The following is a 72,089-nucleotide window of genomic DNA, read 5'->3' as shown; positions in this document are numbered from 1 at the left end:
AAATCTGGAAACTGAGTCTATTTTTGCAGATTTCGTTCTGGAGTATGGATCCAGCTAAAAGGGGTGTTGCTGTTGCTTGGTTTAGTTTTGATTCTTCACTTACCCAGAATCAGATACAATATATTGTGGTAATATGCAGATGATGCAGTATCAGATGATTTAATTACTGTGGTGCAGGATGTACACTCCAGGAGAAAACCATTTAGTGATGTTCCCTGGAAACATTCAGTGACGCTGAATGTAAATTTCAGGAGTGATTTAAAGAGAGAAAGACTTTTGCCTTTAAAATTGCTTTTATCTAATCTCAACAAACATTTTTGAACATCTTGATTTTTGCACCCTGACCTGCCCTATGTGCCTGCCATATACACCCTTTGATTATCTGAGTTATCACTTCAAAGCCAAGGAATCTGTCAAAAGCCAGCATGAATTTACCAACCTCTAACATATAAGCACCCAGTATAATTTCAGTATGAAATACAGAATATCTGGTTTAAAACTAGAATGACAGATTTATTATATATATATATATATATGAATATCCAGCCAACTATCGAGTCTATAATAAGGATTTATATTCTTTAATTCCACTCCCCTCTCCCTTTTGTCTTTTAATCATGTTATTTGATCCTCAGCTAAGAATTTTCTGTTCCTTCAGACAATCTGAGGATTGTCTTCAGACAATCAGAGAAGTTCAGCTGAAGACTGTGATTGGCAGAACATTACAACTTAGCTTTGTGCTCCCCCGCCAAATGTATGTATTTGAGTTAGCTCTCAATTATCTCAATGTAATTATTCCTTAAATACATCCATAACAGCATATTTGATCATAAAAAAAGGTACTATTAGCACTGGTATTATTCACTATGTTCAAAAGAACATGTTGGACTCTGCTTTCTAAAATAATATCAAGAAGAGGTAAAATTGCTTAATATTAAAAAGCAAGCAAACAAAAAAAAGCCTGCACATTGAAAACAAGGCTCTGTATCATACCTATCTTCCCAACTACCCTAAGAGATTTTTATCTCCAGTGATGTCTCTAAATATAATTAATTGTATTTTCCACTTTTAAAAATAGCCTTTCCCATCCTTGGTATTTGATGAAGTTGAACATATGTTTCTTTAATAAGAGTAAGATAGGAACAGAAGATTACATAACAGAATGAAATAATCTAGAACTGGAAGAGGGTTTCTTTATGTAGACTGATGAAAATTTTGGAGTAAAATATGATATATCACATGTGATGATTACGGATAGCTTCATAATCAGTAAGAAAAATAGAAAGGACTTGTCTGTTCACTGAAAAAATATCATTAAAATCAGTCCCTAATGTCTTTGGGGAGAAAGTGGAAAAGGTTTCTCAAATTAATATTTGGAAGGAGTAAGCCCAATGAGATTCTCATTTGGTTATTATTTTCAAAACTTTGTCATGTATTTTTCTAAAAAAATAATCACTGAAGTCAGTGTGAAGCCAGGAAACATTATAAATATCTTTAATAAAACACTAGCAAGTTAGCTCAGTGATATGAGCTTCTAAATGACAGTCTTGTTGCTTTCATACAAGATGTGAGGTTTGTTATCCACTACATAAACCACCAATACTATATTTCTCACTTAGGTTTCTTAATGCAGAGAGAGCATAATACAACCAGTGATTACAAATGGCTATATCAACGTTACCTTCTGTTCATTACTCCAGGGGGATTTTCACCGGGATTTTCAGGCTGATGACTGAAAAGTAAGTCAAATGTGCTTTTTAAAGAGCTGATATCTAACTTAAAGGTGAACTCTAATCTGACTATAATCCTTGCAAGAAAGCAAAACTCCTGAGGGACAGAAAAAGCAAGCTAATTGAAAACTTTGCTGCTATACTGCATATGAGTGCATAGTATTAGAACTGGAGTTACTACCTCTTAACAATTATTGAATATATTAGTCCATCACAGGCTCAAAGTTTTCTCCCTAGAAACTGGAATAATCACAAATAAAGACCTGCATTCTCTTTCTTATGTAGGGCTTCTGTTTCAGGGGAGGCCATGTGTATCAGAGAGGGCTTTCAGACTTTCAGTCTGAGACAAAAAGACAGAACAGTGGACATTTAAATTAATAAAGAAATCCAAATTTCATTCTTGGACAAAAGGAAAGCACTACAACTTTAGATATCAGTGTACCTTTATATAAATATATACTAATATATGTCACAAAGGAACTATGGATGGGAGTAGTCATATATGCTAATAATCTCAAAATCATTGTTTTGGGGGAAGTCCTAGTAGAAATTGTTGAATAGCAGCATCCTCTCTCAGATGTCCTTGCCTTCCTCATGAAGCTGCATTGCAGAATTAATTGAGCAAGTTAAGTATTTGAGAATCCTTATAATAAACAGAACTGTATTTTCTTATCAGAGTATGCAAGTTGAGTTTCAAGTTAATAGGTTGATATTCTCTGTCTCCTGATAGAAATGAGACCAATGAGACCACTTCCTTTTAGAATATAGTCTTTTGTAAGCATAGAAGAGGATGTTACATTCTGGGTAATTTTTGAATTTACTTGATATTACCTCTGACTTGTTACTCTCTCACCTTGAGTTGTACTCAGTACTAAAACTACAATATAAATCTCTAAATACATGGTCTCCACTCTTTAGAACTAGTTTTGGGGTTTTTTTTACCTATATGTGATAGCTCATTATTTTGATCAAATTCTTCACTATTGACATGGATCTTTTTTGCAACCCATTTTACTTTCATTAGGTTTTATATTGTATGTTTTAACAGATTTAAGTGAAAAGATTAAAAACAAGTCAGACCTGAACCATTATCTTTCAACATCTCATCTGGAATTCCATAATGAGAAAACTGCTGTTCACAGTCTGTTCTTTCTGCAGTGCTCCATTATAAAGTGTTGTCAGTCACATAGTTCGCTTACCATAATCTTCCATATAAGTTCAAATTCCATTCACTTCTAACTGAAATAGCATACATAGCATTTCTGAAAAATAATGTACTTCAAGCTGTCTCATATGCCATTTCTGGAAGCAAACTTTTTTTTTAATAGAAAATCAGCTGTAGGGCTCTTTCATTCAAAACAATTTCAAAAGTCCCTGAATCCCAAAATAAAATCTTTACGTAAAAATGTCCATGGCTAGGCTTCGTGAACGAAGATCTGGGAACGTAAAAATGTATAAGATTACTAGAGGTGTAACACTGACATTGACAAATAATCTAAGCCACTGCCATTACAAGGCGTCGTCTAAAGGTGAAACTTACTATTAAATGTTAAAGAGAGACAAAGTGGTTATGTTTTTAGGGTGTGATAAAAATCTGCATAAACTTTGAAAAATGAAAAGAAGTATCTTTTAAAAACTTTGAAGGAGGAAATTAATAATGCTGATGAACTGGAAAAGCAGAAACATGCTGTGCACCAGTTCAGGAATTTCTGGTTTTAGGCAAACGTATTGCACAAAGCATCAGCCAGACACTTCTGAACAGTTGCAAAGTACATTTGGAGTTGGCAAACTGGCAACTGGGCTGACTGCATTAGAAATGCAAATTTGTAGCTTTTTTTCCCTATTATCTTTTTATCTTTCCTCCCTTTGTGCTTCTTAGACTTTCCTCGGGCTGAGCCTCTGGTTACTGCTACTGTTACTGGATTTGATTTGTTGAAGACCAGAGTAGACTGGTAGAATTGCCTACTCTTTCCTCTGGCACAGCTAAGGCCATCAGACTTCTTCAGGTTATCCCTTTATTGAGCCAAATGGTTTGTACTTGACAAAACAATCTTGGATAAATTTCGATGAAGGGTCTACACGAATGTGAAAGAATGCTCCACCATGCTCTTCCATGCAGCACAGCATTTACTGATTTGTTGTCACCATAGTAGAGTCATGGTGGATTTATTTCACCTCTCACTGCCAGTTCCACCATAAGCAAATCTCTTGATGCGGACGAGATTCTGCGGTAAGAGCAGAATACCTTTTCCTACATTTACAGTACACTTCATGGGTGAAAATTGTCTTAGAGAGGTGCCATTCTCTTCTATTTTTATAGTTGTCATTTTTAATCTGAAATTTTAACTAATCCTTTTGCATTTAAAATCAAATTTCATTACTGAAGGACTTCATGTCAGTTCATGTACTTCGATGAAGTAAAAGAATGGACTGCACTTCTATTTTTTTTCCATTTTTGTTTAAAATTTTTATTAGCTGTCCTATTAGTTTACATAAAATAAAGGAAAGCAAGATAAGGATTAATTTAATATCTAATTAAAGTAGATTGGTATATATTCATTCTAACAATAAAGGTAGGTATCATCATCCTGCATGAAATGAAACTTACCCATTGTACTTTCCCTTTTTTAGCTTTGGCTTGTTTGTTTGCTTGGGTTTTTATTATTTTATATTTGGATTTGTTTTATTTTGTTTCTAAATTATGTGAAAACTTCTGAAAATGATCTTCCGCTAAGACACTGAAATATGTAATGCCAGTGGCAACCTTTAAAAGTTATAGTAGCCACTGATGGTAATCATTCAAATTTGGAATAGTGTATTCTCCTTTAAGTATATGGATATTTAGTGATCTCTTAATTTCTGAGGTATGAAAATGTCTAATAGTTGTTCAAACTAATAATTTTTAAATCTAATGAAACTTTTATTATCAAGTACGGATGAATTGAAAATATGCCTTTTACTTATAGATATGGGCAAATGGAGTCTCATTGTAAATCTAAGGATCACTGATAGTCTTGTGGGTTGCCAGTCAATTCTGACATGATTATGCGTGTTTTCTGGAAAGCATCATGCATTGTGTGTGGAGGTCACTTTCATGAATATACATGTTGATCTTCTTTACCTATATTTATATACATGTATAAAAGTTGGTCTTTGAAAGTAGATGATGGAACCTCTGCAAAACCTGATTTCTTACTCTGTAATGCATTACAGTTGTCAGTGCATTTTTTCAGGTCTAAAGAGTAGATATCAAGCAAGTGAAATACACTCTTCAATGTCCTTGTTTCTCTGATCATTCAAAATGTTAAATATTGCCTATTTCTACTGATAAAAAATGGCCATCAAAGTTTCACATTACAATGCAGCATTATTCATTCTGGTATACATTTTCCTTTTTAATAAACAATCCAACTATTGCATAATTTAAAAGAGCCAGGAAAATGTGACTATTATTAGTCAAGCACTATTCATAATCATAGTGTGTAGATGAAAAAGTAGAAAATATGGTAATTTCCTGACAAAGATAATTTTCAGACTGTATCCTCTTTTTTTTTCCCCTAATCTAGAAATAATAGGGACAATTTAGACCAAGCTTTGATGTTCAGAAGTGTCAGTATCTTAGCTGTTAAGACAGCTGATAGCTTAATGCCTTTGGCTTATTATCTTTAATTTCAGAAATACTCATCTTCTCACTGTATAATGAGATTTCCCTCTCCATTAAAAATAATCCAAACTAGCTGTCTATTAATCTAAAGATAAAACTTTAGGTGAATAAGACATGATATAGAAAGTGCTATAATGTGTTGGGTATCAAAAATCATTTCAGGAAAAGTTTCAGACAGAAACTGAGAGCTCACGAACTACTCTACAGCATGAAAGCTATTATTTAAAATGTGATATCTTTGTGCCTCTCCCATCATAAACTTAACTGTGAGAAGCATTGTGGCAATTAATCAAAATAGAACTAATACCATGTCAGATAATTGCCAGCAAGTGGGGGATTGTAAGTACTACCATCTGCAAGACACATATAAACACTGGAGTGGGGGAAGAAGGTGGGCTTGTTTGGTTCCAGTCTACTACATTATTCTTTTAAAAAAACTTTATCAGAAAAAAATATGCTGTCTTTTGTTCTTAAGTGCACTTGTAAAAAGAAATATATATCTATTTTATATGGCTATATAGACATAAATTAAGCTTACTTAAAGTAGCTCTTTGTAACTGTTGGACTCTCCGAATATGCATTCTTATTTTACATTGTCTTAAGTACATGACATATCATGACAATCAAATAGGAAAACTTTCATCCTTTTAATGAAGACGTTTCTACAAAATAAAAGTAGCTGAGAAACTGTATTTATGAGACGTCTAGCTCAATTTGGGAGTGGAAGAGTTAATGCTGACAATGAAAAAGAAGATGCTTAACAAGATCCAAGCAGCCATTTGTTTCCTTCTGTTTTCACTTGTGCATCAAGTCATCACTGCAAGGCATGAGACCGATAAGGCATTTCATAGAATACTAGAAAAACAGAACAACTTATGGTAAATAATGATACAAAATGTTTACCCAAGGGGCAACTGTACTTCTGAACACAAATAAGCTTTTATTAATTTAACTATTTTATACTTTATGGTCTTAAACTCACTGCTACCTTGAATAGAAAGTTTTATAAGATACATAGCTATTGACAAAAATTTATTTTTCTAAAGAATAAAATATAACAACTTTGGCAATTTTTCTATAATTAAAAAAATTTTAATACTGATTTTTAAGATCCAGACAGCTCAAGGAGTCTACATATCTATTATTATAAAAAAATTCCTGAACAGCAATATAATACCTCCATATGATGATATAATTGAATAATATTCTATTCTTATAGATACAAAAAAAAGGGAGATTTTTTTGTATTATTTATAGTTCGCAGTCATAGTTAATTTTAAAAGAACCAAATATTTTAACCATATGGGACAATTCAGCCAACTAATACAGCTCTCTAAAGAAACTTACACTAAGTCTAAGCCAGTTAAAAACCTCTGACAAAAGTGAAGAATGGTTGCCTAGAAAAGAGCGTAATAAGGCTGAATTGTTTCCCAAATAACCAAATGTACTACTTTTAGAAGAGAGCCTGAGGGCTTCTCACAAAAATTTTCTAAATAGGATAAAGAAGTACGTAGTTATATGTCTAAATAAGTATTCTGATTTCCAGTTTCTCTATCCACAAAATGTTGAATAGAGAACAGCTTCTGCTGGAAAAAATGACATTGAGTGGCTCTCATATCTGGTGAGAAAGGAGTAATTTGTTCAATTTCTTAATGGAGTAGTAATTTTGACATCCTTTTTCTATACATGCCTCATTATAACAACTTTTTACTCGTATTCATTATGGTGATTAAGTGATGCACTGAATATGTGACCTTCATAACAGATCCTTTATTTAAGAGGGTGGAAATGAGTCTATTCATAATTTCTACCAAAATCTCCAAAAATGAAAAGGTTTCTTTTTTAATACATTGTTCGGGTTTTAGTTTTGTTCTTCTGTATTTTGTCTTGAATCTTCAAGATATGATATTTTCATAAACACTTAATTTTATAAATTGAAATACAGCCCATCATAAAGGGCAAGGAATGATCTCAAAATTAGTGAAGGCTTCCTCATCTCTTGGAAGGCTCAGGCAGTTTATATACAGAGGAAGGAGATAAATTTCTACATCTTTGAACAATCAAGGCAGGAAAAAATTGTATCTTGATCATGACTACTGAAACTGAAGGAAATCAATACATCTTTTTAGTGCAGTTCAAGTGTACTTCTAGATTTTGGTGTCAATGTCACTTCAACAAAAGAAGTGAACATGTTCAATCAGATGATAAAGGGTTCTGAACCATTTTAAGGAACTCTTACTTCTGCGGGTTTGTCCTTAAAAAAGCTTTTATAACTCTTCATATTTTTCTCCTAGCTTGCAAGAAGTATCTCCAGCTTTCTTTTTCTAACCATGTCACTCAGTATGTTCTATTCATTCATCCTTTAAAACAAGCTCACAGTAATATCAGATTTACAATGTTTCTAGCAATGACTGTGCACTAATCTGCATACAATCCCAAGAATACCGTTTTATACTGATCCTGTATAAGAACATTTTTACTTTTTTTTAATAATTTGGTTAGATGGATATTAAACTTTGATTCATATCTGATTTTATTCACTATTTAGCACACACCAGACAGATGAACCACTTGAGGTGTGTGTATATACAGATCTGTGTGTATAAAGTGAATTTTAATGTGGAAATGCATACAACACAGACTCCTCATGTTCTGCTATAACAATTGGGTGAGAAATGACATGATTCTTTTAACTCACATTTCATGTAATAAAACTTAACTTCAAGCAAATGCAGGCTATAAAATTCTGTTGATGGGCTTCCCAGATGTTGCCAGTTGTACTGTTTTAATAGATACCTTTCTTCTTTCAATACAGTTTCTTTTTACTCTGACATATATCTTAAACAGAAATGCCTGTCAGATGACCAGCAGGGTGCAGATGATAAACCCTGATGTATCCTTTTACTACACCTTAGATGCCATAAACTATACACAGAGATCAAGTGATATATACAGACCTTACTATATATAACATTGTAATAGGGTATTGCTGATAGGCTTTTATAAATAAAGAGCACTAGATATTTTCTAAGTGCAAAGGTCAGCAGATTAATATACTATAGGTTTGTATTCTGTAGCTCACAGCTTGGCTCTTGCTATCTTTGCAGCTTGGCTATTGCTCTTCTTAAAAATGTCAAATGATACCACGAGGTTCATAATAAAGTACAAAGGTATGAGAAACTGAGTCTGCTGGGGAAATGGATTGTCATTTTGAGTAATTATTTTTTGTTCTAATAGAAAGAAAACTGTATTTAAAAAAGCCCAACACACAACTAATACAATTTATATCATAACTCACAATTTGGAACTCTTTCGAATTACTTAGTTTATTTTGTTTAACCCATACACCAACTGCTAATAAAGGAAATAGAAACTTTAAACATTGTTATATTTCTTTCATACTAAGACAGAAATATTTGGGCATGTTTGATGAAGCAAAGCATTCAGAAAGTAGCATAAATATAGAATGTCAATTCTGCATACATGCTCTTATTTAGAAGTGGGAGTTGCTGGTAACAAATGAACTTCTTTTACTTCTTAACAAAACCTGTATTCAAGTGAGTCTTCCACAAAATAATACAATTAAACCTAGTCCCAAACACAATCAGCATCTTCATAAACTCTTTTAAACATCTTCGTAAATGTTTGGGTTGCTGGGATTGAAAGCACCCTCACTAAGTTTGCTGATGACACTAAACTGGGTCATGTGGACATGTCAGAAGGGTGAGCTATCTTGCAGAAAGACCTGAACAAGCTGGGAGAGTGGGCAAATGAACTCTGTGAAGTTTAGCAAGGATTCCCAGAACTGCTAACAAGATTTTCTTAGGAGACCTATGGTAACTGTGCTTGATTCAAATCAAATACTACTGCAAATTTATGATACTAACATTCTAAGATAGCAGTGATTTGCAGTTCCTGAAAACTAACTACAACACTATTGTTATAGCTGTGTTATAGCTACAGCACAACGTTATCTTCTGTGTACTCCCCCCGCTCTTTGAATATTATTTTGTGTTACTTTTTTACCTTAAATTAAGTCTTAGGGCTACCTGTATTTTTTCTAACCTTTTCCCCATAAAATTTGTTTTAAAATCTCCTGATCCCACTTTCAGTTTCTCTTTGTCCTCACACAGTTATCTATATTGAAATAATCATCTTTAGATCGCAGAGTCTTCAGATCTCACCAATCGAATTTGTATGATATAGAAGATATGGAGAAAAAAATCATCACCATCTATCAGATGGCAAGTAGTTAGAAGGGGAAGAAATAAAAAAAAGTTAAGCTGATTTAAAAATTATAAATAAATAAGATTTAAAAAAAATTGTATCCCAGAATAACTGTCAGGGAAAATGCTCACTTCAGAACTAAACAAATGATGGCTACTGTAAAAGAAACACCTTTGCAGATCCTATCAAAATTCATCATGTATGGCTAGTTATCAATATAATTTGACACTGAAAATCACAAATGAGGTCTTTTTGTTGGAGTCCAATACAAGTTATCTGATTTTTGAAAGTTGTTTAACGTCTGTCTTTCCTCCCAGTATTTGCTAGGGCAGTAAGTGTGGTGCTACTGTAAGCGACTTTCTTAAAAGTAAAATCCAAATGTTACAATATGAGCCACAAATCTATCTTTCCTACTTTTTTTATTCTGTTTAGGAAAAAAAATTCTGCTAGAAACGCACAGACACATTACACCAGATATAGTGTTTTCCCTCCTCTATTATCCATGTATATGCTATATATACCCCTACATACAAAGAAACTCCAGACAAACATTAATGTCTGAACATTAATTTTTAAAGTTTGGAGGGTTTTTTAATATTACCATTGCACAGTTTATAATATTATTTATAGTATAATAACTTAGAATTATATACATATTTTTTATACAAGAAGGCATGTTTCACATTATATAATGAAAACATATTTACTACAGTAGTGACCCAAATTGTTTGTTTAAATTTATATTATCTAATTGTTGAAATAACACTGGAAATCATTTACTAAATAGTCTAACAAGAATGATACTGTGTTTCTTTAATTCACAGTTCTCAAAAAGTACCTATTGCTATGCTGAAGAATTCTAAAACTTGTATTTAGGAAAAAACATAAGGCTTATGCTGGACTTTATTTTAAAATATTTCTTTGATAACTCAAAGTAATTTACTTCCTCAAAATCCCAAAGTATTTTACAAAGCAAAACCTAAATCCAGGTTTGTTAAGACCTAGTGTCTTGACTTAGTTGCAAAATCTGCTGTATTCAAACTGCGAACTTTCCATGGATTTCTTTTGGTTTTGTAAAAGTATATTACTTTTAAATTGGAATTTAGACTTTTAACGAGCATCCCAAAAGTGTTGCTAATGCATCTGACTTTTGCCCTTATTACTATCATTTCAACAGTGATGCTTTCTGTCTGTAAAGACTTTACTGTACCTTGTCCCAGTGCCACATTAGTGTGCCTGTATAATACTCCATCACATTTATCTATACACAGATATGCTATAGTTAATCTGCAGTTCTACCATAATTATTGTGGCTGTTTAAATTAATTGATTTTCTACAGCAGTTTGACTTTGAGCAGAAGTTTGGAGTGTCAAATATAAAAAAAAAAATTAAATAAGAAAAAAACCTTGCATGTATTTTCCAGATTTTATATCTGACTCCTATGTCTTTCATTCCATGCTGCATGGATACTCACTCTTTGTAAATCCTCTTTTCTACTTCTTGGTATTATAAATACATTGAAATAAAAGTAGTTGTAATAGTAAGAAACTGGATTAATGATTGAATGAGCCAAACACAACTTTAAGACAGAAAACCTTTCAAGGAAAAAAAATATATGTGATAGGCCGAAGAACCGTAAACTAGTTACAGGTAGGGTAAAAAAGGCAACCTTCTTGCCAGTTTTGAAGCTAGTTTGCAAGGTTTGAAGCTATGATGGTAGTCCTTTTACTCAGTTTGCTATGATTCGGGAAAGAAAGCTCCTTCTCCTCCTCCCTCTTTAGCTCTCCCAGCAGTAGCCTCATTGTTACATCAGGCACAGATTTTGTCGTAGTCTTAATTTAAGAGAGAGACTATCAAACTGTTATTATCAATGAAACTGAAGATTATTTCATTCCCATATATTACCACACAAAATGGCAGGAACTGGAAGTGACAAAAGAAGATTTTAACAGTATCTAGATGAATAATCAAGATGATCACTTGCACTGTTCTAAACTTGCCCAAATTAAAAGCAAATAGCAAATACACCTGCTGTTGTAGTCTATAGCATTAACTAAGCACACAGCTCAGTCTGAGAATTTGTCATTTCTCAAAGTCCCTGAACACTGTCTCATTCATTGAGAAATCTAGCTAGAACTTTTTCTTACTGACATCACAGCTGACATATGGCTTCTTCATGGACTAAGGCCAGTGCAGGCTATCCCTGTGCAACTGCCCTCAATTTCTCTTGACCTTCCACTGGAGATCAGAATTTTCATCCTGTAATTATTCCTATCAACATTTTCAAATGTTAGAGACCAGAAGATATCTAAGATGTGCTTCACTGCATATATGGGTCATCTAACTACCACTGAGGATTTCAAAGTATAATAGGTAGGTACTTTGTGCACAGAACACTTCAAGGAGAACTGAAATCAGTCTGTGGGTCTACAGACAAAGAGAGGCCACTGGTAAGAACCACAGGGACATTCAGATTTCCAGCTCCTTTGATTCTAATGGGATTTAGGATTGTAAAAACCTTTGTGTATCTGAGCCAAAATTCTCCTGAGCCCATCTAATAGAGAATATAGAGCTTTTCAATTATGTTGAATCAGATAAAGATTCCCTTTTCCTTTTAAAAACTGTCACTGTATTTTCCCTGAAATGCAGATGTACACAGCTTGATGGTTGGTTTTATCTCTTTCTCTAATGCAGAGGACTTTATCACACACAAAAAATGTTTTTGGCACAAGGAGGGACCAAACTGTTCAAGCAGTACAAATCGAACCAACAGGACACTTATTAATTACACAGTCAGAAGTAATTGCTTCATTTACAATTCATGATGATGAATGTATTTTACATTTGTAATCTAAAATGCAACTACATGATACTGATCTCTATTCACTAAACATTTTTAAACAAACATATGCGCATACAGAGCAGTATCTTTACCTTTTTAAGCATTATGACTTTGTAGCCTAGGACAGAAACCTGTGGTTATTCACAGCTCTTCCAACAACCTTTCTATTCTGCTTTATTGACACTTTCATCTCTTCACAGCACAGTCTAGTTTTAAGTGGTGCTTACTCAGCCTAGAACTGGAAATTTAAATATGTAACGAAGTCTTGGGATGACAATCTGGTACCTACAGCTACAACATACATTTGTTTTCATATGCTACATAAACTTCCCATTGTAATACTAGGTCTTATTATCTGAACTGCTATTTCATGTGTAGTTGGAAATAAAAATAGAGTGGCAAAAAAAAAGATAAATCCCTTAGTGTCTGTTTCAAAGTCTGCCCCATTATGTACAGTTTTTTGAACCATGGTGACCTGACAGATAATAATATCACACTTGAATTGTAAGAGGTTCATATTTATCCTCCATTGTCATTTTGCTTTAAACTGGAGAGAGCATGGAAAATTTTGCAACTCTGTGTAGAGCACATGAATGTAGAGGTGTACAGGTTTTGGCTGGGATAGCTGGCACAGTGCTATGTCTTGAGTAATTTAGAGATGTTTTAGTTATTTTTGAGTAGTGCTTACATAGCTTCAAAGGCTTTTCTGTTTCTCAGGTTGTCTCTCCAAGCAGGCAGGGGATGCACAAGGAGTTGGGAGGGGACACAGTTGAGACAGTCAACCCCAACTGACCCAAAGGGTATTCCACATCATTTGGTGTCATGTTCAGCATACAAAGCTGGGGGGAGGAGGAAGAGGGGACTTCGGAGGTATGGTGTTTATCTTCCCAACTAACCATTACTGTCTGCTGACGGGGATTAGCTAACGAATTCCTGATTTTGCTTCGATTGTACCTGCAGCTTTTGCTTTACCATTAAACAGCCTTTATCTCAACCCATGAGAAGGTTAAAACCCACTTTTACCCTTCTGATTTTCTCCCCCATCCCACTGTGGGGGTATGAGCAAGCAGCTGTGTGGGGCTGAGATGCCCACTAAGTTAAAACACGAGACAGTATCTCAACAACCTTGTTTCAAACCAAACCAAAAAAAAGTAAATTTTTATCTGAGAGAAGAAAAAAAATATATACTCCCAAAAAAGTATAACTTTGAAAATCCAGAATGCTTTCACATACTTTACTGGTTGTCATGCTTTTATTCTTCCAGCTTCATGAAAATTAGCTCCATGAAAGCTTGTATTTGCTGTGAACCATAGAATACAGCCTTTGAACTAAGTTAATTATTAAATTTACAGAAATCCTATTTATTCAAATATTTTACAGGCATAAATGCCTTCAAGTATTTGATTCTATCCTTACTACGCACATGGGCATTTGTGAACTCATTTTTTAGTTTCATGTGGAAAGACATCCACACAGCCAACATTATTTTCTCCCGTCCCAAGAGAGTTGTAATGGCCTTTTTGCCTCAAAGGAGGTCTCATGAGCAGCAATGCAACCAAAATATTTGATTTAAACAGCAAACATTATTCGTCTCTGATTAATAAACACAGAATTGCTCTGACAAGGTCAAAACAAAATAAAACTAATATAATTTGTTGGAACTATTACTGGTAGATACTGCAGCCTGAAATTTCATGAGATGGCCACATAAGAAGTTTCAGTTTCATTGCTCAAGTGAACTGATCCAAGTCATCAGGAGAGAAATTCATCTCACCTAACCACAGGCATCTTGCACCTAGATCTTGAATCTAACTGAACTAGTCTCCTTAAACTCCCATTTTGTTCTCGAGAAAGACACAGACACTATAGCATCTGATTCACCTATTTTGGATGTCTTTTTCAGAATGAGATTAAATCCTCCATTCTTTTCATAATACACAAAGCAAGATTCATAGCACTTAAAGGGGATATAGACAGCTAGCAAAGAGATACATTTAAGCAGCAGATAACTTTTATTCACATAATTCCCAAATATTTGCACCGCATATAGTTTTAGCTTTTGTACTATTAAGTTCCTTTTCAGTTCAATTTTAGATATGAACATAACAGACATGATTATACAACATAAGTACCATATGGTAAAGCAGTTCTTTAAAGAATGGGCATAAGGAAAATGGAAACATTTTAAGGGACTTAGCTATAACACATCCTTGTTGGTGAGGGACCCTGGGGCAGCAGGAGATGTGAATGTCAGGGTATTGAACAATAGGAGAGAAAATTGTTAGCAGGAGAGAAGGAGAATCAAGAAAAGAGATGACAATGTTTTTACAGACCTCACTCCATAAGAAGGGATAAGGCTTTCTCGTTTCCTAGTTAATTTCCTCTTGTTTGATTGATATCTAGCGAATGGAGTAAAAATTTTTCATGAATTTTATACGTTGGTAAAGTATGAATAAACGATTAGTTCAAGTACAAAAATGTTTGCTCATTTCCTCTCTTTAGAGTTGGAAAATTACTGAAATAGTTACAAAATGGATGTGCACAATTTAGTTAGGGTGAAAACTAAAGGTTAGGGTGAAAACTTTTCTCCTGTATAGTGCAATTTTCATCCTATCTGATAAAGATTCACTTAATTTGTTAGCATAGCATAGTGCCAGACGTTCTATGTCACTGCAAAGTTGTTCCAGAGACTCTAAAAATGCAACGTTGTCATGGTTTGAGATCAAGACAGCCACTAAGCTATGTCTGCTACATAAAAGAGAGGATGGCCTTCTGAATAGTAAATTGGAAATCTTTTATTTCTGGTGTCAATTTAATGACTTAAATGTTTCATCTTACTGCAATAAATTCAAGTCAGTGTAATTCTATGACATGCTATGAAACAAAACCCAATCTATTTTAAAGACGTAAGCATTTTCAGTGAGAACAGGGGACTAGAAGAGGGTTAAGTATGAACAATGACCTGACATCAGCAAGTGCTTTTATTCATTTGAAATTAATGTTAAGCTTCACTTAATCATCATATTAAAAGACTTCATGTCATAGTAGGACTCTTTTACTTTTTTGTGAACATAATGAAGTGCTCTTATCTTTGAAGCACATCAAAGTTTTCTGACTGAGAATAGAACTTTTTTCAGCACTTTACTGTGGTGATACAGAAATTTCAGGTAGAATATAACATTATACTGTGTGGATGTTCAGGCTGAATGACAGATTGATAATTGGTGAAGATGGAACAAACCTTCATGTTCAAAATCCTGCATTAATAAGCAAAAATGTTTGATGTATCATCTGGTTACATTATGAGCTAAAGAATGGTTTCAATTTAAGTGGCTCCCCTGAATGCTCAGTCAGTTTGCACTTAAGATATGTGGCGGAATTTTCTCAGAACTGATGCATATGAAATATTCCTAGTGGGACAAAAGCAAAACCAGGATAGCCTTTGCCCTCATTTGGATCGCTTTCTGCTTCCTTGCCCCCACTGACAACTATAATGATAAAAAGAATCTTTTTTTTCCTGAGTGCAGAGTTGCAGTCCAGTACCAGTATTATTTTCATAAAAGTGTCACCTTTTGGCCAGGCTGACCCTAGTGATACCAAAGAGTCTTCTGATCAGCCTCTTCTGGGATGCTCACCCCAGTCCCTGGGCCCAGAGACCCCCCCAGCCTGACCCATCCCACCACTGTCACTGCTGCAGATAGAAGGAACAGCCAGGAGATATCACCATGCAATGGTTGAGCTACCCCTAGGTCCTACGCAGCCCTCATCACACCCACCTGCTCCTATGCCCTCATCCTGGGTTGCCCTGACTGGGGAAGAACACTCTCCTTCTTCACTACCATGTAGGATCCTTGTGATGCCTGTGGAAAGGGGTTACATAGAGACTGAGGATAACCTTAGCATCTTCTTGAGGCTGTTTTCCCCACTGCAGTGCAGGTCCCCATGCTGCCCAAGAGACCCACTGATTGTGGCAACTCTCCTCCACCTGACAGCTGTAACCCAGGACCGTAATTACACAATAGCCACACCCAGTGTGACAGGCCCTGGTTGTACCATGTCCTAACCTGACCATAACCCCAGCCCTGAGAACTTTCCACTGTGCCCAGCCCCATAGGCTGGAGCCCTGACCTGCCCAGGCCCCACAGCCATGCCCCTGGCTGAGCAAAATAAGCCTTGCCCTACTCGGTGCACCCTTTGAGTACAGCATCGTGGCTGATGGATTTAGGAGAGGGGAAAAAACCCTGCTGCTCCACTGCCTGCACAACTACCCATTGCCCTGATCCCAGGAGAGGATGTGCCTTCAGGCACATCTATGCCTTTTCATATCCTAAATTAGTGCCCTTGAGAAGTACCTCAAGAACAGTCTGGCGCTGAGTCTGATCTGTCCCTTCATCTCTCCTTCTGTACTCTCTATATTTTATCAAAAAGAACTATGGGGATCTTAGCCTGGGAGAAGATTACAGACCTGATAGTCAGGAATCAGCATCCATCGCCTCTCCTCCCTGAGGTCTCTGAATGTCTTCAGGGGCTTGATGATTAACCAAGCTGAACCTGTGAAGACCTTACGATTTGCTTCACATCTAGAAAGGGAATGAACAACAAACTGCGTTCTGCTCCAGACAGGGACACTATAGGTGTCCTGTGGTGCCACTTGTTCTCCTTAAAGCTCCAGCCACCTTCCAGCACTTTTTGATTTCACCACAGAGGAAGTGCAGGGAAAACCAAAGACCTAGTGACTGGGGACCTATTTGCCAAGAAATCTCACTTCATCCACTTCAGGAAGCGCTCATGGCTCCACCAGTGGCTTAACTTGTCCTGCAGCATGATTCCTGATACTATGGCCTCCCAGACAGTACCACCTTGTTCACAGGCAGATATTGGAAGGTGCTCATGGGAAGTAACTTCCAAGTCCAGTACCTGTGAACTGTGAGGACACACCTCGCTGGCAAGAGAGTTTGTTGGCAGAGCCTTGAGAGCACCATCAGGGCTGACTATCCCTACCTAGTCTCACAAGGCTCCCCTACCCTGTCCACAGCCCTGGACCCTATTTCAGCTCAGGTCAGGGTTGTCCATACTTTGAATGAAGACTAAAATATTTTCAATAGGATAACACATGTAACAGTCAGCTTTGTATTTGCTGGAGTTATTACACAGTGTTGGACAAATTTTCCAGTGTCTCTTCTATTTTCTTGTTTTAGGAGATATTTGTAATGGAAACAAGGGAAGGCTGTCTCTTTGATACCTGCTTTACAAAGGATCAATCTCAGAGAATATGATTGTTCTGTTTCAACAGATATACCTGATATTGTCAGTGGATAAAAGAAGCACATACGATGAGTAAGAATGTCTGGATTTTTAATGTTCATTTCCAGGATTTCATTTAACACATCTTTTATTTTGAGTTATTTTTATGCTAGGAAATATCATTCACTCCTATAATAGTATGCCATAAACAATAATATTAAAGCCTTTGTAAAAAAAGTGTTGCTTGCAATATAGTCGGTACTAAATAACAGCAAAGCAAAATAAAATAACAGTTTTTAATTTGCCAAAGTGGAAAATACTGGCAATGAAGTACAAAGAACAGAGAATGTCACTCATATCAAATTTCCCCCTTAAATACAAATTTTAAGCTGTTTTTTGCAAGATTGGATATCTTTATGTCCTCCATCTATACCATTTCTAATTGCTTGCAGTTGAGGCTGACTTAAAGTGGTTAGTAATAAAGTGCCTACTTCATCACTACTGAACTCGCTCCACAAGCTGCTCTCAACTTTATGAGATCCTTTTATTTCCTGCAATATTTGGAGTAGAAGAAGGAGAGAGAAGAGGCTAGAGGGATATTCAGCAGAGGTCTTTGGTAGTTGCCAAAGAAATGTGTAATGAGATAGACTGTGCCTTAATATTTTCATCCTGGGAGAGTTAAGAGCATCATTGCTTCCCTGCAAAGAAAGATACAGAGAGAGACCATAGAAATTACCTGCAGACACTTTCAGGAGTTGTACTCTCTTGCACAGAGAAGACCTGTCTTATTTGCTGAACAAGAAGTGGGATGAATCCTGTCTTTATCCATTCAGGTAGATTCAGCCCTTGATAATGCCCTTTCTACAAGATATTGCCTAATTATAGTTCCTGAAGCCAAAATAGTGTTATGTGAGTCACAGCCTCCGAATAATGACTGAAATAGGATTACAAAAATTGTAACGGGGTCTAATCCCATTTAGACAAGTCATCCTTACAGCAGCTGAAGGAAATAAGTGCAAAGCAGAGCCACGCTGAACTGTAAACTCAGTTTGTACCCTCCAGAAATGGTGTACTAGCTTAGGTATGGGAGAAAGGGAAAGAGTAAGAAGAGAAACTGCTTAGTGGTTTCAGCATGATTGCACCTAGTTCTTATCAGATTTCAGACTACTTCATCTCATACCTAGGCATCTCTGCCGTGTATTTTCGCAGGTTAAGCACATGCTGTCCTAAGAGGGCTGTACAACCCAGAAGGAAGATATGCTGTGGTGCAGAGAACCACAAAGGAAGGTGAATGCTACCTGACATCTAATCTTTTTTGGGATGAAGAAAGAGGCAGTATTTAAAAAAAGACCACTTTCTGGTATCTCTTTTGCCTGACACACCAGCTGGGTAGCCCTTCTAAGGTACCTACTATAAGGTACTCAGTCTTACTCCTCAGGTTACCACAAATCACATTGATTTCCTTTTCCTTCCTTTTCTATTATTTTGTAAACTATTATGATATTATTACAACCTGGAAGTCTTTATATTGTAGCAAAGCTGCATATAAAAATGATCTCATCTTCTAAACAACAAATTTACCACAACAACCTTTCATTGCCTGACCCGAAGGAAAAAATACAGTAACGAGTCATATGTCAACGCTCAGGGCAATTACAAGCTGAGGTACAGAATATGCAGGTTTCTTTAGCATTTGAAAGAAGGGTAATATTCCACTTTATTTTTCATGCAGGAACTTTTAGTTAAGTGAGCCACCTCAAAGCCCTCCAAAACCAAAGAATCCAGGAATTTGCATTCTCTGCATCTGCTTTGGTTAAAACACATGTAGAGTTTTGCTGCCATGACAACAAACATGTCCACGCTGATTTCACTCTTGAGAGCGTGCAGGATGAAAAAGCATTAAGTTACTACAGCTATAGGATGACAAGTGTCACAGAGAGGGTGAAAAATTTATTCATTGTTTAGAATTATAGATGTATTCTCAAGAAGAATGTACATTTATTTCATAAATTGTTTGCAGACAATTGCAGTTAGTGCCTTAAGAGTATATCAAATTCCAAACAATCTGAAGAAAAAATTAAAACTATCTTCTCAATAGTTTGTTTTGATATATTTTTACTTACCAGAGTGTTTTATGGGATGTTGATGGGAACGAGTGAGAGATTGGCAAAGTTCCTCTTCACTTTTCATAGCAAAATAGAAATTCAGCTGGAAAACATTAATACAAATTGGGAACAATAGCTTAAGGTGTTCCATTTGTAGATTAACATATATATGCTTCACTATGCAGATCAACTGCTTATTCTGCAGAATGAAGTCAAAGTACAGGAGGGAATAAAAAATGGAGACAAGAAAGAAATTTGATTTCATTTAAAAGAAACAGTTTTTTTCTTTGTCTTGAAAGAAGAGATATATTGAAAGATTTTTTTAAGATTTTTATTATTATTTAATATGTTTTCTTGCTGAAAGTCAAAGTTCTGATAGTCAAAATACTGGATGTATAAGTAGTATTGTGGAAAAGGATTTCTGTGTGGTGTTTAATTTCATATATCTGATCAACTTTTCAAGTGTTACATTTTGCAGAAGATGTAGAAACCCTGAAAGGGGATGTTGGCTCAGTTGTAATTTAGGAGGAAAGTACAGTGCTTGGTAATCACCTGAGGTCTTTAAAACACCTTCATGGCACATCAAGTACTCCAGTCTAAGCCAGTGAAGCATTGTATTGGCCTAGACAGACACTACCTACCCTGAGAAACCCATTGGGACCCAGACACAATTTAATGTCATTAGAATTGTGTATCATTCATGTATAGTATGTTGGGGCTTACATATTAAAGAAGTATAATATTTCCCAAAGGGAGCACAATTGCTTACTGGCAAGACTGCCTGGAACTTCAGTCACTGCGAAGCAAGACAGTGCTGCTCTTTGGTATGTAAACAAAGATTTAAGGTTATAACTCACTTTTTTTTTTTCTGCTGTGCACTGTTGGTTGATCCTTTCTTACTGTAATTTTTCTTTCTTTTTCGCTTGACAGAGATTCCTAGCTGAGATTTTATGTCGTGCAGTGTCACAGAGTGACAAATTACTTGACTTGTCCCTAAAAAAATTCCTCTTCAGTGCTTATCTTGAAGAATAAAATTATGATTCTCTGCAAAGAAAGTGGGGATTTCAGTAGAAAACTGAGATCTACTAACAGTCCACTGAAAGCTGGGAGCACCTGTAGTGTCAGATTCTATTATTTTTCCCTTCTCGAGGCATCCATTCTCAGCTAGCAACTACTCCAGATGACCTTCTAGATTAGCCCAAGGTACTGTGCCAGCCAGAGCTTTTCTGTTCTGAGGTTTGTTCTGTAGTGCCTGTTCCGAATCTCATCCTCTTTAGCTATGAACTAGTAAATGTAAAGGAAAAAAAATGTCCATATTGTTCCCAGAAGAGATACTTGATGTAAATTTTGTGTAGATGCTCCATTTTTTGTTTTGTTTTGTTTTCCCACTTTAAAGGTAAAATTGCAGATGAGCCAAGAACCTCACAGTCAAAACTGGACATTTTTTTCCAGATTTCACACTTGTGCATCAACAAACAGAGAACCATAAATAACCTCAGAGTGTGACATCTTGTCATTAAGTGATGCTTAGATAGAAGACTTGTGATGAAATGTTTTGTATCCAAAAGGTGGAATGTGACTGCTTTGCTAATCCTTGAACTGTTCAAAAGAGTTTGTTTTGCGGGAAGTGGTTGATTATCTCAAAACCAGTTTATTAGTAGAAGTTTAATGTAGAGTGGGAAAAAAAGTATAAAAATATTACAAATTACTTAAAACAAATGAAAAAGAATGTAAACAGAAGAAAAAATATCAGAATATCTTTGGTCTTGTTTAGACCTAGGGAAATTAGAGTTTAAAGAAAGGTGAATATGAACAGTATTAAACCTTGTATCTGTAATGTATCATGGATGAGATTCTTCTGTTCCATATATAAAATGTGTGACACAATTTTATTAATGAAGTTAAACATTCTTAACACAGTGCAAAATCAGTAATATTGTTGGTGATACCTTGTATAGATCAATATTTCAGATAATGTCCATTTGATTTACATGTGTTTATCCCCAAAAATTATGTTCCAAAATGCAACTACAGCAACTTTAAAAAAAAAAAAAGTTTAAATAAATCATGAAAAATAAGCTTTTCTTATAGGAAGAAATGGGTTTGAAGAGTAGTTCACTTGTTACTATCTTGATATCACATTGAGAAAATAATAAATGACAAAAAAACATTCTCGAAGATCTGATTTGTTCAACAGTGCTGAAAAACAGGGACAGCTTTTTTTCAAGGGTATCTATAGATGCTGCTATAGTTTTCTGATAACTGAGGAAATAAAAATTATGAAGGTGTTTTGTAATATCACAGGTGTGCCAGTGTAAGGAATCCCAGAAACTGATGGCTCTTTCAGCATCTATCCAATCACACTTCTAAAATAAAGAAAATAGTATTGTAACTCAGAACTTCTTGCTAATGCTTTCCCAAGTTTCCTCTTTCCTTACTGCTGTCATAAGTGACAGCTAATCCAAATTCTCCACAATTTTTATTTTCCTGTTGCTGTATAACTTCACTCCAAAATATACCTCATGTCAACTTGTTTCTTAATTGAAGCTGGTAGACAAAACACTAAGTTTTACTTTTCTAGGTTCAACCTGACTTGTCCTAAACCCACAGTTCTTTGATCAGTTGTAAATCATCAAAAATGCACTAATATACCTACTGAACAATTGAAAACCATCTTTCTTTACCGTCATGCATTTTGAAGTCTCCAGTATGTTCCTTAAGCAATAAACCAATGGGTTACATCATTTCTAGAGTGAAAAAATACCTGCAAAATACTTATCAGAAGAAGAAGAAATCTACAGAATGAAGTTGTATTTTAATTGCATGTCATGCAGTTTCTAGTCATGTATGACTAGAAATCATTAATCATTCTTACTGTTGCTCAACATGACACTACATAGGATCATATCTGCTCACAATCGTGGTTCCCTACCATTTCATCACTAACAAAATGACCATAGAAGCATTTTCATTTATAATTACAGTAACAGGAATATAAACATATTTGGGGTACTTACCTGGACCTTCAAGCAGCCATCAGTTGCTGATGACTTTATGCCATACTAGGAATTCGAAAATTAATTGTAGGCTGAAAAGGTCCTGGGCCATCTAATGCCTCTTATGGTTGACACATTGAAATATGAGGATACAGAGTACCATTTGTAGACAAAAGTGCTGCTTAATGGGTTTGTTGTTTAATCTATTCAGAAATAATTTAGTGAAGCACCCAGGTTAAAAATGTCAAACCTGACATCAGTTGCATGGAAGAATGGATTTTCCATATAACCTTCCAATGCTCAGTATTGTGTAACTTTTTAGTCGTGGTGGAGTAACATGTTTTTATCTACCTAAAAAGATAATTTTTTTTGTATGTTAACTATAGCAGGAATCTAGAGACAACTTGAGAATTTCTAAATTTCAGTCATGCTTCATGTGATATTACTTACTTTGGTATATATTTACTAAATGTTGGGAGATTTGTTTCAAAATGTTAACTAAAACAAAGTCTGAAAACTTTTCATTCTTTCGTATATATAGAGTCCAGGAGACATTTGCAGTGGAGTCTGAATGGGTTTTAATGGGCTCCTATAGCAGCTTCACTACTTTTAAACCCCCGTATTTAATATTCTTTACACAAGTCAAAGTTCAGACTGAGACTTGAGAAAATATGATTTAGTTCCTAGAATTTTACTAACCATGTAAGGATTTTATTTTCTCAATGGAAAATAGCACAGTAGTTACAACACAGGGGGTTTTCCCTGTTTTTTGATATTCTTACATTTCAAGACAACAAAAGATGTTTTCAATCTTGGCAAAATAAGAATTAATTTTTCAACAAATTGGGCAGATATTAACCCAAGACAAGAGACAGGAGAAATGCAGTGGTATTCTCCTCAAAGCCACCATACAATAATTATCTATCCAGTAGGAATAAAATAAAAAACATTTATTAACATTGAAAAAAGTTATTTTTGAGGTGATTGGGAAATCTTGTTGCAGATGCAAGCCTGATGCCAGTAAATCCATTTGTAAATGCAGACATAAAACTATAAGTTTCATACCCATTACCTTTATAACAACAGACATGGGCATAGCAAATATGGGAAAGAGCTGCAGTTGGAGATAAAATACTCAACCTATGTGTGGCTGGAACTTCTCTGAGCTTTCAAAGAACTCAACAGTAAAGACTCCCCACTGGGATCGTTGATGCAGTACAGACAACTGATAATTTTAAGAGAAAGAAGCACTATTTAATAAAATCTGTGTCTGTGCCTCTGGTTGACATATAGTTATCTAGATCAAGACTGCTTCATCACTTACTGAAGAATGTTTAAATTCTGAATGCAACTATGAAATTAAAATTGTCTTGCCTATGACACAGTGTTTCACATTTCTTTCACTCTTTTCATGCGTTTTTATAATTTCTTTTGAAACCTCCATATTTCTGTGGTAAAAGACATCAGATTAGTTATGCATTACTTTTGGTTAGATATATCTAAAATTCTCTACTGAAATTACTTAATTTGTGACAGTTTTAAATAAAAATGATAATTCAGTTTCAACCCAAACAACATATTTAACATACTGCTGCTTTACCATTTCACAACTTTACCAAGCACTGTTCATGCACCGTTACTATTGCTTGTCCTTCTTAGATTACCATGATACTGACACTGGAAAGGAGGAAAGTGTCAGGACTGTATGTATGTAGGAAAAAGAGACAAAGATAAGGAATTGGGAAAAAAGGTATGGAGTAGAAATAACAGAAGGAAGAAGAAGAAAAGAAGAGAGAGAGTACAAAGAGAAAAAAGAAGACAAGACAAAAAGACAAGACACCCTGTCTTTTCTTCTCAACACATGAGAGAGAGTAAGTTGATGAGATGAGTGAAAATAATTGTTTTAAGAGAACACTTAAAATCACTATGGAAAAATAAAACCTACACAAAATTTTAGCTTCTTCTATTAGGATATCTCAGAAGCATGACTGTGTGACAAGCTGAAGTTGGATTGATCTAGCTATAAATGAAACAAGGTCTCAGTGGGACTCATTTGTATTCAGAGAGGATATAATACATTTTGCTTTATATTAGTTTGCACTGCTATTCTGGCTGTGCATTTCAGAATTAGATTTGCTGAAAGAAAACATGATAGTCATTTCAAGAATGCAATCTACAGTGAAAAGACATCAGAACAATAGCTAAATTTAGTTTTATATTGTTTACTTGAAATGTCTTTGAGTCTCTTAAGTGTCATCTTGTACATAGTATCGAAAACTTTTCTTATCATTTTTCTGCCTCCTGTATTTCTGCCTCTAATATCTTCTGTTGACCCTACAGAGATGCAGGTAAACACCTGCTCTGACTCAATGGCGCCTAGTCATGAACAGAGATTTAGCAGATGCCAAAAGCAGGTTAAAAAAATCAAACTGGTCAAAATAATGCAGGCTAGTGTCTATTTCAGAACTGAAGGGAATAGCTGAGGTTAGAAGGGATCTCATAACATCTTTAGTTCAACCCTGAGCCAAAAACAGTGGCAGATCTGAGGTCAGATCAGGCTACTCAGAAATTAGTCTATTTGGGTCTTTCTGCTCAAACCCAGTGGAGCTTCAGCTTCTCTGACACCACCTCTATATGCCTAGGAAATATTTATAGATTCCTTCTGTGCAGTCTGTCCCTGCTTCCAGCCCATGTGCTGCCTTTCCGCATCAGGACTTTAGCTACCCTAGCCAAGCCAGTCTCCTGATATGGGTTGAGAAATGATAATTCAGATTAGTTTCCTTATAGAATTTATAACGAATGAGTTTGTCACATCAGAGAAAAGGAAAAAACACAAGAAAACACACATACACAAAATCAAACCAAAACAAAAACACAAACAAAAAAAAAAACAGCAAAAAACCAACCCAGCATAATAAATGTTCCTATTGTCTGAAATGATCTTGTTTTCCATTTAATTCCAATACAAACTATTTGTTTGGCCATAGAATTCCTTGCTTTCATGGGATTCAAATGTGATAAAATAGTGTACTATTCTGCATGGCTTAGTTTTATGTTTTCAATGAGATCCTTGGGCACCTTAGTAAAACATTGTGTCCACACTGCCATGAATAAAATTAGGCTCATGTTGCCCCAAATTAATATATCTGAAGCACAAATGAGGATCCTCTGTTAATAAAAAGCACAAAGGAGGACATATAACTAGGGCAAGCTATAAATAACAGACTTTTCTTCCCAAGCACCAAGATAAATCATTCTTGCAGTAGGACAATATTTTCTTAAAGGCCTTCCAGCTTTCCCAAGCTTCTTAGCCTTTGAGACCCAATGTCCATCTGGATGCCACCTATCAGTTTTGTGAATAAGCCAAAATCTGTTTTCCTGAAATGCAGAGTCTGCATCCCATTACTTTCCTTCCTCACCCACCTCAGGACCATCAGCTCCCATATTTATCATCACTACAACCAAGGCTACTGGACACACTACTCCAGATGCGGTCTCACTAGGGCTGAGTAGAGGTGCACAATCACCTCAAGTTTATTAACATAAATTTTTGAACTAACTTATTAAAATTAGTTTGCTGTGCTTTCTACCAGGATGAGTTATTCATCGCACAGCCTCAAATGGGTTATTTACCAACCCTCACTGTAAAGAAGGAAATAAAATATTCTGCAGTTCAGAGAAAGAGTGATAAAGGGAAAACTTGGATTTTAGACAGCTGATTGTTCCTATATCCCCTTCAGGCTGCTCGAAAATCATCAAACCAAAGAAATTTTGATCTTAGATTTTAATTATAGATAATTTAATGACCACTGCAAGCTATCTGGTCAGATCTCCTACTAAACGTGCAGTCAACTTCAAAATTATATTAGATTTGACGTGTCCAAAGACAGGTAATGAAGATGGTGAAGGGTCTAGAAAACATGCCCTATGAGAAGCTGCTGAGGGAACAAGGGTTGTTTAGTCTGGAGAAGAAGAAGACCTCATTGCCTCATTGTTCTCTACAACTACCTAAAAGGAGGTTGTAGTGATGTGGGGGTCGGTATTATGATCAGGTTCTTTAAAATTATTAGAGAGATACCTCTGCCAGAATTAAGGAGCAAAAGAGACCATATGCCAAAGTTAGTAGTACGGATTTTTATTTAACAGTAAATGTGAGGTAGAAAGACATAGAAAGAAACAGGAAAGAGACAGTGGGGGGAGACAAAGAGAGTGACAGAGAGACAGAATAAGTAGAAAAAATACCACCACTCTGTGGATTTCAACAGCATGCCATTGATCCTCTTCTTTTGCCTACCCTAGTGTGAGAGCCAAAGTGATGGTTGCAGTCCAGATCAGTCAAGGGAAGCCTGTGATGGTGAAGAAAGTCTCGTGTGGTGAAGGAAGAAGTCTGTGTTGTGAGGGAAGCCAGTGTGGTGAGGGAAGAAGCCCATGTGTGTGATGGAAGAATCCAGTGTATGACTTTCCGGTAAGGAAAGTCCCATGTGTCTTTTATTGGGCTTAGGCTGGGTGGAAACATCCTGGTACCTCCCCTGGGTCAGAGGAGTACAATGGATGATGTGATACTGGATCACATGACGTTTCAGGAGTCTTTGACACCCTCTATGATGTTACAACTGCCAGTTACATTAGTTCGAGTGAGTCCATTATGGCCTATAAGCAGAAATTAATGTCTCCAGGCCACACATGAACGTCTCTCTCCTTCCCAGGAGGAGAGTTATCACAGCTGAACCATTTGTGTAAGGAAAAAGAAACCTACCCAATCTCAAAGGATTTGCCTCTTCCCTTAGTTTATTCAACACCCAGCTTGTAGCTTGAGGTGGTGGGCATGCACGCTCTCAGGACCTGGGCAGTTACTTTACACATCATCAGCTTGTACCTTGATTGCCTGAGCCATTAGCATTTCAATCTCTCATACCTGTGGATACATCCTGCTCCTGGGATAGTTGGATAATAGTACCACCTTTATCTCATCTCAAATTCCTGTCACAGTCCAAATTAGTAGGCATATTCAGGGAGGGGTGGCCTTAGGTGAGCAGTTGCCTCTTTGCACAGTTTTCTACAATGGACAGAAGTCTTCCAATGATTTTAACAATGTTTAAGCCATTAACCAATTTCAGTCTCTCACAGTCAGTCTTTTCTGCTGTGTCTCAAGTGAAGGGAGAGGAAATGGGCTGAAGTTGTACCAGGGGAGGTTCAAGTTAGATATTAGGAAAATTTTTTCACTGAAAGCGTGGTTAAGCATTGGAATAGGTTGCTGAAGGAGGAGGTGGAGTCAACATTTCTGCAAGTGTTCAAGGGTTGTCTGGACGTAGCACTTGGGGATATGGTTTAGGGGTGCTTATGGTGGTGCTAGGTTGATTGTTGGACTAGATGATCTTGAAAGTTTCTTCTAACCTTGATAATTCTACGATTCTGGAATTCTGGGATTGCCCAGGACATTGTCCAGTCTGGTGATGAGTGTCTTCAAGGATAGAATCTACAACCTCCCTAAGCAGCCTGTTCCATTATTTGACTACCTTCACAGTGAGGACTTTTTTTAATATGTTCGACTGGAATTTTCTTTGCTTAAACATTTGTTTGTTGTCTTTGTCCATGGCCATACATAAAGAGTTTGACTTTGTCTTTGGCCTAAATAACCATTAGGCAGTTAAAGGAAGGAAGAAGATTCCCACAGAGCCTTCTTTTGTCCAGGCTGAACATTCCCCAAAGCTTTCAATCTCTCCTCATACAAGACAACAAAAATCAGAAACTACGGACTAAGGTACGTTAGGCTTTTAAATGTCTTACTGAATGTTGTGGCATGAATGATTGGACTTGTTGCTATTCTACAGTTATAACTATAGTTATAATTAACTCAGCTTTGATCCTGAAAGGATCTGTTAAAAAGTTCAACAATTTAAATATCTTGACTCTATGTCTTTTACAGATTCACCTTACCTTCATTTTCTTGCCTGCCTAATGGTAGAAATGAAGTTTAATTTATTGCAGTTGACATTCCTGTGCATTGAGCATTAGGAAGCATTAGGAATTTTTCAGTTTAACAATTCATACTAGTGAATTTCATGTTGCTGTGAATATAGAATATCCAACATTTTTAGCTGTAATTTCTGAAGTTTAAGCTATTTTAATAGTCTTAATTTCAGCTAATGAAAAGTATCACTTAAGCCATCACATATACACTTTTTGTCCTACATATAAAATGTTTACATTTTCTTTTACACACACTTTTACTTATTTTCTGTTATATTAAACTAAAGTTACTTTATAGCATTTTACAAAATATTATTCTTGACTATATCTACAGAGGTATTGACATGACCAAGGATTACTTCTCCTGCCTCTGGAAGACTCCGACCTGTCCGGAAAGGTATTCATGTCTGACACTTTTGGGGGGCTCTGGGTGATAAATAAATGTATTTATATTTAACCCAATGTCACTTCTAAAAAAAAAAACTGTCTAAGGTTTCTTGGTTGGCACTGAACTTTCCTTACACTGTTTTGTTTCCAGTCTACTTGAACTAATGTTGATATATTAATCTGACCACCCAGATTCAGACTATTTCTGTATAAGAAGAAAGATTGTCCACAAAGAATAACTAGCAAAGTTTCCTGAGACATATTGCTTTTTCCTGCAGACAGACTAAAGTTGTTCAACAAAACAGATGAAGATTACTACCAAGAGAAAACTAAAAGGGAAAACGAAACCGCTTATACTCGTTTATTTCAGAGGAAAAAAAAAAGGAGAAAGTTATAATTTGTCCAGCTGGCAAGAAACTAATACTACATAGAAAAATAATATATTTATTCTACTTCTTTTTCTCCTATTTTTAATTGTTTCTGCTCGCTCTATAATGCTCAGAGCCAACAGGTCAGCATGTTCATAAGGATTCAATCTAGTTCTCTGTGCACCGGGGAGTTTACTTCAATGTTCTTTGAACTGAAATTAATAGCTTAGCTAAACCTTTCTGATCCTGCCATTTTGAAATGCTTTTAGGAATATCCAGTTGAACTCATTTCCCTATAGAGGCCTCCTCCACCTTCTATTTCTTGACTTTCATTAGGTTTTTTTTATGAGTGAAAGGGTATGGATTCTACTGGGTTCAGATTTCACTGCAGTTAACCTTTATTGATAATAGAGGGAGAAAGTGAAGAAAATGTGTGATTCTTTGTTTCTCAATAAGACCGATTTGTTTCCTGGGTGAATAAGTCGAATGAAATACATACGTATTTATAGGAATATAATATGTATTTAAGGTATCTTGTGTTGACATTAGGTTTCTTGCCTAGTACAGCTTCTCCAGAAGCATATATTCCCTGGTCAGGCTCACTATTTTCATGGAAGAGTACTGTAATGCCAGTCCAGGCATCTGAGTGTTGAGTGGAGCCTTGGGTGTACATGCACAATACGTGGGTGTGATGAGAGAAGCCAGCCACTTGCAGAAGTGCAGTAATTCTCTACTTGATGTAAGTCTTCACACTAGTGTTGGGACTGAGGTATTTTGCTTGTAGATGAAGAAATATGTAGTTATGATGTCTTGTGAGACTGCTTAGAAGAAACATCATCTGCTCTTTTAAACTGGAAGATAAATTCCTATGTTCTCCCTGGCACATGAGCATACAAAGAGAACTCTTGGAAAATCGTAACCTGCACTTAACTCTGTCTCCATAGAAGACAAAGAGAGTTTTACAGTGATCTCAGTAGGAGGAGAGAGCAGGAAATGTCAAATGCATTTTTGAAGCACCACTCCCTCATTTTATATGGGTGGATCAAAATAAGAAGAACTGAAATTTACACAATTCAGAATGTAGGTACATTATATAAGAATTCCATTTCATTCTGCTTCAAATTCAGTTGCACTGCATCATACTTTCCCAAGCAGCAGATGTTTTCCAAACTAACAAGTCTGGCATATCTCTAAGCGTGATCCACAGGCTCCAAATGTCAACTACTGTGCATGTCATCTTGCAATGTACTATTGAATATTTTAAGCTAAATACAAATCTTGGGCTTTTGGGTGCACAATCCTAGAAGAAACAGCTACATTTTGATAGCAGATCTGCAATCTGATGGCACTAAGAAGAGATAAAGCAGCATCCCAGGGGGACAGTGTGGCACAGCACAGAACAGCTGTGGAGATGGCAGTGGCTTACTCAGTATATTTCCATATAATATGCTTCATTCAGGGAAAACTTCCTAGGCTTAGTCCTTTAAGATGAAAACAAAATAAAATTAGATAGGCTTCTTAAGTGTGCTGTCAAACACAAAGTGGAGATGGAATTTCTCACACTGCCAATGTGAGTCTCTTAGTTGTCCTTACTGAAGTGAGTAGTAACATTCACTACAGAGATAAGTAAGTGAAAGTAATGAACATTTTGTGGTTTTTTTTTTAACTAGGTCCTGTTATTTTGCATTTCATCTTTTACCAGAGGTACATTTTTTCATATTATAGGAGCAAACAACAAGAATTTTACATATTTTTTGCTCAGAAACAGAAGATATCAAAGTTCCGCTGCAGTACCGTAACCTGATACAGTTTTGAATCTGTATCTCCTAACAACAGCTGCCAATCTAAAGGTTGATTCTTCAGTTCAAAGAAAGTTTCTTTGAGTTGAAGAAACTGGTATTGCTTTCTGATCACCACAGAGAGATCGGAAAACACACAAAAGGAGGATCTCTCCACATTCACTCTTGAATGTGTAGTAAATATAGGGTTTATCAGACAATTTCAAATTTGTTCCTGAAACTGTTAAAAAGCCCTCCCACACCTGGGGAAGCAATGGATTGAGACAAGAATGGTCACAGATACAGAGAAAGGATAGCATGAGCTTGCACAAGAAAGAGGCACCCAGGGAAATCAAATCAACCAGAATGGTGTAAAACACCACCTTGAAGCAGTTACTATGCAATGGGGATAGCAGTTACCTTTATTGTTTACACACAGTATCTTCAGAGCAGCTTTTCATTCTCTGCTGGGATAAAAATGTCTTTTGGCTAGAAAGTTTCACAGATTGAATTCAAACAATACCATATTTCAATGCTCAGAAAATTCTGTCTTCAGGAAATGACTCAGGTATAAGAGGGTTAGAGATTCTCAGAGAGTTCTGAGCTACTCTGCTGAAACCTAAAGATACCGACCAAGAAACCCATATCGAAATGTAGAGAACAGGACAGACATAAGTATATGAATAGCACAAAGAACGCATGCATTTTCAAGAAAAATACCTAAATCCCATTAAAGTCATTGGTATAAATGTGGGTAAAAAAACTAAATGCAGAATGGGATTATGTTAGTCAGACTATACATGGAACACTTGAAAAATATGACCATCCTTTACCCATCCCACCCACCTCCAATCTCCCCAAGAAGAAAAGGTACCTGATTCCTGTGTCAATTTTATTAGATAAGTTCAGACATCACTGACTGACTGCAGAACTCTGGGGAAAAAATATTGCTTTTCAGATACCTGGAAATTCATGTAATGGAGTGAGAGGGAAAATTACAGAAGGCCTACAACATAACTGTTTCAAGAACTCAATGTGCCTGGTTACAACATCCTGAGATATTAGGGATGAGCAGAGGTCAGTGATTCAGCAGGGTAGTATTTGAGACTAATTCCTGCCAAGGACAATATTGCTAGCTAATGTCCAGATCACTATTGTCAGTGGACTAACATATTGCTGCAGTTGAATAGGAATGGTTTGCAACAGAACTTGAGAAGTTATGTACAAAAAGTCCGTCTGGTACACTTGAGGGAGAGAGAAAGAAATCCTCCAGACACAATGTGAACATAGGCGCAAAAGAAAGATTTTTGAGAGCTGCTGCTACCTGCCCCCAAGTGACTTCAGCATATGCCTTGAAACTCCATTGCTAGCAATTCGTTGTATGCCACAAAAAATTGAGTCCTTGACTTTTTACTCAGAGTTTCCTTAGACTATAGAAATACAACATCTGAATGAGAGTTGGATAGACAGAAAGCACAGAAAGACATAGGAAGCATAAGCCAGAGCCATCACATGTGGTTGCAGGCTTCCATTTGGAGATTTTAAAACTGTGCTTCTGCATCATCACACAGTCAGCAAACAAGTCATATTCCACAATGTGCTGTTCATTAATTGCGCTTCTATTCTACTTGTAGAATATTAATAGTTATGTTTTACGGGAATAGGAGGCTTTGCTACCACTTCTGAATGATAATGTAGTGCAGTAGAACACTTCAGCTCACTAAAGTGTTGAAAATGCTGTCCTGTCTTGTTACATGGTCTACCATTGCCAAATCAATGACAGTTTTTCCGACTGTGATAAGAAATTTCAATAGGGGACATGAGAATATGGGACACTTAAGGCAACGATAAAGACATTGTGTATGTGACAAAAACATAAAATAGAAAGAAGCAATTGACACTATTTCATACAGCAGGATAGTTACAAGTTGGTTTGTTTTCATTTTTCTTTCTCTTCATGGATATTTCCTCCTAATTACATGTTAACATAGCTTTTTTAAACATGTAAATAGGATAAGTATTATACTGAAATAATGATGTTCATTCAATCCTCCGCTCCCTCCTCTGAAAATTGGACGTACACAACCTGCACTTGCAAGTCAATTTTAGGCTGGAACAAAGAATTCTTGAACCTTTAAACTCTGAAAGATAATTCCTTGTTTCTGACTGAGACGTGATCATTCAAGCATTTTCACGTGGTGTGCCTGTTGAATGTTGCCCTTGCAAGTAAACAAAACCCTAAACTTAGAACATCTGTCCCCTCAGGAAGCTACTTTCAACACTGGGGAACATTTTATCCAAAAGATGCATGTTTAGTGCATGACTGAGGAAAGAGTACAAAGGCTTGCTCAGTAGATTGCTCTCTGCTCTGGCAGAAAATCAGGCATCTACCTACTAAGGACATTATGAACATCTATCAGGTGGATGAATGTGTGTAATCTGACTGAAAGTCCCTTCTGTACTATCAGCATAAATGATTTGTATTCAGTATTCCTTACAGCTGAGGAACAAGCTCATATTGCATGCAAGTTTCTTCAAAGTGCTTTCAGTAGGATGAAATTGTGCCAAGAGTTACCACAGGGCACTTCATATTAAACAAAACATAAAGCACATACATTCTGTAATGTGCTTCATCACCAGCATTTTCAGAGGACACCACATCTCTGTAGCATCCAGAGAACAGGACTTAAAAGAGCTGGATTGATGAGCCCAGTAGGTAACCTGAAGGTTGAGCCATTCCTGACTCTTGAGCCCCAGTAAGCTGTTAAATCTCCTTTCTGTGAGGTTTTCAAAGGTAAACTGTACAGACAAAAACCCATCTGCCCTGATACAACTGTCCCAATTTGCACCAGTCTGGGGCAGTAGAGGTCTCCTTCCATTAACACTTCTATAATTAATTTTGGGATACAGATCACTGCCTTTATGCAGCAATGGTGAGGAAGAGAGAAAGCACCAAGGACCAGAACATCTGTGTATAGTAAAGGGCAGAAAAATTTTCTGGCTCACTTTAAATGCATTCAGGCAAGAATGTTTTAACAAAGTTTTAAAGCACAACAATTGTGGGATTCTGGTAGCCTTTCAGTCGAAGTAAATGAAGGTAAAACAGTAACTGTGATTAAGACGATACTTAAGAAGCTTGTGAAGCTTGTCTCATATGGTGTCTTTGATGTAAAAGACTGCATTTGGTGATATTTCATATAGAAATGCTGGGAAATCCATGTGCGTGGGTTCAAGTGCATATATATGATTAGAACTTGTGGGGATTAGTTGCAGAAGAATGTTTAGAAATGTGTAATTGTTTACTGACCTTTGGTAAGAGCCCAGAATCATGATTTATCTGTTCAATTCCTTATACTAATCCTGAATTTATGGTTTTATATTTACTGGTTAGTTACATGACATTAATAATTCAATAAACATCTTTGATATTGGTTTGATTTAAAACTGTGTGAGTTGACATTTTTCTCCCACAACAGTGTTCACCTGTCAGTTTTCTTTGCATAAAATTGCCAAAGTTATGGCTCCAAGATGTGATTTTAGTCAAAAGACCCTTATTGCTTCTGATTGGCTTTAGATCAGATTCAAAATCATGACAAGGGAAGGAAAATATACTAACAGTGAGCATATGGCAAGGGAAGTAAATGTTATTTAAATGAAAGACTATATAGAGTTAAAGCCCTGGGGCTCAGCATCAAATTAATACAATGATGCAGCTTTTACATTCATACCGGTTCATGTTTGTCCACATCATAAAAAGCAGCTACCTATTAGGTGTTCGCTCAATATCATTTGCATTTTGTCTTCAGATTTTCACAAAAAATCTTGGAAACAGTTCAAAGATGTAATTTTAAAAAAAAATCTGAAAACATGCTAAACTAGTCATTAATTTTTTAATTTCATTTTTAAAATATGTAATATAGAGATATCTACTTTTGACCTTTCTTTTTGGGAGAAGCCACACCTCTGATATACTACACTCAAACTAAAAAGCAATTGTTAATTTAAATAATGAGTTTACAATGCAGTGATACCTCTTTTTTGGCACGACTAACAGTTTTGAAGTTTCCACCTGCCTAGTACACTTCAGCTGAGGTGAAAGGAGTGGCTCATTGTCAGTTTTCTGGTTTTTGCGTGTTTACTGGACTATGAATTTGTCTGGTTTTGCCCTAGTCAGTCACTTACTTCCCAGCATTTGTCCAATACCACTTCTTAGGAAGTTTGTCTTGCTTTTATGTGGTGGGGGAAACAGTATTCAGCCACATTCACCATGCTCTGCCAAGGCGTCTCAGAAGAAACAATGGTGCTTTTCTTTCTCAGAGACTACGCCTATACTAACAGGGATAGAGGCACTTCTGAATTCCTGGTTCTGAGCTGGAATATATCCCAATTACCTCCTGTTTCCATATGGGGTACGACCTGGGCATGCACCAACCTTTCCTCTTCATGTCTGGTTTTACACTGAAAAAGAAATGTAGCTTCTGCAGCCAAAGGGAAACCAAACAAGTCATCGTCTGTTGGATCAGGTTTCCCGACTTCTTACAGAAGGATGCAGGCAAAATGCCTGTAGTCACAGCTTTTTCCTCTCTTTAGAAATCTGAGTGTCTAAACCCACATACTCCCTGTGAGTTCAATACTAAATGCCAGTTCTTTCGTATCTAAGGTTAAAATGAACACTTTGAACTAAAACACTAAAACTAATACCTGTGAGGTATTAGTTACCACTCTAAAGACATGGTCACGTGGTCTAAAGAAACCAAGTCTTTGACGATGTGACAAGTGACTGCTTCTCAACTGAGCCATTGTATCAGACAGCATGTGTGTGTTTAGTTTTTCCTCTCAATTGTGAACTGAGATACATTCATTGAAGCTACAAAATCGAATGAGAGATATAGCTAATGCAGCCACTGGGAAATTATGTGTGCACTGCAAATCACCCCACACCCTTTTCATTGAAATTTCAAGATTTAAGAGCATTACAAGAATTGGACCAGCCATAGGTCTTCTCCAGGGTGGCCTTCTCCAGTTCTCTTTCCCTTTTGTCTATCAGAGAGTTGGAAACCAACTATTTTAAATGTAAGCTCTTAAAAACCATATCCCCGTCCTTTCATTTGCTCTTGGATGACTGCCATAACTACGTTGCTCCTATTCAGCAAGCATGGATCTCCCATATCTATCAGGAGAGTGCTTAGCTGTATGGTGACATACAGCTCTCTCAGAACTTTTCAACCTATTACTTCTACCTAATACTGCCTCTGTACATAATATTAGAGCAAATGATCACACTACGGCCAAAGCAGCACAATAAAATGAAAAGCTCCAGCACTATAAATGGCTTCTAAACTTTTCCAGTTCATGATTAAATCTTTGGCCACCTTCTTCTCTTTTCTGATTATGACCCTTTTCTGCTTCCTTCTTTTTCTCACCATGTACACTCTTTAGAAGATGCCTGGTTAGTTAGGAATCCTGTAGGACTTGACCTACCGCTTCCTTAAGACCACTGAATTTATCTCTCCTCTCCAGGTAACCTAACTCAAAGTGTGTAATCCCAACACTTGAAGAGAAGTTTTTTGGGAGTTTTTCTTACTGTTTGTTTTTCTTTTTTTTAGTTGAATTTGACAGGAAAAACAAAATTTTAACAGAAAGCCTCAGAGGTACTGACAGAAACTTGATTCAGCAGCTTCCAGCAATTTCCTTCCTTGATGTGGGGGAGATTTAAAAAAGGAATTGTTCTTTATCCTCACAGGTTACATATTTTTTGATAATGACTTTCTCTAAAGGTCATTTGTAAGTATTTGTATGTTTTTAAGTCAAAACTGAATTGTGCCTTTTTTTTTCCGATTGTTTATTTTTAATATTGTTTATTTACCTTTTACGAGGGTCCTGGAAAGGTATAGTTTATTAATTTTTTCCACTCTTCAGTAATACTGAGCCTGCAAAGATTTATCTTTCTGGTTTTGGTGAACAGCTATGAGCAGGTCTGAGGTCTGAGGCTACTCCCTGTTATGCTGGAGTCACTGTGTTGGAGATATTGTTTTTCTCCCTTTGTTAACTAAGCACTGGAGTTACAGATGAGGGTAAAAAGTAACCTCAAACAATTACAACATAAGAATTACCAGTATTCTTCCTAAGCACATTTACAATCAACTGGTGTAAAGACATTTTGACACTGTCAGTTTTATTGGTTTGAAAACCAACATTTATCTTTTTAAGTGCTGGGACAATTGCAGAATCTGTGATAACCTTTAGAACTAGGAGAAACTCTTTGCTTGCAGTCCATTATGTAATCTGTTTTCCCTTGAGTCTTGTGATAGCTGTAACTTACGTTTGCTTTCCACGAATCACCAGGTTTTACAGCTCAGGTTTGTCCCGGGATATGAGTTTAATAAAAGATATGGTGGAACAGAAAACCCCTGCAGTGAGGGAGGTGTGATACAAGATTTCAGACTTGTCAAGGGATTTTTTCCTCTTTGCAGGTCCTGTCTGAGTGGTCATTTTTCTCACTTCTCACAATATAGCACAGCTGGACAGTCATATTCTTACAGCAGATGACCATGGAAATGGCACATTCTGTGATTTTTCTGCATATGACTTTTTGTTTTCTTTTTCAAATCTTTTCATAATAGAACTTCAATATGTAGTTCATTCATCTGTTTTCTATCCAAGGTTTTGCCAACCTCAGATTTATTTTTTTTCCTGATTTAATTTTCTGATTTTTATCTCCTGAGAAGTGGCTGAGGTCACTTGATCTGTTCAGCCTGGAGAAGAGGAGACTGAGGCAAGACCTCATTGTGCCCTTCAACATTCTTCTGAGGGAAAGCAGAGGGGCAGGTACTCATCTCTTCTCTCTCCTGACCAGTGACAGGACACTAAGGAATGGCATGAAGCTGAGTCGGGAGAGGTTTAGGTTGGATATCAGAAAAAGGTTTTTCATCCAGAGGGTGTTTGGTCACTGGAACAGGTTCCTCAGGGAGTGGTCACAGTATGAAGCCCAACAGAGTTCAAGAAGCATTTGGACGACACTCTCAGGTACCTGGTGTGATTCTTGGGGTGTCCTGCTCAGGGCCAAGAATTGAACTTGATGATCCCTTCCAACTCAGCTTATTCTATTATTCTATGATTCTATAATTCCTGACTTCTGTGATAAAATTTACCATCAGAGTTCTAAGTAACTGAAAAAGAAATAATCCTATCTTTAAGCATTTAAAACTACAGTTGCCTACAGTTTCAGCCTGCTTCTCCTAAATCCAGAATATCTATGTTCTTAAGGTAACAATTTTGTTCCTGGAAACGCCTATTTTTTCCTGATCTTCTTTGAGAATTCATATTTTTAAAGGAAGCTTATTACTCTAGAAAGCCAAATAACATTTTAAATGTTTCTAACATTTACTCATTTTAACTTCCTAAACCAGAAATTAAGCTTAGTACATTTTTACATCTACAATTATTGCTTAATAAATCTGTTGTTCTCAGACTAAACAGACAGTGGAAAGATGACCATTTGTGCTGTGTTTATTAAGTTTGTCTGTAAAACACTGTAGCCATTGACAGATGGTTCCTACACAGAATAGTATTGTCCTAGTGTAAAGTACTTGCCTATGTGCTTCTTCTTCACTATGAACTTCATTTAAGCTCATATTTCTAGGTGCTCACACTGTAGATTCTTAAAAAGGAAATGAGAAAGATTGTTCTTCCATCAGTCTTGCCTGTATCCCTAAAAGAAGAGCCTGATTGTACTTAAAGATCAGTGTCAAAACTGACTTTTGAATACATCACCCTGACTCTTCACCGCAGTTGTTTATAAAAAGCAGACCTCCCTCTCTACATCCTCAGGCTGCTGGAACATCTTTAAAACATCCTCAGGCCTGGATTGCAGATATTTTATTAAAGATTATGTTGCAGAAGGAAGCAGATGACAAAGCAAAGCATTAGGACAAAATCTTAAAATGGGATTCAAGTAATGTGTTTGTAAGTCTTCTAAGGACTTACTGATTTTGTTGTTGTTCACCTTAGTGAACTCGTCTTTAAAAGACTAGAAAAGGAAGCCTTGGAGGAACACATTTAGTTCCCCCCCTATTTACCCAAATCCAAAATTTAGACAGCCAAAATATCACCTGGATGTATCATCACTTTAGCAGAACGAAGTGCCACTACCAGGCTGTGAATGAAGGTTTGAAATGGATTTAAACCTTTTAAATTGCTTTGGAAAGAAAGTACTTACTCACTTTAAAGTGCTAACCCATACCTGAAATCACATCCTTATCCTTTACCCCATGTGGAAAACACCTGAGTCTAGGCTGCCAACTGGCAACCTGATGGTTCAGCAAGGCCCAAATTCAATGCCCTGCTGCATTTTCCTTCAGATTCTGCCCATTCCATTGTTTTGTCATGATCAACATTTGAACTATCTTCAATGAACCACAAACAACACAAGGGAAATTTTGTTTGCTTCATATAGTGTTAAGTATTGATGTCTTTCTCGTTGTTAAGTCTCCTGCAGGATTGCTGTGGATATATCATGTATTAGAGATCCACTGCCATGACATCTCAGACTGTAAATCTAGTAAATCAATTCCATTGTAAAACAGGAGAGGGTTTACTGTTTGTTTTTTGGATTTGAGTTGGGGTTTGGGTTGGTTTTCTTTTTCAGAATGGCAATTGCATATTTGATGAAATACTACTTAGTGTCAGGTATCTCAAAGTAATTCCTACATTATTTTTTCCTATAGTGCTCCTGCATTACACAAATGAACAGATATGTGCCAAGATCAATTAAATGCCATATATGCTTGTGGGAAATTTAAAAATTTTACATATATAAAATGCTTTTAAAAGTGACATGATTAAATCCACAGTCTATTATGCCACTGTCTGTCAAAATTACAGTTCACAGCTATATCTTTGTGGACTAATTTCTTTTCAATTAATTTTTAAACTGAGCATGACCTGAAATAATTGGAAATAACTGATAGGCTGAGGACTGTGTGGAATATAAGCATTTCATTAAGAAGCAAAGGAGACTTTGTATTCTAAAATCCATAACAAACAGATTTTAAAGGAGTGACTACTTATATTCTCAAGAATCATTGGGCAACAGCTATTCAGAAGAAAAACAAGAAGATAAACTTACACAGAAATAAAAAGACAAAATCTCTCTTGCTATGTAAAGAGTAGGTAAGGCACATTAATGTGCAAATAGAACTTCTCCCTTTACTTTATACAGGAGGAGTCATGCCAAAAAAAGAAATTGCCAATTAGAAACAGGGTACACATGTACTTTTTATTTGCCTTTTCTAAATTAAAAGATTTCACAATTAGCATGAATTCAATAACACAGGAAAACTAGGGCTGTACAACTGATTTATCTGACAGATTCTTACTTCTGACTGCCAAATGAAGTCTCAGGCTCCTGCGGGCTCTGGATGACACCTCTGCCAGAAGCCTGCAGAGGGTGATCTCTTTGGCTGTAGAGATGAGTTGAAGGAGGGAAACTCATTTCCAAGAGAAGCCATATATAAAAGACTCCCTTTCTCTGAGAAAGAAAAATGGTTGGCCAGGTTGCACCATCTAAGGATGCAAGGTTTTAATCTGAACACTCAGAGCTGCTTCATTCTGCATCGTTGGTCTTCCCCCCTGCTAAGAGGGTGAAATTCAACTCACCTTTTCAATTTGAGGGAGCAAAAGTTAATTGGAGCAACTGAATGTGAATAATGATCTGAATCTATTATGTTAATATGTTTGGGTTTTTTAAGCTAATCTGCCTTTTTTTTTTTCACAGCTCAGGAAACAAAATCAAAATTTCACATTTGGGGTTTCCAGCTTCACTGTTTCATTCATTTTTCTATGGTTTTCAGTGGATTTCCATTAAAAAAAACACACAAAATAAAAAAACACAAAAAGCAGACTGACCAGGGCAGCAAGGAGGATACACTCTAATACTGAAAGTTAAAAAATATACATTCTTTTTTAATTTACAAAGAAAATGTTCTTTAAGATCTTTAATTACATATAGTACATCAAGACCAGGTTCAGCATCTGTCTTCAATTAATTGATCACTCAGTGTGCCAAAGCAGTAGGATATGAGTTTGGAGTTACTCCTTCACAAATAACAGTTATTTGGCAAATAGCATGTCCAGATATTTTCCCCCTTCACTGGTGCCATAGACACTTAACAGCGTGTTCTGCTTTCCAGAACATTGAGTTTTACTATCTGTCCTGAATATCAGTTTTCATTTGGGGAATGAAGGTCCCCCAGTATGTGCTTTTTCATCCAAAGTGAAATTGTTTCCCTGTTATGTTCCTTTTAGTTGAGAATACAGACATTGATGCTTTCTCTTTGTCCCATTACATACAATCCTTATACTGGAATAGTATAAAAAAAATCTAAGAAAAGTATGCAAAAGCCTAAGCTTTATTTATGTATCTTTATATTTCTCCTGAAATGTGCTCTAGTTTTGTATCTATTAATAGAAATCCATGTTTGTAAAGTAATAATTTAAAAATGCTTTCTCCTCATGAGTCAAAAATTATTCCGAAGACTAATAAACTCACACACTAAAAGACTATTTTTATGAGTCCAATAAATTGATTTCACCTCATCAATTCTGTTCAGTTATTATCCTAAGATGTGATGATATGAATTAAAAATAATACCCACTTTTTTACAGTGCTAGGTAAGGATGGACTCCTTGATACAAATAATGAATTGAAGTAGCACAGCCATGAAAGGAGTTTAGAAAAAAGCTTGTGGCTGTCTGAATTACAGAAGGGCTAATCTCCCAGTGCCACTGGAATCATGCTGTGTTTCTAGCTGTGGGTTAAATGGTGCTTTCCAAAGTCCCAGCTCTCAGATACTCGCCCTGGTCCCAGACAGCTGCATGTTGAGCCAAGGCCTGAGTCCTACTGTCTGTATAGGCGCTCTTTCGGTGAAGACCTGAACACGGACGGAGGGATTTACAGTTTACTGGATGGGTTGTATTCAGGGAATACATCACAAGGTGCTCTCATCCAGCAGTTCAGACACAGACCTAGAGTGCAAAATATGAAATACACTAGACCAGAAGTTCTGAGGTGGTCTCTGCACAGCTCTGCTACGCTCCCTTTCATAAAATTACAGCATAAGAGCCAAAAGGTTATTCTTGCCCTGTGACAATGCCAAGTAGCAGAACTTTATTCTTATTTTCTTGTGGTTTTCTCCTTCTTTGTTTTTTGGTCTTGAACAGAGTGCAATTACTGCAAATGATAGTTCTGTTCTAGCTTCTGCTATTTAATTTATAGATCATACACAGATTAATAACGTTATTTAATCTCAGAAAGTATAATTCTTGGATGGTATTGATGAAAAAAGCAGTTTCAAATTAATGTTACAATAATCAATAAAAATAAATGAGAATCAGTATATGAATAGTGTCATGGATGTGAGAAACTAGAGACCTACAGTCTGACCCCAGTAGTGATAACTTCTTGCAAATTAATTTATTTAGGGGGAGGGATGTCTATAATTCTTCATGCTTCATTATACTGACAAGTGTACATGACCTACCACTATGATTTGCAAGTGAGCATGATGTCATTTTAATGAAACATCAAGCAGGATAATTCAGAAGGAAATGCCTACTATGAAAGCTATTAAATAGTACTTAGCAATTATGGAGTGATTTTCTACTTCAAAGCCCTTTACAAACAGTCACTAATGAATCTGCATAACCTCTCTGTGAGGAGGAGGAGGAGAAGAAGAAGGGGAAGGAGAAGGAGGAATATCATTGTTCCCTTCTGCAGGCACAGAATACAGAAACAATTTGCCCAAGACTGCAGAGGCCACGAGCATCAAAGCCCAGATCAGAACTCGGGACTTGATGAGAGCCAGACATATGGCTAGGTCATTACATCAGGCTCCCAGCCTAGACCGGGCCTTTAAAAAGTCCTTAATTCCTTCAAATAGAGGTTAGTATTGAGAGCTCAGCCTCAGTTATGCAAAGTCTGTGCATAGTCCAGGTTTTTTTCTTGTCTTGGCACATGGCTGTTCAGATTAGGATCTAACACTGTGCCACCCCATGACCCGCAGGCCCGCAGCCTCAGGTCTCCTTACAAAAGAGTACCAAGGTAAATGGTAAACACTGTGGCCTCATCATGGTAGACTGTCAAAATAAAAACCTATTTGTGCATCCAGACCCAGAGCTCTGGAAACACTCCTGCTTAGTCTAGTTTAGACATCGTCTTCATAACACCCCTTGCCCTGCCTCAAGCTGCCTGCAGTACAGTAAAGAGTGAATGTTATAGCTGCTTAAATCTCCTGGAGTCTCATTGAATCACAGGATGGGTAAGGTTGGAAGTGACCACAGAGGGTCATCTGGTCAACCTCCCTGCTCAGCGGGGTCATCCTAGAGCACATAGCACAGGATTGAGTCCAGACAGTTCCTGAATATCTCCAGTAAATGAGACTTCACAATCTCTCTGGGCAACCTGTTCCAGTGTTTGGTCACACACACAGTAGAGAAGTTCTTTCTCATACTCAGGTGGAACTCCCTGTTCATCAGTTTCTGCCCACTGGCTCTTGTCCTTCTTTCTAAAAACCTTGAGGTCTGCCTCTATTTAAAAAAAAAATAAAACAAAGCAAAACAACACAAACAAAACATTTTATTTGGACAGTTCACTGTGAAAAAAACCCAACCAACATTATTAACTGTAATTTAGTCCAAACGTTTTTGAGGAAACCTAAGTTTGGGTCCCACTGATAACTTGCACATGTTTCTATACGTTAGTTATCTCCTTGTTTTTGTGTGTATTCCTTGCACAGTGGTGAAAGAGACCATGTTCAGGACATAACTCCCAGTAACAGCAACTGAACAGCATTGTTCCAGACGGTCATCCAAAACAGGAACTAGGATAAATGCTGTAGAAATACTTAAAACAGACTATTCCTGACATATATATATATATATATAAACAGATATATAAACATACCAATTAAAAGCTACACAGTAAACTTAGGATCATTCCCTTTCTACTCCAGGTCCATCATAACTTTTACTAAGAGTTCAGATCCATCTAAAACCATCGTTTTAACAAGTTTTAGAACTGAGTAAAATTTTAGACAGAATTTATTTACACTTCAAAGATTTTAATCTTAACTTCAATATAATCAACATCAAGAAATTGCAGGACGACTGCTGAAAATAAGGTGTGCTTTTTTATTTGAAAGAAATGCTACACTGATTTAATGGTGAGTTCTCACTGGGAAAAATCTATCATTCTTTGGATCATATGTGAAAAACATATGGATGCAATGTGTTGTAACACACATTTGTATGTTATTTTGTGGGGTATTTTGACTACATATGTACCAGAGAAGTAAGTATTTAATAACTCACCCATTAACTGTCTCCTTACAAGAATAATGTCAATTAAATGGACAGGAATAATGTATTTTAAATGCTTTTGGAACTATGTTCTGTGTGAATGCATAACTAAGTATTATTATCCTTCCCTAAAACCTGCTTTCATTCTAGTGAAATCTAAACTGGATAGTCCTGGAGCAGCTCAGTACCTCATCTGCCTCTCCAGATGTACCCTTCCAAGCTGCTGGAACTCATCTCCCCTGCTGGAGCCCTGAATAAACAAGCTGGAGAGGGCTCACAGCGTGACTCCACAATGAAATGTTTGACTAGGGTTGGGACATCTGGGAAGAGTTTAGGGACAGCTTCAGGTCTGGAACTAAGTGTTTGAACCAGAATAATTTTGTTTGGCACTTTTGGTCTTGATTTGAATTTTTCTTTCTGCCAGTTGGGTAAATTTACTCATGACTGGGTTGTACTGTGGCGTCTGTGGTTTGCAGATGTATGTTCTTCTCCATTCTTCGTCGTTGACACACCCTGTATTGTCTTCTTCACTTGAAGATTCTGTATAACTAAGTTTTTTGTTAAGCTTGAAAGAATTTTGAAATATAACCTTCATTTCCATAATGTAACATTTACATGCAGAGGTTAGTATTAATTGTTATTTGTGCTAAACAATTTCAGGTTCTGGACCATCCATGCAGCTGTTAAATTTTATTAATTTCTTAATTTTATTAGATTTTCCTAAAATTTCATATAACTGAGAGACAACTCTTCTGATTCTCTTGATTGGACTGTTTCCATTTTCTCAAAATCTTGTTTCCTAAAAGAGAATTATAATTAGATTTTTTTTTTATACTCCATTTTTAACTGTATTTTTAATGTAGTAGTAAAAATCAAACCAGAGGCAAATAAGTTTGGAGAAACCTAGGAAGGGAGACAACCTGCATCTAATTTTTCTTTCACTTAATTGGGTTTTACAGTGCTAAAATGGAACTCCCTTTGTTTTTCACAAGACTAAGAAAAGGAGAAAGTTGCATATCTGTATAATTTAAAAATGCACAGTGACTTATCTATTAATTGACTAGTGAGTTTGATGGTTGAAGGAAATTACGGACAAATCTAAATATATTCATCAAGTTCTAGACCCTCAAAGGCCTTGAGAACTATAGAAATTAGACTCTAAAACATTTGAAGACCTGAGGAAAATGGTATACAAAATATAACTTTAAATTAGACTGATACAAAATTAACAAAAATTCAAGATTTTCTTATATAGTAAATGTATATGACTGTACCAATAGATTGCCAAAAGCAGAATATTTGAGAAATAATAGACTTTTGAAACCATAGACATAATGTCAGCAGTTTCCCTCTATTCACGTTTGCAAGATTACTTCCACTTTACAATAGTAAGAATAAGGAAAGAATCTGCCTCTACAAACATGCTGTCATTCAGATGAAAAAGTTTGTTTCTGTTTGGTCATAGCATATAGGACACCCACATAAAAACTAACTTTATTGCATATGATATTTTCCATTGTTTTGCAGAAAACAAACACAGGGACATTTGTAGCAAACATTAGTCCTTAACGCAAATATACTGAAGCCAGTAGCAATAAAAAGCAAGCATTCACTACTGAAACAATTTATATTAGACAACCTTTATAGTCAACAGAATGAAAGAAGAATTTGCAGGGTGGGATTTGTCTCATCCCAGTCACTCATGTGAATCTCATTACAGACATCTGAAATTAGATCAGATGTATCCCAACCTCGGAGTCACAGACTATGGTCTGCTTTGGATCAGGACCATCTGCAGAAGGACAAGTGGGAAACTCTCTCTTATGACTGTAAAACTGTGTGAGACAGTTTTTAAGAACAGCTGCAGGGAATAAGAGCAGAGTGTTGCAGATAACTCATGTACACCACTGGTAATTTTTTTATTCAACATCTGTATTAGTTATGAATGCCCAGTGCAGCCTTGCTTATTGGAACACCTTAGGTGCTAAGTTAAAATCCAGCAAGGCAAACAATAACCATTCCCAGCTTGTGATATTCACAAAGTCATAATTTGAATATATCTCACTGAAAGCACTTTTCTTGCTCTCACATCATTCCATGTTACAAGAACACTTCCATAATTTGTCAAGCATATATTTTTGCACACTGTTCAGCAGAACTGTCTTTACTCAAAACATTAGACAGAACTTTCTGTTTCCCAGAACTCAGTTCTGGAAAATTTCAGATCCAAAAATAATAGTTTTAGACATATAAAACATGGTTGTGGCAGGAATTACTATTCCATCTTAGGTGTAGAGGACATGGGAAATGGCAACCAGCACACCGAGAGCCTACCTGAGAGACAATTTAGAAGTTTTAACAGTATCTTGAAATTTAGACAGTGGTTCAGCATGTGATTTTCCCACACTAACCATATCGATAAGTCTTCATATAATGTTTAAAGTCTGATGAATACTTCTATGTTGTGATTCTGCTCAGAGAAGGCAGTAAAGTAAGATATGAAGCCAGTGTTTTTTCTATGAGTCAAATGGTCAGAATAGCCTCTCAGGAAAGGGGGGAGACATAGCTCTTGACTTTTGTCCCACTTGGGAGGGTGAGTGGGACATTTCCATCTCACCAGGGACCACCATACCTACAGAACCACATGACCTCCCAACCAAGATCATTTTTTCCACCTTTCCCCTTCAATGGAGAGATGTTCAATCCATGTTAGAGTGGGTGCCAAACATAAAGCAAACAGAAAAAAACTTGTCTGGGTGGAGTAGATGGGATTAGAAACTTAGGTGGGAGCTCCAGAAACGTCCTTCCAAATTCTCCCCTGTGCAAAGTGCCCCCCAAAAGCAATATCCTGATTTTGCCTTATTGTTTTTTGTGGTTTTGTGTAACTTCACATGCATACATCCATTCAGGATAACAGAAATAGCCCGTAACAAAAGATGGATAGATGCCGAAGACCTGACCAACATTTATTTATTATCATTATTAAAATTATAGTAATTACAATTCAAGTATTTAAAAAATTTGAGAAAATATTAGTTTAGTACGTGGCCACTTACTGCTAATGAAGCAGTTTATAGATATCTTTTGTGGTACCAGAAGTAAGTTAAAAACATGTTTTGTTTTTTTTTTAAGGGAATAAAATGGTCAGCAACAAAAGAATCTCTGTTTTAAAACTCAGGTCCTTTTATCAAAGGCTGCATGGTCTTGTCAAATGAAAATATACCAAATTTTTTTTGTTTTGATTTGGGGAAAAAAAAAAAGCTGCTATTCAATATTAATTAAAAATACAATTAAAATGTTCTCTTAATCCATTTTAAAGTTTTATTATTAGATATATCCCCACAGGTCAGTATATCCCCATGTAAGAACCAGTCACTCAAGTGTGCCTGTTTTTTGCAGATTAATTATACTGGCATTTGATACTTATATGGATCCTTCTCTCTTCAGAGATTTTAAATAATTTCTAAGGACACTGTCAGGCATATCTACAAGGAACTCCAAGGCCTAACTACCCAGAACATTTCTGATCCTTGGGAACTGGGAAAAAAATAACTTTACTTAAATGGATGTTTATGCTTGCAGAAAGATAACAGATTTGATTTAATTTTTTCATAATAATTTTCGGGTTTAAGACTGATGTCTTAATCATCTCCAGTTTGCAATGGACTTAACAGGAGCAAACTCAGTCCAAAATTCCAGACTGACACAACCACAAATTAGAGGAAAGTGTAGAATTTCTGAAATTTCTGATGTATTAGGAAGAATTAATGTTTGGATTATGTTAATAGAAGTTTCTTTGGAAATTTTAAATTTCTTACCTTTTTGTGAGACATCAGAAGAAACACAATGATTTCTTGAATTCTCCATTTGTATTAGTTTGAATTTATAGCTGCAGATCTGGGCACTGGTGAGCGAAATGCCTGTCAGGGCACATTGAAGGGAACTGGGTACAAGATGATGTGCTGACCATCACAGAATCTCTGCAAGGGTTTTTAAAAATCAGCTCATTATTATGATGGCTTATGCAACCTCGAAAATGTAGTCAAAGTGTAGCAACTAAAGTAGTGTCTCCAGAAGTTTACAAAACACAAGTATCCTCTTACTTTCAATAAGTACTGCCTCTATACTCATATATGCAGGGACTCATGTTGTGATAGCCCACTGATACATAGGTATCAAATGTAAAGCCTCACAAGACAATTATGGAAAAGAAACTTTAGTTTATACTTGATTATTTTATAAACTTTAAACTCCACCTGATGTGGTGGTTGGTACATTTTATTTCATCAGTTGTTGCTATTTTTCAAAAGTAAATTCCTGAAAAAAGTACTTTTTTCAAGTGAACATATACAAGAGCCATAACTAGACCAAAACTTCATAAGAAATCCAAAGACAGCTGTTGCATTAATGATTCCTTCACCTTTAATTAGGAATAAATAAATCCCGAGTTACAGTTGTTTTCAAAATATATAATGATTTTCTGTGAATCCTCAGTGAGTTCAACACAAGGAATGAAAGATAAAATGAAACATAAAATGGCTGAAAGACATGGTGTCATAGTGCAATGTGTAAGCAGAAATAATTTGCTTATAGATAAAGCTTACTTTTTTCCAATAAATTATCAATTCCAAGTTGATGTTCCCATTGCCTTTTTTATATTGGTAAAATTTGTTTTAAAATATATTAATTTATTCAAATATTTATTGTTTATATTAAGATAACCTTACTGTTTTACAAGCCAACTTATCATTCAGCCTTCAAACTAATTGCAAATGGGTGCATTCATTATGTTAATTTTTGATCTCCTTTTATTTTCCTAGAAATATATTCTTTCCATACAGGCAAGATGTTATAATAGTTACCAACATTTTTTAACTTGTTAAAACTTTCCTAGAATACTTATTTTAAACTTTATGAAGTCAGTAGGAAAATCTTAAATTATTTTGTGCACTTAAATATAACAAATATTTTTGATGTATAGAATATCCTTATCAGACAAATACCCTCAGTGCACTCACATGGAACATGTTATAAATGATGCCTGGAACTGTCAGGGAACAAGTTTTTATTCTAAGAAGATATGGTACTATTGAAACATTTTTTCCCATTTTCTTTTTCCTTTTTTTTCCTTGTGCACCAACTAGACAACTAGACTTCTAAGAATTACTGTCTTTGAAGCATTCCCCCATCATCTTCCCCCATGGTCTAAAACACAGAATGAAAAAACTTTCCTCTCCTGCTGCTGGACCACTTTCTTCTAGTATTTTCATAATATTCCTGCCACCAAATTACAGAAAATATCAAACAAATCCCTAGTAAACAGTTTCCATGAACCTATGCCACTAATTTTGACTGCATCTTAAAGCTTATCTACTAAACTCTGACACAAGTTACTACTTCACAAAATGGCAAACAACAGGAGACTTGTAAAATAGGGAGATAATCTGTTTTCTAGATATTTTTAAAGACTGATAGTATATGTTTCCCTCTCTTGATACTAAAAGAGTTAAAACTAGTAGAGATTCCTCTGCTTTGAAACATTTGTTTCCAACTTTCTGAATGATTTAGTCAACTATTTTTCATTCTAAAATTTTGGTAAGTTGCCATGAATCTGGTTTCAGCTGTGTGTCCCAAAGGGACAGCATCTGGGAAGTCACTCATTCTTCTGAGGTGTATGTGCCCCACGGTGTCATAACCTTTCAGAACAGTACATGTACCTTACAGTACTTTCAGTCTGGCTTTTCATAGGAGATGGTTTTCTGAGAAAAGAGACCATCTTCTACACCAAACAAAATAGTTTGATTTTGTGATTTATCCTTTTATCTAATGTATCCTAGGTTATTTCTGTTTTTAGCTATTACAACAAAAAACAGTTAAAGGAGACTGTGATTGGCGTTTAGAAGAGCAAGATTTCCATTAGTTTTTATATAATAGTTGTCCATAATTTTTTGAAATTTATTTTGAATAAAAATGGACCAACTTTTTGAATTTTTTGGGAACAACAAATACTTGTTTCCTGAGAGCATTCACTTTCCTTCTTCCCATTCAACCCCAAAGTATTTTTAAAGTATAACAAACCTATCTTGAAATCTGTACAAAATCAGCCAGTGCACCTACTGAAGATGTTGCCATTGTGCATATTGATGAAAAGCTTCACCACTATTTCAAATACTGTGAAGAACAACCCAGTCTTGGAAAAAAATATTTCCATGTCTAATTTTACAGATTTTTCTTTTGGGAAGGAATTACTTATCCACAAAGCATTAACATGACCTACTGATGAGATACTATCACATAAGGAAGTTGCATCAAATATTTGGAATTACAGACAGAATTACAGAATTGTTGTTACAATTAAATCCTTTCTGGTGATGTTCGGCACAGTGGTAGGAAGCCATATCGTGAGACAGAAGGAAAATAACATCTAGCTGAGGGCTAGCAGAGATTTTTACCTTTTATAAGCAAGCAACAACTGCATAAACAAAAGTAATCTTTATTGTTGAACAATCTTTGTTGTAGAAACTAAAGAATAAGATTTCATGGAAAGCTGATTTGGAAAAATCCTGTCTCAAACTAACTGGACACAACCACGATATTTAACAGATGTATTGTCATATTAGATTAAATTCAAATAATAGGTTTTGTTATTCTTACTACTTATGCAAGTATTTATTTTCATTTTTACTGTGAATTTTCACAATTTAAGACAACTTCTTAGAAAAATCTTATTTTCTTAAGGCCAGTCAACTTTCAAGGCTTGTTTCAGAGCTATTGCATCACCACCAAACCTATATTTGTATCTAGTGTTTTCTTCACTAAATCAGTTGCGGAGGTGGAACTACACAACTAAATCTGGCTTTGCAGTTTATCTCAACAACCTCCCCATGATCTCAGTAGCTACTTAACACCTTAATCTGCTATTTTTCCAGGTTTAGATGTGCAAAATCCCCAGGTGCCTGAATGGTTTACTTTATATGTGCGCACAAGCTCCCTTGACCACTTTACACAAAAAAAACTTTGTAATCCCTGCCCAAATCCCATAGATATTTTTCTCTGCCATCTTTTTTACTCTGTCTAAATGTCTGTAACACTTGTCCAGGTAAAAGACAGTGCAAACAAAGATACAAGAGTGATGGAGATAAGGAGAGGGTTTTTTTTTTAATAAAAACTGCATAAATTAAGTTAAAGCATATATGCAGGTATGAATGGGTAGGTACCAACATCAGTGGATATTATAGTGAAGAGAGAGACTAAATGGAACAAATAAGATAGATTACTAAAAACTAGTTAGACATCCTGATTCAGTAAGGTCAGGTTGTTAGCAAGAGGGAATGGAAGGGCTGGGGGAGCACACGAGGAAAGTCAGGAGAGAGGTTTAGTTATTAAGCTTTCATGTTAAACCCAAACAGTTCTTGTCAAGTATGAGGTTAAAAGGCATAAGATATGAAATATTTTAATTTGTGAGTCAGTTTCCTTGCACTTACCACGGAGATTTGCAATCTTCTTTGGAAGAAGTTGATCCCAAAGGATCCCAGTACAGATATTTTCCCTGGGGTATCTATGAGTGTTCTTATCAATGTGGCCTCCAACTCCACTAGATTCTTTCTGCTTACTTTTCTCATCACATTTAGCTATTTAATAATCTCCACATTCCAAAGGAATGCACAAATGGTTTTGGAGAATATTGAACGTAATTTACAACCTTCCTTATGAACATGAAAATCTGTATGATTTTCCCTTTGCAAGCAGGACTTCAAGCTACACACAGTTGACAGTACCTGAAGGTAAACATACATCTGGTACTCACCACAGGCTACTGGGAATTTCTAATTGCTGTCTGTCCTCAGTGCTTCCCAGAACAATGCCTTGTGAGCATGACGCTACACTGGAGTTGGTGGAAGCAGAGAGCAGCTGTGCACTCAGAGCCCTTCTGCAAGATGCAGTTGTGAGAATTTCAGCACAATATTTTTTTCAGGAGTAAGAGAAAGAGGTATCCATAGGCAAACATGGGAGAGACCTGCAGCGAGCAAGCAGTAAGGAGCATCTTGCATGCCTAAGGCTTCCCAGCCATCCATGACAAGCCAAATATATACTGTGCATGATAGTCAGATTTTTTAGTTTAAGGTTGAGTATTATGATGCTGGGTATGGAAGTATTTTTTGGGTTTTGGGCTTTTGATAGGACACTGATATCTCAAGAGATCCTTCCAATACCAATTTTTACATTTTCCTATTAGATATTCACTATATAGCTTTCTAACAAGGGATGCATTCATTCAGTGTGTTTAAACACATTGCAGCAGGGAAAATTTCATCTTCAGTGTAGTGAAATAAAATTTCCTACCTAGTACATATTTTTTATATATACCGTGCAACTTCATATTGACATACTGTCAGCTTTCTTTACAGCAGTGTTAATAACCATCAGTAAATTTCTATTTTGACATTGGAGCCTCCACCCCAGATTGAATCCTTTATCAAGATGTTATCAACTTCAGAGCTGTTATCATTAACTTTAGTTTAAAAATAAATTAATGAACCAAAGAGAACATTGTAAAACAGAACACAATTTGATAGGCTATGTATAAAAGAAGTTAAAGATTGAGATGTTAAAGCATTGCCAGACTTAATTAGGTTGATTTCTTCAGAAATCCGTGTGTCTCTCTGTTGGCCCAGCTAGCCAGCTGTCTTTGTCATTTAATGCATATGTTGAGAGGAGTCAGGACCGTTTTAAAAAGTCTTAAAAGATTGAAGAACTATTTTTGAACATCTGTAATCTCCAAGCAATTCTCTCTAAATAGAAGTGTTTTTCACAAGAAATTGCTGCTGTAAAGTCCTCTGACACAGCAGAAGTAGATTAACTAGCTGTTTAAATTCTGGACTCTACTTAATGAAAAACATTCAAGTCACAGTATTCAGGTAAGCCAAAAGCCTAAAACCAGAAATATACATCCTTGTTTTGAAGCATAAATTTTAAGTATGCAATAGATGTGCTCTTGGTCAACAGTATGGTTTCAGACTCATTTAAATATGAGTCTACTTTGCTCTGTAGAAGATCATTAAAGTAATTCTGAATAAGAGTTCTAGGTAACATCTACTGGGTTGAAAGTATCAAAGGCTACATGCCAGCAAAAGTTTCATGTTCTTACCTAAAGCCATGTGAAACAACTGAACATTTTTAGAAAAAAGCACCGTGTTATTTCCTTCAATATAATTTTAATAGTAAAATTTAATACAAATAGCCTTCTCTCACCAGTCAGCACTTGACCTACATTGAAATTATTAACCTTAATTCATAATTTCATATGTTTGCCACGTGTCTGAAAATTATGTGTTATGATTTCATAGTATAAGAAAACACACAGAACGCCAAGATAATCCTTTTAATTAGAATAAATGTAGTGAAATAGGAATGAGTTATACATGTTGGAATGCATAATTGCTGTTATTTATATATACATCCATCGTCCTAACGGTCCAATTGTTTTCTCTAGATCACTGGGCTGTATTACTCTAGTGAGAATGATTCAGAATTTTGCTAAAACACCTTTATTTTTGCATGGCTATTCTTCAGAGCTATTCTTCTAAAAAAAAAAGATATTTAGAATTTTATTTCAATTTTTGTATTATCACACCTCTAAGAACTGCATTTGGATAGAATTATGCTGTTTCATACCAGTTCCAACACAGGAATATCCTTTTTTTCCTGTGTAAATAGGGATGACCTCCAAAGGCTCTACTGCTGACAAGATATCACCATTCTATTTTTTTCACTGTAGTAAAGAAATATGCATCATTCCAATGCCCAAGGAACTGTAAAATAAATTTCCACGTGGTTTTAATTATAAATTGTTCTTAAAATACAATTATATGTTTTCTTCAATGTAAGCCATTTAAACGGATTCTATTTAGAATGTCATATTAATTTTTCATTCTGGTTATAGTCTCACTGGTCTTGTTTTAAGAACTTTTCTCCAAAATAATAAAAATCTCAGCCTGCTCCTTATTTGCTGCTTGGGTTTTTTTCTCTTTTACCTCACACAGGACCAAAGCCTCAAGCTTCCATTAAATGTTGATTTAACAGGGAAATGAATAGTGGGTTTTATCTCCCTCTTTAGAAATTCAGTGATAAATTTATGATGCAATGTCAAGCTGTTCTGAAATGCAACCATGGTGCACAAAGATAAAAAATCTGCTTACTCAGGAAAAATTATTAACAGACCATGACAGAACAGCATATAACAAAAAAAAATTAAAAGTAGAATCTGGATCTCATTTTACATCTTCTCATCAGAAATCAATTTTAAACATATTCTATAGGTTCTGGTACATAACTATGAAAAACCCCAAACTTTCTAATTCTTAACTCTTAACAGACAGGAACTAAAACAAAAACTTCATGTCTAGTATGTCATATACAATGTATACATAAAACAAGGATAAACCCATATCTTGTATGTGTAAGCATGCACAATTTTTGTTTATATATATATAAAATCAGAGGCAAAAGCTGCTAGGAAAGCAGTAAGGTACCTGCACACCACAAATTCTTGGACTGCGGAGTCCAAATAAACAATATGAACAAGACCGAATTTTCAGTGTGGGATCGTGGATGGCCATAGTGTTCACCTTTTGCAGCTGTGTTCTCATGTTGATAGTTTAGCTGAATTCTTCTTGTGTCCAGATACATAATCTGAGTCATCTCATGGCATATTGCAATTCTGGGAGAGGTCTGACATCAAAGCATTTAAATAATAACAGTAACAAAACAGTTTCATTGGTAAATTCGATAGAGTTATTACAGTTAAAACTGTCTAACTTTTGCATAATACAAAACTTCACTTACTGATGTGAATGCTATAAAACCAGTAAAATAAAAGCTTGGTTACCAACATGCCATTTTCATTGATAATTAACAAAAGTGGGGTTTAAGGGATTTTGTTACAGCCATGCTCTTAAGAGGGTTATCTTTGCCTTCAGACATGGCAGTTTTAGTCTTGCTAAAGCTGGCCTACATGGAGGAGAGGTTGATATTTGTAGCAGAAAACAGAATGCTAAAACTTACATGACCTTGACAGAAGGGTCTTTCTCTCCAAAAAATGTCAGGGTCCAGAGTCAATGGTGAACAAAAGGTTAGCAGGGTATTTTCTGAATGTTGTGTGGAAATTAGAGAATTCTACAGGCCAGAATTGAGCTGGGACTGTCATAAGTATGTGTTGAAAAGAAATAAAATGCTTCCATCTTTCTGGATCTATATCAGCAGCCTCTGCAATATCTGCCAGAAGTAGAACAAAGATCTTTTAACACCAGCTAAGGAATAATATGAAGAAAGTTGTAGCCTAAAGAGTGGTATGAAGCTCCCAGCTTGGAGCCTTGCCCTTAGAACATACTCCATGATTTATAGGACATATGCTTACTTCTCTGTCCTAGGTTGTGATTCACAGCAGATAATTTTATCCTTAAAGAATATTTGCTCATACTATGTATAAGCAAGAAATTACTTGTCCTATTATTTCAAACTCCAGGGTTCTTGGATGGCTTTAATCCATGCTACAGCTGGCCTGATTCCAGTCAGCAGAGGGGAGCAGATACATCTCTGTTGTGCCTTTATTTTACCTGTTTAAGATGTTTCTTCTAGAATAAGAGTAAAGCAGCCTCACAATCTCAGGTAGTAAAGACTTCTATGAAAGTCCGGGGAAAAAGTCTAGGAAGACATCAGAAAAGCCAGAGATTTCTTGGTCTGCTACTCATGGCACAATTTTCCCATCCCAGTTCACAAGGTAAATAATATGAGATTCACTCTGTCCTATCCAGAATGCAAATGCAAGAAGAGAAAGTCAATGGTTGCCTTTCCCCAGTCTACTGACAAACTGTAATTTGCTTTTCTTTTCTGCTATTGAGTTAAATATGTAATGTATATGTTCAAAACTGTCAACATCTATGGTAAAGTTGATTCCCTTTTTTTTTATGTATGTGTGTGTCTTCTAGCATTTATTCATAATTTTTATGAGTGCTTTCTTCACTGTTTATCAATCAACCTGGCAGTCAGTTAAATCAACTATTGTTCTTCCTTACTCCCAGGAGTAAAGAATTAATGTGTTCACTGAAGAAAGAGAAAAATGTGAAATTCATTTTAGTTGACTACTTTATGAACAAAATAAAGGAAAGAAATGTATCCAAAATAATTTATTTATGTTACTATGTTTGCCCTGTAATCACCTCATTGTTCCCTATGTGTGGGTAGGTCAGCAACAGAATATTTCCCTAAATTAAATAAAACTACTCTGAGGTTATAAATTTTCCTTCATGTCCCTTCCCCAAATTATCTCTCCAACTTTAATGATTGTCTCCTAGTCAAACTGATTAGGCAATTTGACTGCTAGTCTTTGGAGGCACCAGATGCCAGTAATTCTCTCAACACTGTAGTATTAAGTACTGCAATTGGAAATTTGCTGTTGACAGTGCATGCAACTCTCTCCAAATAATAGGTTTATACTAACCTCAGAAAATCCCATCTTCTCCCATTTTGTAATACAGTTGAGGAGTGAAAATACTTCAGCCAAATATTTCAGACTTGTCTCTAAAGTCTTAAATCCACAAGTTAGCAAAAATCTGCTGAATACACAAGACTCATAATGACTTCAATAGTATTCTGGATTCCTGGCACTTCCTAAGATTTATTTGCAATTCAAAACTTAATTTCAGGCGACTATATATATATATATTTTTTTTTTTTAAGTCTGTTTTCATAGAGCAGAGTCTGCCAGACTGGTTTGTGACTAAGGTAATTCCCAAAAGACTGCTTAGCATTTGTGCACTAGAAAAAGCTACAAATCACTTAGGAAAATATGAATCTCTATGGTTTGGCTCTCCATCTTATTACATCCCATTTCAGAATTACTGTAGTCAACCATTTGCCCCTCTCATTCTTGTCATCTTCCCCTTTCCACCCAATAAAATATTTCCTCTTAACACTCATGATTTTTTCCCTCTGTCCATATACACTTCTGATTTTTGAGACAATCTACTTTTCATTCATTTTTGAGTTCTCCATGTAGAACCTTTCTATGGTAAGGAGAAAAATAATATTTAATACCTGCTGAATGACGTTGCTATTAAAGGTATATGGAAGATGGTCTGGTTTTTTCCAGGGTTTTCCCAGTTTTTTGTTCAGTTGCTCACATTTGTCACAACCTCTATTATTTTATATGAGATTTTCCAGACTACTTCAGCTTGCTTCAAAATAGCTTCTACCTATAGTGCTTCTTGCTCAATAAATCAGCATTCCTATTTTTATAAAATTCCTTAGTTAAAGAGATCATGAGTTATTGCTCATATTTGTAATAAGTAAGGTTGAAAACTGGGACCAGACTCATTGGGATCCCTAGGGACATGTAATCATTTATATTACCACCAAATTAATGCAGGTTTGATATACTTCCATAGCAAAGAAAAATAAAAAAGTTTAGTGCTATTTTGTCTTCATCTAACGCAGCTAAAAGTGACTATAAAGAAAAAATCAGCATAGATGAGATATCTACTAAATAATCATCAAATGGATAAATATCTACACATTCTCTACCCAAATTCAAGTGATCAAGTAGTGTTCTCATTTAAAGTTCTCTCATTTTCATATTACTTAGTTGTTATCATACAGTTTGACTTACATTACTATAAATTAAATGAAAATAGAATTGATATTTCATACAAACCTTTAAACAGAAATTTGAAATTAAAGTGAGATATGGTATGTTCATCAGTACAACAGTAAAAATGACGTTTCCTTTTACATGTATGCACCACACTGCACAGGGAGAACAGATGATATTGCTAGTGAAAAAAAAAATAATATCCGAGTCCACTATGCATAATTCATCTCCTTTTGTAGATAAGTGTATGGTTGCAGCGAAGAAACAATGTCTAATAACCATAGTAGAGACTAATATAAACTGGACCACTTGGAAAGTTAATCTTCAAGAAATTCTGTTCTCGCATGGAGTTCTGTCAACAGTATTAGAAATGTGGAACAGCTAAAACTTATGTTTCAAAGTTTTTAATTTAAACTTCTGCTAAATCATGAAGTTTAGAAATATTTGAAAACAGTGGTTGCAGACAGTTTTTCAGTACTCTGTAATATATTAATTTTTCTAAAATAAGGTACTTTTTTTTCTTTTTTGAGCATCATATTATTTTGAGTCAGTATCAAGTACTTTCTGTCATCTTAGATAAATTACCTCACTAATCTGACTGATGCATCTCAGGATATTCAAAGCTTCTTAGAGCCAAGTTGTGGTTTATCCTGAGATTTCATTTTAAATCTCCAGTGTACTTTTTCTTTAAGACCCCTGACTCCAGAGATGAAAGGACAGAAGGATTACAGGTCACAATCTGATAATATTTTAGTTTCAGTAGGATTTTATACTTAACATGTATGCATTTAATTCTGATTTATATTAATATGTAACTTTATTTTCCAGAGTGCTGTAATATATTAAAAAAAAATAGTTACTAAATGACATTCTCTGAATAATATTTTTCCTTCTTCAAGATATTTTTCATGTCCCCTGGGCTTACTTAAAATCTAGTAGTAAAGGATTAATTTTATTTCATATTTTCTGATTTAAAACTACCAATTCAACTAAATGGTGAATTTACAATTTACCACAGTTGTATCATTTTCAGCTTCAGATTGCTTATTTTGATTACCTCTCAGTTTCCTAAATGAAGTCATACTGAACCTGATCTAAAGTTAATTGAAATCAATGTGAAACATTTCATTTATTTTTATTATTTTGGCACTGAACATTTATTTTAATAAAACTTTGAAAGAAAAATACTCTAAGCAAAATTTTTCAATTAAACAAACCATTCTATAATTCTATACTTAGTTTTCTTTTTTTTTTTTTTAGTTAAAGATAGAACTAAAATTATCCAGTTTTTGTAATTATCTGAGTCACTAGACTCGATTACTTTGAGGTTATTTAAATGTTATGACTATAAAGAAAAATCTTTGAAGTAGGAATACAGTGCAAATGTACCATCCTAGTGAATTAACATCATTATTTTCAAACTTTTTTTTACCTATCTATATTTTGTTTTACACTGCATAAGAGTATTAAAATTTTTTTCAGGGAATCCTATTATCATATCTTGACTCAACTGTGTACCACAACATCAAATAAGAGCCCTCTTTATCATCAATCAACACATTATCTGTAGTGCATTAATGTGATATGTATGTATGTCTTCAAGGTCAAATAAAATCAGTTTAATAGATTTTACTTTCCATTGCTTTCTGTAGACTAGACTTGCCAGAGGGTTTATGCTAGCACAACATCTGCTTAAGAATCCCAAATCAACCTTTTATTTCTGATTTCACCTTTTGAAATACCTAATATAATGGACAGTATTTTCCTGTTTATATCTGTTAGACTGAAGCTGTTCTTTTGCCTTTCAGATTTCTTTTTATATTAAAAAATGAAATTAAGATTTAGTCGCTATGTGGGAAATGATACTGGAGAAATGTCATGCATTAGAAAAACCTAATTTCATAAAAAAATTTTTTTGAGGTTTACAGTTTTTGTCAAACAACTGCCAATAAAATTATAGCTTTGTTATGACATCCAAGTCTTCATTTTCACTATTGAATCAAAAATTAACAGAAATAATTATTATATCAACCTCAGAAGGAAGTGCAAAGTTTTAAAAATTAAGAATTCCTTGAGTATTCTCACCAAAGTTCGAAATAAAAAAGAGAGATATTGCTCAAGGAGAATGTTAAAAAGCATCAATATAGAACTTGTCCAAGATTTTAATTAATGTTGACTGTTTAGTTTTTCATTGTCTCCTAAGGCTGGAGCTACTTTGGCTGTGGCTTAGATGGGAGTCTTATTGCTGGTGATGCAAGTGGCTTTGGGTGCTCTTCTAAGCTTCAAAGGCTCAGGAAGAGCATTTGGTATGAGTTCTCCTTATTGCAATTATACAGTATTGCAAAAAATATTGAATTTTGTATTCTCTATTCTGTATTATATAATAAGAAATGCACAGCATTTTTCCCCTTGAACAAGAAATAAGATTTCATACTCTAATAAGGTATTTTTATTTTCATTTGAGATTTTTATTAATCTTTATACTGGTATTTTTTTTTACTCAATTTCAACCCTAGTTCTTTCCTTAACTGATTTCAAAGGCTATATGATATTTTTTTCTTATTATATTATAGACCATTGTCTCACTGTGTGAATAATTATCTAATGTAACATTATCAGAGCTGAGTATGAATCAGTACCTGAATCTGAACATCACAGCTGTATAATTTAATACTTCTATGTTACTATAGCAACAAAAAAGTATGTAAATGACAAAGCTGACATTAGTAGTAGCTTTAGCAATGATGGACTAAAGAGGAGAAATCTGAGAATCTGAAACTGCTGCATAGGAAAAGATTAGTACAGAATAAAAAGTAAAATTGATCTAACAGTGAGTGTAATTTTCACTGAACTGAACAAAACAAAACATCCCCAAATAAGAAATTTTCCCATAAAAGCTCTTGCTATTTCTGAAACACAATGCTAACAACATTAGTAATCAAATATAATAGGTCAGCTTAAATTTATTTTCTCTTAAATATTTTCTAGTTCACCTAATATAATTGAAAATGCATTTTATTTCACACACCTGGAAGTGCATGTACCTCAGATAATGAAATTCCTTACCCACTTTTCATCCAATGAATATTCTTTCCTGTACAATTTAACACAGAGCAGGGGATTAGAACATGGGAAGGGATTATGTCAATGTGTGAATTTTACACACACAATGATGACAAATATCTAAACACAGTGTGCATTATCCTCTACAATTCTTCCTACTATATTTTTTGCTGTTAGGTAGTTGGAAGTTTCATGGAAAGTAACAAATTGATGGAATTGAAGAATCATAATAAATTGAAGTATCAGAAAATATTAGGAAATGAATTTAGGTTTAAGAATACAGGTAGAAAGGAATAAAGGGAAGAGCACTAGAATTAGGTGAAATAGAGTTATGGTGGCATCTTTGGAAGATTTCTTGATGTGATCAACGTGTATTAGAAAAGGATGAGAAAATATGGAATATCTTCCCTCTTTGGTTAAGAATCACCATAAAATTTGAGTATTAGTTAATAGCCATTTAATAAAATGTCTACACATAATCAATACAGTATTATTTATATAATTATATTCCATAGAAATTAATTTTGTTCCTAATCACCTACCAGTCAAATGTTTCTAAAAATAAAATAAATTAATTCATATGATATTTCATTTCTCTTTAAAGATTAGATGCTTTCAAAGAAACAAGAGACATGGAGCTCTTGAGTGCGTCTGGTGGCAGGTCAACAAAGACGATTAAGAGACTGGAGCATCTTTCTTATTAGGAAAGGCTGAGGGAGCTGGGTCTTTTCAGCCTCGAGACAACTGAGAGGGAACCTCATCAGTGTCTATAAGTATCTAAAGGGATGGTTTTTTTCAAGAGGATGGAACGAGGCTCTTCTCAGGGTGCCGAGTAATAGGACAAGAGACAATGGGCAGAAACTGATGCACAGGAAGTTCCACCTGAACATGAGGAAGAACTTCTTTACTGTGTTGGGCTGATCAAGCACCAGAACAGATTGCCCAGACAGGTGATGGAGTCTCCTTCACTGGAGATATCCAAGAACCATCTGGATGCAATCCTGTACCATGTGCTCCACGATGACCCTGCTTGAGCAGGGAGGTTGGACCAGATGACCCACTAACCATACCCATTCTGTGACTGTGATTCTGTGATTCTGTGACTCTGTGAAACGGAAGCTTTTCACACTTCTACAGCAATCTTAATAAGATCATGGATTGCAAAGATGGAGTGGATCATTGTAATAACCCTTGTTTTAGCTCCTATAACATAGCTGAAAGGACTTTCATTTTAATGTTCTGATATTCAAATCAAGTTTTCATAGACATTAATCAGAGAATGGAAATAGATATGAGGTCTAATTTGTGTGTATACCTCTTGGTCTGCCATTTGTCTTCAGCATAAAGGTTCTTGACTTTTGTTCCTTTGAATTATCCTTCTTTTATTAGTTACAAAGATTAATGGATGGGTTTGAGAAGAGGTGTATAGCTCTGCAAGAGTGCACATACTTCTAATTCCTTGCTAACACAGATAAATTCAGTGATGCTAGAATAAAGTAATAGTCGGTATATTTGTTCACCTCTATGACTAAACATCCTGTCACAGGAGTTTATAAATTAAATTGTTGCTCTTCCTTTTTATAGTTATAAAGATCTGTGGAATACTGTTTGAACCTCTTATCTTGTGAATATTTTTCACTTGCAGATGTAATATGATTCTGCAGCAAGTATTAGCAACATTGCTGATCTTGCTTTAATATGTTGGATATTTTCTTATCAATGCACAGCTACAAATATCTCACAGTTTCTGTCTGACACCATTTCTCATGATGCTTCACCCATGAAATCTCATCCCACAACTTTGGCAAACGGGTCACTTACCTTGTATAAGAGACTGATGTCCCCAACTCTTGTATAGGTTTGAATCAGTGATGAGTGTAACTCCAATATAAATACCAGTGGCCATAAACAGTTTATCTTGGCACAATAAAATATGTCCCAGAGCATGATTAGATTTCCATTTATTATGTCACTGTGTGCAAACATGACAGAGTTTTGAAGTGGGGGAAAAAAGGTAAATTTATTTCCTTCCTTTTCAAATGTCGCAAACCCTGTATGTTACAGGATCATACAGTTTGGGTTTCTTTTGTGTTCATTTAGGCATTTCATCTTCTAAGACCTTATTTACCTCTTTGGCCCTTGATTCAGAGAACCCTCGTGACTTACAACATCTGGAACTAAGCACATATCATTACTTTGTCTATGATAAAAAATCATTTATATTTCTCTGTTTTATAAATGAACACTTTAATACAGTGGAAAATGCAAATATTGTAAAAGGAGGTATTAGTGCTGCATGAATTAAGCTGAAATATGTGGTTTTCTCATGCATAGTTATAAGGCGGCATCTTGCCCAGACATACTGTAGGTCTTTCACACAAGATCAGACAAGGTTGTTAAATCACTGTTTATTTTTCTATGAATTTAGCTCATCCCTTGGGCTATTCAAACTACAGTTAGTTTATTTTCACCCTTGAAGACTAAACCTTATGTTTCTTTAATATAATAAAACAGATAAGGAAACTGGTGATATTCTGCTGTTTTGCTGGAAAGATGGTATTGAACTTTAAATGTCTCTCATTAATAAATACACTACATCTCTTCATGTGGCTATCTACACAGAATACTAGACACTGTATTTATCTCATGTTGAAATTGGAAACTAGAATTGAAAGCCAAAATTTCTTGAATTTTATGTATTGATCAGATAAAGTTTAGTCCATCTTCATCCCTGCGAAAGTCATTTAACTGTGAGCATTTTCTTAATGTACTCTTCCTAACGTGTGCACTATGATAATAATTTTCTTCACAGAGCACTATGATAGTGAAAGAGCATGTTCGTTAGTTTGTTTGTTTAACTCCTTGTTTTTGCAACAGACCTGTCTATAAATCTACAATTTTTTGTAGTGAGTGTAACGCCAGTGAGCTAAAATTGCTTTACTTATGCTTCACCGATAGAAGTGATAGCATGAATGAGTTTCTTAATCTGAAGAGGTGTTGTGGGAAAAAGTCCCACAGGGAATCAACACAAAAATCTATTTAATTCATATTTGAACAAAGATGGGGCAAGCTGTGAACTTGAGGTTTCCTATCTCAACAAATTGTGAATTGACCTTTTATTGTTGTTTCTGTATAATCCTTCCATGTTCTGCATCTTTGCTATTTGAAGAAGAGATGGTCTTTGTTACCCACTTGCTACAATCTCTAGGTATTTTGCATCAACTCTGCCACAAGGAGGAAAGTTTAAGTATCAGAATTAACTACAAATCTTGAGTACAGGGTGGATCATGGTAATCATCGGACCACAAAGAAGATTTTTTCATGCTCCTTCCTCAGTTTGTAATATGTCTATCTCTTCAATTCACATGCCAGGATGTTTTCATAACAGAAGCAGGCCAGGATGCCTCATTTTCCTCTGTACTGGTCTACAAAGAGTCAGTAAAACTCCTCTGGGTTTTATCGTCCTTTTCTGTTTACTTTCACCATTGTTCCCTTCATTTTTATTAAACTTTTATTGTCATCTCTCTTTACTCTTATGCTCTCTTCAATCCTTTTTTTTTTATGTGCTTTCCTCCTTCACACTCACAACTGTGTCTACAGAAGCAATGAACCAAACCAGTGAATATTATATTCATTTTGAGGCTGCAGAGCCTTAAAATATCCTGTTATTTCTCTTCTTGTAATGCTTCAGAGCCCAGCATTTGTTCATCAGGTACCTCTGTCCCATACAGCTATGTTTTCACCTTTAAAACACATGATTTTATAAAGTTCACTTGGCTCCTGTGGAACACAATTTTCAGAAGAGTTATTTCCTTTGTGAAACTCAGTAAATCTCTGTCATGAGCAAAGCCACTTCATAGAAGGTCCAAAGATGAATGGAAGGATTTGAGAATAGGTACAATACTTCATGGAAAACAAGGGCATATAATGATATGGCAAGAGGGAATGCTTTTAAACTGAAAGAGAGCTGATTTAGATTAGATATTATTAAGAAATTCTTTACTGTGAGGGTGGGGAGGTACTGGAGCAGGTTGCCCAGTGAAGTCATGGATACCTCATCCCTGGAAGTGTTAAAGACCAGGTTGGATGGGACTTTGAGCAACCTGGTCTAGTGGAAGGTGTCCCTGCCTTTGGCAGAGGTGTTGGAACCAGATCATCTCTAAGGTCCCTTCCAACTCGAATCATTCTATGAGTCTATAATTCTATGAAAACAACACTAATGCAGGTTTCTGTACTTAGTGAAATATTTGCAAGGATTGTGAGCTCAGACACAAGCTATAAGGAATTACAGAAGTCCAGACAGGACTTTGAACAACTGGATCACCACGGTCAAACAACCGTCTGGCTTATGTGTTTTGGCTCTTTAATTAGTCTCATTCTCTATCTGAGAAATTCTAGGGGAGTAAAAAGTTCAAAGGATCACTCGGAGTGTGCACAGACCTGACAATATAGGTACGTATTTCTCTTATAAGGGGCTGTGATGGTATTTGCTAAGCCCTTTATGTAACTTCTACCTGTTCTCTAAGAATACAGTGAAAAGCTAGTTTTTAAAAAAAAATCAATTTCTCCCTCATATCTTCATTTTAAAGGGAAGAGTTGGAAAAGGAAGTATTTATGGTATAAAATATTGTCTTTTCTTTAGTCAGGAGAAAGTTATTTTTCTGCATCTCCACTGTTCTCCATAGCTGGGACTATGAGCAATATGGACATTTGACATCCAGTGGACCTGGAGATTGTTAGCATTAGGAGGTAATTTCAAAATAGTTTCTTGTAAACTAGCCAGATTCTAATATTTTTCTTGAGACAAACAAAAAATTTTCTGCAACAGTGGAGAAGGAATAATTTCTGTTGTAAACTATGGCCACATTAATCCAACAAATTTTATTAAACAGTCTATAAAGATCATAAATACACACACTTTAATGGAGGATACACATGACATATCTTTTGACTGACAGTTTGCTGCAGGATCCTTTCTGTTCCTGTTAGGAAATGTCTGCTGCTTCAGGAATTGAGACACAGGTTTGGTTACAGCAACATAAGATATTAAGCCATTAGGGAGCGTCCAAAGGAGGGCAAGGAAGATGGTGAAGGGCCTTGAGGGGAAGCCGTATGAGGAGTGGCTGAGGTCACTTGGTCTGTTCAGCCTGGAGAAGAGGAGATTGAGGAGAAACCTCATTGCAGTTACAACTTCCTCATGAGGGGAAGAGGAGGGGCAGGCACTGTTCCCTTCTCTGTGGTGACCCGAGGGAATGACCTGAAGTTGTGTGAGGGGAGGTTTAGGTTGGATATTAGAAAAAGGTTCTTCACCCAGAGGGTGGTTGGGCGCTGGAACAGGCTCCCCAGGGAAGTGATCACAGCACTAAGTTCAGATCACAGAGTTCAAGAAGCATTTGGATGATACTCTCAGGCATAGGGTGTGACTTGGGGATGGTCCTGTGCAAGGCTGAGGGTTGGACTTGATGATCCTTGTGGGTCTCTTCCAACTCAGCAAATTCTGTGATTCTGTGAAAACAGTTTTATGCATCCCAATCGTATATTGTAGTTTTAAATAATACAGCTCTGTAGAAATCATCTAAACTCCACTTGTTTATTTTACAAACAAGAGGACAAAATACATAGCTACAGATACAACAATCAGTTCATCTGTTATGTCTGAGATTCTTCAAAGCTGAATTATAAAGCAAGTCTACCATTCCACCACAAACCCTAAATGTCTGTTATATGAATAAAAACCAGTTATTAAACAAAATAATTAAACCACAAAGTGCCAAAAAACCCCCCATCAAAACTGGAGCAGTACTTTGTTCCTTTAAACTCAAGAGCTGAACATGAGCGTTATGAAAGTTAGGTTCACAGTCCATCAAAATGTGAACAGGGCCACCCCCCACTGACATAGAAGTTTGAATAGATAACTAGGTCTCTAAGACTAGTTAATGTAAAACTACCTAAAAGATACAAAACCATCACAAAGTTTATAAGCATCTGAGAATGTTGAGTCCTGAAGCACTATTCCACCTACATTTCAATTCAAGTCTTACACAGACCACATGTGTTCAGATATTTAGCAGGTCAGGGAAGCACCTCCACACAGATGGGCTACTTACTAAGGTCTCCAGCTGAACTCAGAAGGTGGCTGAAGGCGATTCTGTCTTTGCACCACAAGCAAAGAGGGATCAGTGCCCTGGGAGGTGGAACTGCAGTCTCTGGCAGGTGAGACTGCAGTCAAATGCCATAGCAGGGAAAAGGTCTGTAGATTCAAAGGACATCCGTGCAAAGCAGCTCTATTAGCTGGTGTTTTGGACTGTGTTTATGTTCTCTAAAATAAATAGTCCTATAAAATCAAACAATCATTCATTTGAACAAATAAATGTTTCTAACACATATAAAATTATATAGATCAAGAAACCACAATTAATTTAAATTTTATTAATAACTGTAGTGATTTTAAATAGTTTGTTGCTGAAACACCTCTGAAATTAATTAAAAATACAGTTACACTCCCTTTTTTTTGTGGTTTAATATGTACTCTGAAAGACTATTAACTGCATAACTTCCAGGAGTATATAAAATACAATAATATTTAGCTAACATTGCATTAATTAACAGTGAACAAAATTGAAAAATTCTGGAAATAGAATACTTCTGTGAATGACAATGAAGGATCTGCCAGAAACTACAAGCAGAGACAACAGAAAATGCCAAGGATTTTTTGTTTCTCTCTCAAATACAATGTGTGGGAGGAGAAAAGCATAGAGGGACTTTCCAAACTGTGGAATTTGGATGGGGGAGTTTGTTTTGATTATACATTCTATTCAAACTTTTACAGGAGATACTTCTGAAAGATATTCAGAAACACATACTTTTAATGAGCTATAATCAGTGTTAATGAAAGTGGTTTTATGCAAAAATAAAATTAAAAAAATCCAAATCCTTCAAACTGTGTAAGGAACATCCAGTGTTTTACAGCTCAGAACAAGGCAAATGGCATTCTTATTCTAACTTACAATATGATCATACATCCAAAGGCTTGAAAATTATTGTGGCAAATTTCTTTACCTGCATGTAAATGGTCAGCAGGATTATTTCATTGCTTATAATTCAAGCTTCTGATTGCAATATACTTGCTGAAAAACCAAAAAGCTAGACTGTGATCAATTCTATTTTTAAATATGCTGATGAAATTCATCTTTGAAGAGAGCTAACTGAAAATACCAGCAAACTGACATCCGTGAAGTGAATCATATCACAAAGAATAAATGTCTGTGGGATCAGAATGATACAAAACTTAATGGTAGTAGTAGTAGTACAATAATAAAAGAAGGTAGGAATTCCTTATCATAATAGAATAGTCAGAGATAAAAGATTGTCCCGAAACAGTGTGGCCTGCATCTTTGTGTGTACATTATTACAAATACTGTAGTTTTCTGATAGACTTTGTTCTTACATAGTCCATGAGCAGGAGATATATGGGTAAGCAACCAAATTTCATCTGTTCTCCCTCAGCTGTTGTCCCACAGACTATGTTTTAATTTTAAATAATTTTTATACCTGTGAAATGTCTTTTTTTTCATCTTGGTTAATTTGCACTATGCTGAAACACGTTCTTTGCTCAGCAAGCAGAGAGACCTGACCAGCTGATAAGTCCATTGCCTGAGGCAACCACTGATGATCACGTTCTGCTCTTTGAGGTACTGGTATTGAAAATGGAAATGAACACTTAATACTTTCTCTGGAAAACACTTTGTTATGTGCTACCTGAAATAGCAATAAGCCACGATATAACAGGAGAAATATAATCCACAAAACGGTGTAAACTGCTGCTACATAATGAAAGCTTCTGATACATTTCTCTAGTGTAGCTGCATTCCTCCAAATTTGTTTTAGGGTATCTGCAATATAGCTGCCTCCTCCCAAGCTTTAAATTTAGCTGACTTGAAAGATAACTGAGAGAAACTCTTATTTGTAAGGCATGATTTATCTGATTTATTTTAGCTCTGTGTGTTCAGATGATTTAAATTATATATTCCAAGAGGTTTTCTTCCATTGAGTTTAATTCCTTTATTTTATGCTGTGATTTTTCTAACAAGTTTCTAACAATGTTTTCTAACAAAGCAACAGATATCATATTTCCTATTTACATTGTGATATCAAATCAAAATATTACAATATTATTTTAATTTACTACTTCAGATTACATGTATATTAACTAACAAATTAGATTTTCATTGCTAAGAAAACCAGCTCTTATTTAATCATATATTTAAGACCTCAGTTTAATTTTCTGTCTGGCTCTCCAGCAGTTCTGTGGCTTGGTATGATGAAAGATAAGTATGGAAAGAAAATCTTAAAGACTGTTTTTGATGGAAAAACAATATTTAATCTACATGCCATGAAATCAAGTTCTAGTTTATTCAAAGATGGAATATGTTTACATACTTGATCAGCTTCATCTCACTTGGTCTAGTTTTCTACACAGTACAAACAACCCACATGCTTACATTTAAAATTTTTTCTATTTTAAGAAAATACAAAATGACAATGCAACACAATATAAAGATCCTTAGTCAATAAATAAGACATTATCAACTAAAACTACATTATTAGTGGAAAAGACCACACAGAAGGCAGGAATGTACCATGCAAGAATCCTAATAATTAACAAATTGCTTAAAGTTCTTAAGTATAACTTTTTCCGACTTTATGCAATATATGCATGTTCCCCAAATCTGTTCTCTCCAAACTGTTAAATAAACTCATGTGAAGTGAGTAATCTTAAACAACTGCAGATGCCAGTTTGCTTTGTTTTTCAGATCGAGTTGTGAAAGCAATGTCTATTTTCTTGGTGATTTTGGTTTTCATATGTTAAAGTTAACAATTGTTGGGGTAGAGATATTCAACTGTAAATTATCATATTTCCATTAAACCAGTAAAGCTAGGACAATTTATTTATCTGAGGATTCCCAAAGGTCCATAAGGAACTATTACAGCAAATCCGGAGACAGAATTAAGTCCCTGAAGTGTTTAATGAATAGATTTAATTCAACTCAAAATATAAATCTCAAGGCAAATTAGTTATAAACAATAACAATAATAGCAAACAATGCAGGAACAAAATGAACACAGCATACTCCAATAAACAGAAAAAACGTAAACTTATAGATTTCCTGTCAAACGTCCAATTGGCAATGGCACTGGAGGGGACAGAATTTTTTCCTTTGCTTTTCGGTACCAAATGCCAACTCCTTCACTCTAAACTTTCCCATTTTGCCTTTCAAATGTGTATAATTTCTATTATCAGAATTAGCATAAAGGTCACAGCAATGAAGCAGCTAAAACATTCTGCAGGGTATATATCAACTAGAGGGAGCACTTAGAAAATTGTTAAACTTTTATTTTGTATATTCTCTCTGGGATATATTTCACAAGAAATTCTGTGTGTTGATAAAACCACTCCATCCAGGGGAAAAATTGAAGCCATATTTCTCTCTAAGTGTAGTTTTGATCTCTGGAAATGGAGTTTTGTAAATAAAGTATAATTGAGTCGATTCATTCTTCAACGATAGAAGTTAAACAGTTGAGTTTTCCCTCATGGTGAAAACAAATATTAAAGTTGGCTGAGCCTAGAATAGCATTTTTCAGTACCTACTTAAAACAAACAAACGAACAAAAACCAACATATTTCCTGTTTTCTAATAATGTCACCTGGAAAAGATGTCATTAGTTTGACACTAAGACCAGAAGTATCACTGTCCTCTTTTAAGTCAAGTTCCAGGAGCCCCAGAGATTTTATTTATCCATCAATGAAAACTGATTATGCTCTGGATTAAAAAATGGGAAATGTGCATCTGGTTATCCTGCAACATAAATCACCTACCACGTCACTTCATGAGCAATGGTAATTACTTGCCATTCTATTGAGAAATGTTTCCCTACTACAGAGAAGGGAGGTGAATGACAACAAAGTAGGGGGTGATGCTGACAGAAAAAAGGCTCCAAAAGTCATGGCTACACACCTTTATGGTCAGACACAAAAAAAATTCTGTGATTCTATGATGCAGACCCAGTGTGTGTTAGGTCTGATTTAGAAATCATAGCAATCTGGAGCACTCAAGTAATAATATTATGTTTGTCAGAATAAACATTTCTATACATTCCAAATAACATTGTGATATATGACTTGAGATATCTGAAAATGTATTAGGGAGGATATCCTTTTCTTTCAAACAAGAACAACTTTCAAGTTCCAGTCAGAAAATACCCCTGCGAATTTACCTTTCCCACCTTACACTGCAGTAATCCACTGGTTAAAGAAATGGGCTATAGGATAATTAGCTACCTGGAATAACTAAATCTCAGTAAATGAGAAACTCAGAGAAAGTATGATTTTTTGGCAACATAACAGATCAGGTACACACATTGACCCAAGAGATGTCGAACTCTTCCATCATTTGAAACTTAAAAAAAGCACAGACAAGGGGAATTGGTTTTGTGCCATATAATGAATTTTTCCACCATAAAACTGGAGTCTGGACACATATTCAACTAAGATATTAATCCACAGTAGTCAGTTATCAGTCACAAATCCAGTATAATTGTTCAGACTGTATAAAAGGGATTTATATGTCAGTAACCCTGAGGTCTAAACTGTACTGTATTGTGACAGTTCATTAAAGAAGCATTTCATATTCCTACCAATCTGTCATTTGT

Source organism: Pipra filicauda, unplaced genomic scaffold (assembly GCF_003945595.2).
Source record: "Pipra filicauda isolate LSUMZ 115617 unplaced genomic scaffold, ASM394559v2 scaffold308_size869403_pilon, whole genome shotgun sequence".
Lineage (NCBI taxonomy): Eukaryota > Metazoa > Chordata > Aves > Passeriformes > Pipridae > Pipra > Pipra filicauda.
Note: the sequence above shows the minus strand (reverse complement) of the source record.